Source organism: Microcebus murinus, chromosome 1 (genome assembly GCF_040939455.1).
Source record: "Microcebus murinus isolate Inina chromosome 1, M.murinus_Inina_mat1.0, whole genome shotgun sequence".
In the NCBI taxonomy this organism is placed as follows: domain Eukaryota; kingdom Metazoa; phylum Chordata; class Mammalia; order Primates; family Cheirogaleidae; genus Microcebus; species Microcebus murinus.
The window spans coordinates 146004158-146075515 of record NC_134104.1 but is presented as its reverse complement, the minus strand read 5'-3'; the positions used below and the strand labels follow the sequence as shown (position 1 = coordinate 146075515).

The 71358-nt window shown below is 47.9% G+C and overlaps 1 protein-coding gene and 1 long non-coding RNA gene across 4 annotated transcripts; one reads left to right on the top strand and one right to left on the bottom strand.

Annotated features, from left to right (window-relative positions):
- Window positions 1-40280: 40280 nt before the first annotated feature.
- Window positions 40281-71059, bottom strand: LOC105858802 (uncharacterized). 2 transcript variants are annotated; one of them, XR_012921014.1, is made up of 4 exons: window positions 70730-71059; window positions 69315-69405; window positions 68564-68685; window positions 40281-41239 (listed from the first exon to the last, which is right to left on the bottom strand). It is a non-coding gene; the product is annotated as an uncharacterized LOC105858802 (long non-coding RNA). The 2 variants fall into 2 exon arrangements; XR_012921015.1 differs by having other exon boundaries at window positions 40286-40986.
- XIRP1 (xin actin binding repeat containing 1) lies at window positions 54517-63893 on the top strand. 2 transcript variants are annotated; one of them, XM_020285407.2, is made up of 2 exons: window positions 54517-54681; window positions 57618-63893. In XM_020285407.2, the coding sequence occupies exon 2, from the start codon at window positions 57664-57666 to the stop codon at window positions 63172-63174; it is 5511 nt and encodes a 1836-aa protein (XP_020140996.2). In that variant the 5' UTR covers window positions 54517-54681; window positions 57618-57663; the 3' UTR covers window positions 63175-63893. The 2 variants fall into 2 exon arrangements, with proteins under 2 accessions (XP_020140996.2, XP_020140985.2); XM_020285396.2 differs by having other exon boundaries at window positions 57615-63893.
- Window positions 71060-71358: the final 299 nt, after the last annotated feature.

The window sequence follows — 71358 nt, the reverse complement described above, 5'->3', positions numbered from 1 at the left end:
GCACTCAGAGTCACCCTGTCCTGTCATCCTGCACCTGACTCTCTGACAAGTGTCCCTCCCTGCCCTCACCCCACCTGGCTCCATCCATCGCCACTAAGTCCACTGCCACTGCCAGCACCAAGACGCCCTCCCAACACCGCCTGCAAACCTCAATCTCCTGCCCTGGCTTCTTTGGCTGGACTTTGCAGCCTCACCCTCACGGCCACACTCCCCAGACCTTCCTGTCCAAGGGGAGGTTGGGGTCACCTCACCAGAGCTCCTTTTTCCTCTTTGCCTCCCTCAAAAGGCTGCCAGCCCTGGCTGGTGGTCTTCACTCCACCATCACCAGTGCTCCCTGTCACTCCTCCTGTGCTGGGGGCTGCTCCACCTGGAATCCATGGGGCAGAGGAAGAGTCCTTAGGTCCGTGCATGTGCACACACGCACACACACGCACACATCTTCCCAGGAGCAGGAGGAGGGCCAAGCTTTGTGAAGGGCAGTGGCAGTCGGGCTTAACAACCCAGAAGTGTGAGTTTTCTGTCTGCAGAAGAATGAGAAGGAAGCCCCATGAGAACCCAGGGAGCTGTTAGGAGAAGCCACAAGTTACTGGGTGGCTAAGACCAGGCTGAGAAGTTTGGTGACAAATGATCCCACGGACTCAGATGGTCCTGGCAAAGCCCCCCAGCTCTCAGGCAGATCCCTCCCCAAGCAGCCCCCACAGCCAGACAGGCCAAGCAAATGCCCTCCTGGCCCACTGGCCCTGCAGGACCTCCCTTGGAGATGCACCCTCCCGCCTGTCTCCTTACCTCTCCTTGTCCCAGACCATCACTGTCCCCATGCCCACTCACCATTTTGTATCCTGGTCTTGCGATTTCCCTCCCTTCCAGGTATTTCCTCCTCTGGGACAAGGAAGAGCAGGTATGAGGAAGAGCAGGGCTTTTGTACACTGAGGCAGACCTAAGCCTGAATCTCCTCCCTGCTGCACAGGGTGCTCTGTCTGATCCCTCCCAAAAACCAGACATCAGTGTTCCATTGTCAACAGGGCATAGTCTTCTTGGGGGCGATCGGCATGTAGCCAAGGCAGCCACTTCTGTGCAAAGGTATCCGGGCCCAGGGGGTGGGAAAGGCGTGGAGAAACTGCAGGGGGAGGTATCTGGCCCCAGCTCTGCCCTGGATCTTGTCAGACCCTTGAAGAACTTCTCCCCATACCTGGAAAGGCTGAGGCAGTTTTGGAGTCTTGAGGACTCAGAGCCTGCCCAGTGTAGCACAGGCAATTCTGCTGGGGAGCGACGAGCAGCCACGGACACCAGGCAGGAGACGACAGCTCGTGTCTGGCAGATGTGTAGGGTGCCACTGGTGAGCATGAACTTGTCCCTGAACACCTGTGAGCTGCCCTATTCTCCAGAAAGGTGCAGGGAGATGCTGTCCTCACCCAGTGGAGACCAGAGGCCCAACATGACGGAGGCTTGGAGTTCACTGGGCCTCATCTGTAGGGCCTTGATTTTCTTATCTGTAAAATAAACATAACAATGGAACCTAGTGTTAGGGTTTCTGCTATTAATATTTTGGGTCTTCCAAGAAGCAGATCCCAAGATGGGAAGGAATTAGACATGCAAGAGGTGTGTTAGGGCACCTGTGAAGGAAAAGAGGGAGGCTGGGGAGACAGGCCTGTGCCCTGTGTCCGAGAGAGGGAAGGAAAGTTTTGGCAAGGCCACCGGCATGTCGTGGAACCAAAGTGACATCCCCCAGGGATGGACTTGCTGCGCTCAGTCCCTGGAGGGGCAGCAACTTCAGAACACAGTGGTCAATTTCTCTTCCCACCGTCAGAGCTCAGAGGGCACCTTCTTGTGTCTGCCATGGGGCTGTCATGAGAATTTAAAGAATTGCTTAATTCTGGCAGGTGCTTAGAATAGAGCCGGACTTATATATAGCCTCCATAATGTTTCTCCTAACTTCCAGCCCTCTGGGGCCATCTGCCTTCTCCCCGCTCTCCAGTGTGTGTTTCTACTTCAATAGTATTCCTATTTTTATTCTTTTCCCCTCTTCTTCTTCCTTTTTTCATTCTTTTTTAAGTCCATTTTCAGATCTGCCCTCCAGCCATAATCCCCCTGCCCAGGAAGGGGACAGGCTGCAGAGCAGCAGGTTGGGGAGGAAGGGTGTGGCTCATGAGACTAACCGTGAGCAAGGGAAGGCCTGGGACCGTGCCCCATGTACCTCCTGCCTCCCCACGCTGGGCCTTCAGGCAGGGTGAGCTAAGCAGGAGACCCCCTGTGGAATCTCAGCCACCTCCCCTCTTAGAGGACCTGCACCTGAGCTCTGCATTGCCCATTTCCCACCAGCCATGGAGGCCTTGCCCTTCAGCATCCAGCCTTCACCGTCAACCCTTCCACCGAGAAGCGAGAGACTTCAACACTCTCATCCCTCCCCCTGGCATGACAAAGATCTATTTTAATTCCCACTGCCTGCCAGTCACCAGTGTTGGGAGATGATGTTTAATCTCCATTGTCAGGGGGAAGCTGAGGAGACCAATACTTCTCCTTTGGGGTTTGAGTTGCAAATCTCTTCCTCAATCCCCAGCATTATAAATCCTGTTTTTACTTTCACAGCTATGTGCAAAATCCAAATAGCACTTTCTAAAAATGGACAAAAAAAAAAGCCACGACTTACCCTGAAATGAGTTTCCAAGGCCCCAGGAGGAGAGGATTGAGAGGCGTTCTTGCAGTGGGGCCACCACTGTGCTTGATGACACGAGGGGCGCCATGCACCCTGCAGGATGGGTTGACTCCCTCCCTTATGTTCCTAATTTAAGGAACCTGGCCCAGGATGGGACAGCCTAGGAAATTATGCATTTCCAAAAAGGTGGCATTGCCCAGGGAAATGTCAGCATACCAGTGCAAACTGACTCAAAGAAAGGAACTACCATTATTCACCTGCTGCATAGAGGCACTGTGCTAAGACATCCTTAGCAAGGTTGTCTGCAGCCCGCTGCAGCCCTTGGTTTGATCCATACCAACTGCAGGGCAGTCCTGAAGGTCTGAGAAACTATTCATAGCATCCTCTAAGTTAGGGTCACACAACTGTAGTGGCTGTTACCTACAAGAGGTTAATAACAAGGTTTTTTGTTTTTGTTTTTTTTTGAGACAGTCTCACTGTGTTACCCGGCCTAGAGTGCTGTGGCATCAGCTTAGGTCACTGCAACTTCAAACTCCTGGGCTCAAGCAATCCTCCTGCCTCAGCCTCCCGAGTAGCTGGGACTATAAGCATGTGCCACCATGCCCGGCTAATTTTTTCTATATATTTTTAGTTGGCCAATTAATGTCTTTCTATTTTTAGTAGAGACGGGGGTCTCTCTCTTGCTCAGGCTGGTTTCGAACTCCTGACCTTGAGTGATCCACTCACGTTGGCCTCCCAGAGTGCTAGGATTACAGGTGTGAGCCACCGCGCCCAGCCAATAACGAGGTTTTAGGGTATAAATGACTTCAGGTTGACAAAGTCAAGTGCATGATTCTCCCCTGAGCTCGTTCCCTGAGAGTGTCTGTGTGACGTTCCTGTCCCCGGCCCTGCCGGCAGGAAGCCCGTGTGGCTGAGCAGCCACGGTGAGCACTTTGCCTGCTCTCTCCCCACTCTGGAGGGAGGAGAGTGGCAGGGCACAGCATGCAGGCAAATGAGCGTCGGATTTTCACGAGGAAGAGTTTCAGGCACATATCCTCAAAGAAAAGGGCTGGCCTTCTCGAACTGTCTGGCCAACCCACCTGCCACCCAGAACTGAATGTCATAGAATTTTGTTTCATGGTTCATTCCTTATGAAATATCTCTCATTTTGTGGATTGGGGGTTGGTTCCCCTAAAAGTTGTCCTTGCAGATACTTTGTCTGGAATGGCCCAATCATTAGGGTGACCACTACGGTTAGACTATGTGCACCCTCTGCTTGGGGGTGTTAAACGTCAACATGGCCATGGACCAGCCCCTCCTCAAAACCCAGCCACCAGCTAGTTGCCTATTTTTTCCTTTTTAACTGTGACCATGCGTATAACAAAAAGAGCTCTTTTCTTTTTGTTTATTTTAACAGACGGGATCTCACTCTGTCGCCCAGTCTGGAGTGCAGTGGCACGATCATAGTTCACTGCAGCCTTGAACTCCTGAACTCAAGTGATCCTCCTGCCTCTGCCTCCCTGGTAGCTGGGACTACAGGTATGCAAAACCATACTCAGCAAAAAATTTTTTTTCATTTTTATTGTTTTGTAGAGACAGGGGTCTCACTATGTTGCCCAGGGTGGTCTTGAACTCCTGGCTTAAAGCAATCCTCCCGCCTCAGCTTCCCAAAGTGCTGGGATTACAGGTGTGAGCCACGCTGACTGGCACCCAGTTACCTCTTACCAGGAGTCTTCTCCTTGAAAGCCCTATCTGGTGGCATGACCGTGAAAACTAACTGGGTGCATGCAAGATCCAGGCAGAAGTCTGACGGTAGACCCAAGTTTCCGGACTCCAATTCTGGAGGTAAACCTACATCCATCTGAAAAAGCGAATAGTATAGTGGTGACAAGTGGGAACTCCAGAGGACACTGCCTGGTGCAAATGCCAGCTACTGCACCTATCAACTGTGAGACTGGACAAGCTCTTAATACATTGGGACTCAGTTTCTTCCTTTGTAGAATGAGAGTGATAATAGCAGCTCACCTCACAGTGTTGTAAGAATTAAATAAATTAGCATTTGTGAAGTTCTTAGACCTGGCACGTAGCACATGTCCCATGAACATTGTGGTGGTGGCGGTGGTCATTCTTACACATGTCCTACCAGTAGGAGGTGGCCCTGGCTAGGATTTGAATGTAGTTCTGTGTTGCTACTCAGCCCACACTCTTTCTATGAAGCTGTTTGAATTTGAAAATTTTCATTCCTTAAGGTTCAAAACTAAGGATTAGGAACCGAAAGGTGGAGAAGTCAACTTCTCTGAGTATTACTGGGTGTTTTTAAGTTATGGCGGCCTTCCCTTTCAGCTCACTGGATGTTACCTGTGGCTCACACAGGCTGAAAGCACCCAGTTCTCTTCCTCAAAGATGAGAATTATTGTTCTATATTCAGTAGAGTAGGAATAGAAAGAGACTGACAAAATCTCTGGAAAAATTGTCTTCAATTTTTTTTATCTTTAGATTTTGAAAAAATTAAACAAACCACTTTAAGCAGCCTAAAACTTGACTGCTAGAATATTTAACTATATGAAGTATTAAGATGAAGAAAGTTTCTTTCACTTTTCCCCCCAACTTTTCATTTTAAAAAATTCAAAATGAAGACGTTTAAACGAGTACTACAACAAATATGGCCTTTGTCTGGATTCTACAATTTTAACGTTCTGCCATATTTATTTGATATCTTTTTATGTGGGAAGAGAAAGAGAGAGATTTTTCTTTGATTGAGCCATTAGAAAGTAAGTGGCAGACTTCGTGATATTACTTCTAAGTATATTAGCTTTTATATCCTAAGAACAAGGACTCCTCCTACATTTAATCACAATACTATCACACTCAAGAAATTTAACATCAATTCAATAATATCACTTAATATATAGTCCAATTGTTCCCAAATTTTCCTCTATAGCTTTTTTTTTAAGTCCAGGATCCAATCAAGTTTCAGCATTAGATTTGTAGTTGATTGCTATATGATGTTAATCATCTTTAATTTGAGGGAGGAGTCAGGGAAACTTTTTCCATGAAGGCCCAGAAAGACCAGTGTTTCTACTGCTCAATTCTGCCACTGTGGTGTGAGAGCAGCCCTCCTTGCTCCTTTCTCATGCTCAAATTCTTCTAGATTTGGCCAAGGGGATCCCATTCGAGTGACTCATGTGTCCTCTTCACACGCCCCCATTAATATTTGAGCACTTTCTTGCTTTCTAATACAAATAGGGCTTCAAATATTCTTTCCTTGCCTCAGACATGGAATTAGTCATTTTTTTTTTCAAGGAACCCTGGTTCTTTTAGTAAGGAATGGAATTTAGAAACCAACATCTGTTCAGATCAATTTGTGTTTTCTTTCTTGAAAAAAAATTTTAAAAAATAGAAAGAAATAATTTTTAAAAAATAAATAAAATAAAATAAAAAAGAAACCAACATCTGGGTATTAGTGTCCTGCATGTTACTAGATGTCATTGTTTCTAGTATCCTTCAATGGATACAGTTAGGATACACACACACACACACACACACACATCTTTTTTTTAAAAATCATGAATCCATATTGATACTGATTTCAACATAACAATAGAGTGACAATACCTCATTCTGTGTTTGTATCCCTCTTCCCTCATGGTGAAAACAACTTAAAACGCTGAATCAAATACAAAATACAAAACCCACCTTCCTGAAAGCACATAGAATCTCAAAAAGGAAGACTATACAGGCAGGGACTAATTTAATATATATAAGTAGAGCTCTGAAGCCAGCTTTAACCTTAACAGCAATTTATAAAACTCTTGTGAAATTGAGTATGACTTTTTCTACTTCAGGGAGTCAAAGAGAAGAAGAGAAAGATCCTGGGTTGCCCAAAGCAGAGAGTCTAAGAGGATAATGTCCCCAAAGCTGTATCCCCAAGGGACTGCATCATAGTGTAACAGTAAACTAGTAGGAACCTCCCCATACCCCAAACCTAGGAAGTGAAAGTCTTGATCCTTAGTGCTGACCAAAAGCAGAAATCATTTCCCCTGACAAGTATAACCACGAGCCATTCCCTTATATGAATTTGAAGCCTCGATTCACTCTTTCCCAGTGGTCAGAAAAGCCTCAGCTAATAACGTAAAGTGGTCCTGGTATAGATAGTAACCTCAGTGTTCAGATAGTACCCCAAATCTCCAGAGGAAACTCCCCCATCCCAATTCTGAAAGAATGTCCACAAATGTCCAAGGAAATGAAAATTTAACAAAAATAAAGAAAACATACAAGGAAAAAAGGCACCGTGAGTAAAGGTTAGCAGGAAAAAAAAACTAACAGAAGAATCAGTCCTAGAGAAATTCAGATATTGGACATAATAGAAAAAGAGAATATGTGTTTAACATGTTTCAAGAAATAACAGAGAAGCTTTAAAATATGAGTTAGAGGGTAGTAGCTTTAGAAAAAGACAAATAGAACTAGAAAAAAATTATAATAAAACTAAAAACTCAAGACAGATTTAGCAGTAAAATAAACACAGTTAAATAGAGAATTATAAAATTGGAAAATTAGAGCATAAGAAAAGCAAAAAGATACAGACATCCAGGGTCAGAGCCAGTACCAATGGGGGAAGTTACCATGAATCAATCTCCAGTCAATATTAGGAAAAACTTGCCATCTTCTGCACTGTGTTTGTTATATAAGTAATAAAGTCTAGTTGAAGAAAATTTGGAACATTATGGAAAGCTATAAAAAATTAGCCTTGATCTCACTTCCTAGAGATAAATATTGTATATAGGTTTTAATTAATTAATTAATTTTTTTTTAATTTTTTTTTTTGAGACAGAGTCTCGCTTTGTTGCCCAGGCTAGAGTGAGTGCCATGGCGTCAGCCTAGCTCATAGCAACCTCAAACTCCTGGCTCAAGCAATCCTCCTGTCTCAGCCTCCCGAGTAGCTGGGACTACAGGCATTTACCACCATGCCCGGCTAATTTTTTGTATATATATTAGTTGGCCAATTAATTTCTTTCTATTTTATAGTAGAGACGGGGTCTCGCTCTTGCTCAGGCTGGTTTCGAACTCCTGACCTCGAGCAATCCGCCCGCCTCGGCCTCCCAGAGAGCTAGGATTACAGGCGTGAGCCACTGCGCCCGGCCTATTATTTTTTTTTTAAGACAGAGTCTTGCTCTGTTGCCCTGGGTAGAGTACAGTGGTGTCATCATAGCTCACAGCGACCTCAAACTCCTGGGCTCAGGTAATCCTCCTGCCTCAGCCTCCCAAGTAGCTGGGACTACAGGCATGCCACAATAATTTTTATATAATTTTATATAATTTATTAATAATTTTAATTAATAATTTTATGTTTCTATAGAGAAGGGGACTTGCTCTTACTCACGCTGGTCTTGAACTGCTGAGCTCAAGCAGTTCTCCCACCTCACCCTCCTAGAGTGCTATGATTACAGGCATGAGGCACCTTGCAATGTTGTTAATTTCATTCATTTATTCAATAAATATTTATTGGATACATTCCATGTGTCAAGGAGTGGTGGAAGACAGCAGAGATATAGTATTGAACAAAAACTTATTTCTGTCGTCATACAGCTGAGAAGGCAAGGGGCTGAGAAGAGACATCTATGAACACAGAGACCCTAAATGCAGCCTTGGAGGAGAGAAAGTTCAGTGTAGTCTTCCTAGGGGAAGGAGCACTTAGCCTGAAATTTAAGAGGTAGGGAAAAACTAGCTCAGGTGAAGATGTGGGGGAAGAGGGTCCCAGGCAAAGTAAACAGCGTATGTAAAATTCTAGAGGCAAAAGAAAGAAAAAGAATATTTGTGCGTCTGAAAAGCAGAAGACAGGGTGGGATATTGGGAAGGTCAGGGGCAAGGGGTGAATCTAGACAGACTTGGAAGAAAAATCTTGGGACCCTACGCCAGTTTTTGGAGGACTTTGTCAGTCATGGTGAAGGATTTGGACCTTATCGCTCATCTACCATTAGAAGACTGTAAGCAAGGTGATTATTCAAGATTTAGAATGATAACGTGGGCTACAATACAAAGATGGGGAACATGAGAGGAGAGGCATGTTTAGTGACAATGATGATATTGTGGACTTTGTGGCTTTTTCTCCAGCAATCATTCTTCCCCCATCTCATCTTACAGCAACCATGAAGTTTGACCCCACCCAGCTCCTCAAGTGCGTTCTGATGGACTGAATTAAGCAAGATAATCTCTTTTTCCAATCGGTCTGTGGCATTTCCCTGTCTGTGGATGGCTTCAAGGCTGACCCAACCAGTGTGGAGATCAAGTGTTTTGTTTGGAATTCTGGGATACACTTTCTGGGCAGTGTGGTGTGAATCCATGAAATCTGAAGCTGCTGCAGCCTCTTTGTCACCAAGAGGGCAGCCAGACTACCAAGGAGGAAGCTGGACATGGGGAGACGGGAAGAAAGAGGAAATTTCAGAGAAATTGAACTACGGCTCTGATCAAACCATATCTGAAGCCAACATCTCCCTGGTCTTTATATTTACAATTTAAGTTGATATTCACAGTCAGATTTTCTGTTACTTCTGAGAACATTCTACCTGAGGTAAATGAGGGGCTCCATTTCGCAAGCTGATTTTGAGGTACCCGTGGGATATCTAAGTGGTGCCGCTAATTGCCCATTTTTCTAAGTCATAGGGTCAGTGTTTTTCTTATCAATCCGTGTGCCCTTTATATATGAAGACTACAGTAAGACTGCTGACAAATAATTTTTGGCCAATTTTCTGTTTTCCCTTTTGTTTACGATGGATGTTGACAGCCAGATGCTTTTCATTTTCAGTTAGATAAATTTACTAATTGCTTCTTTGGGGGATTCTTTTATGTCAGGAAGGACTTTGATATACTTACTCTAAGTTGTCCAGGGCTTGGATGGCCCCCAGTGGGGAAGACATCATATTCCACACCTCTGACCGCAGAGGTCGATCATGGATAAGCACGCGTTCCAAGATGGCTCAGTGGCCGTCCATCTCAGCACCTTTGTGGGAACTGTTGAGAAGCAGGTACATCCTCTCTCTCTCTCCACCCCCTGCCCCAGGGTCCCTCAGCTGGTGGGAGGACAATCTAGACATGCTCATCACCATCTTGCCACCATCAGAAAAGAACCTGCTGGAGAAGAAGACCAACCCAGGAGAAAGCAGAACCAAAAGATGGTGAAAGACAGGCTGTCCTGATGACCTACCCTGAGGACGCGGGTCCCATCACACCCAGCATTTTGGCCTTTTCATTACGTAAGCCAGTAAACTCCCTTTTTTATTTACTTCAGTTTGATTTGGGTTTTCATCACTTGCAACCTAAAGAATTGGGCAACGAAGGGCATGGCACTGAGATACCTCTTTCAGAGAGTAGGACTTTCCCAAGTATCTCTTCCTCAAAATGCTTTGTCTAAATTGCACACACACCCCACCTAGAGGGGCTCTGCCTGCCTGGTGTGCTCTCATTTCTAGTTCAGCTTAGCGCCCCGGAAGTCTCTGATGACTGTTACTTGGAGGGAGATCAAGAAGGACACCATGCCAGAGGAGGACAGGATAGAAGGATCCCAAACAGTTTAGGAGACCCATTTCTCCTGCTCACACCTCGGTCTCATCTCGGCTTTGACTCAACGTGCTGGTTCTCCATTCAGACACACCTGCCTTGAAGCACCTATTTTTCCTAACCTGGGCAAATTTCCTAATGTCTCTCTGTCCCTTTAGCATTCTCAAAAGCAACTTCACAGTGGAGTCGACAATGCCTACTTCTGAGAGAATGTTGTGAACATTAAATGAGATAAATTATATTACGTGAAACATGCTTTAGCTTGGAACCTGTATGAGTCAGAATTCTCCAGAGAACCAATAGAACATATATACTATAGGTGAAATATATATACACACACATATATATAGGATATACATATAGGATATGGGTATGTAGGATATATGACATATATCCTGTTGGTGAGATAGATAGATAGATAGATAGATAGATAGATAGATAGATAGATAGATGTAAACATATATGAGAGAAAAGCTGAGTGCAGTGGTTCCGGCCTATAATCCTAGCACTTTGAGAGGCCAAAGTGGGAGGATCACTTGAGGCCAGGCATTTAAGAAAACCTGGGAAATAGCAGGACCCCATCCCTACAAAAAATTGAAAAATTAGCCAGGCATAGTTGTGTGCACCTGTAGTCCCAGCTACTCTGGAGGCTGAGTCAAAAGGATCACTTGAGCCCAGGAGTCTGAGGTTGCTGTGAACTATGATGATGCCACTGCACTGTAGCCCAGACAACAGAGTGAGACTCTGTCTCAAATATATATATGTAAGAATGTATGTGAGAGAGACATTTTAAAAAATTAGCTCATGACATCATGGGGACTGCAAGTTCAAAATCTGAATAGCAGGCTGGCAGGCTGAAGACCCAGGAAAGAGTTGATGATGCAGTCTTGAGTCCAAAGGCATTTGGAGACAGAATTCCTTCTGACTCAGGGGACCTCTGTCTTTTAAGGCCTTCAACTGATGGATGAGATCTAACCACATTATAAAGCATGATTTGCTTTACTCAAAGTCTACTGATTTAAATGTTAATCACATCTTTAGAAAAACCTTGGCACCAACATCTACACTAGTGTTTGACCAAACAACTGGATACAAAGTTGAGGTGTTACATTGAAGAAGTCTGGGAGAGCAGGGTATAGCAGGAGACTTATTAGCCTCATTTTACAGGTGAAAGAGGTTTAGTTAGAGGCAAACCTGTGACAATTCCTCAAGTCTCCTATGGCAAGTGGTCTGGCAGATGGGCAGGGGGAAGTACAGAAGCCCTCTTGTTCTTGCTTCACTTACTTTGGTTCTAGTAAAGAAGGTTGGGTGCTCAATGTGCATTCAATTCTTTTTATTCCTTTTGACTTCTGGGCTTTTTAATAATTACTCCACATCTAATGAAACCCCCTTGCTTACTGTTAGTTTTCCTGCTGGATGTGGAGTATCTTCAGTCCTTTCCTATCGGGGTCTTGGCCTGGCCCAGGCACTTCCTAAAGCCCAGAAACCCAGACTCCCTCCCACCTCAAGGTCCCTTAGCTGTCCATGTAGTCACCAGAGCAGGGGTCACAGACCTGAATGCTGACAAGGACAGGAATGTAACTCATCAGACTGAGGAGGCTGGCAGGGGTCTCCACAAACTGGAGCAGACACGTCCTATCCTAAAATGGCAGCCGAGACTCACCCCCAGTACACTGTGGCTTTGAGGGGCTCAGGATCTGGGTTTCCAAATCTCCCAACATCTGGAAATGGGGTTGATTTCTGTCCCCTGCAAAAGATATGTTCTAAGTTCTAATCCCCAGTACACGTGAATGTGGCCTTATGTGAAAATAGGATATTTGCAGATGCAATTAGCTTAAGATAAGGCCATATGGATTAAGGTGGGCGCTAAGTCCAGTAACTGGAGTCCTTATGAGCAGAAGACAGAGACACAGAGAGAAGGCTATCTGAAGAAGGAGGTAGGGATGGAGCGATGCAGCTACAAGCCAAGAAATGCCAATGACTAGGAAGAGGAAAGCAAAGATTCTTGCCTAGAGACCTCAGAGGGAGCATGGCCCTGCTGACACCTTGGTTTCAGACTTCTAGCCTTCTCAGAGTTCCTGATGCACATCTGGGTTTGGGAACCCCTGTTATGAGGCTGCTTCTGAGCTCAGTAAGTCTGAGTCAAGCTTGGGACTCATGGTGCAGGGATCCCTGGGATCTGTTCCTGCCCTCCAGGAGCAGGCCCCCCCACTTCCCGTGGGAACAACAGGCAGGTAAACAAATGACAATGATATAGAACGACAGTTGTTTTGATAGATGTATGTATGAGATACAATGGAAATACAAGAAAGGATGTGATTAAAACTATTTTAGGGTGGGCTTCAAAAAGGAGAGGGACATTCACAATGGTTTTTTTTTTTTTTTTTTTTTTTTTTTTTTTTTTTTTTTTGAGTCTCACTCTGTTGCCCCCGCTAGAGTGCCATGGCATCAGCTCACAGCAACCTCAAAATTCCTGGAGTCAAGTGATCCTCCTGCCTCAGCCTCCCAAGTAGCTGGGACTACAGGCACGTGCCACCATTTCCGACTAATTTTTCTATATATTTTTAGTTGTCCAGCTAATTTCTTTATATTTTTTTTAGTAAAGATGGGGTCTCACTCTTGCTCAGGCTGGTCTTGAACTCCTGACCTTGAATGATCCACCCCGCCTCGGCCTCCCAGAGTGCTAGGATTACAGGTGTGAGCCACCATGCCCGGCCTCAAGATGGGTTTTTGACAGGTGAAGCTAGGAGCAAGGTAGGGTCGATGGCATTCCAGCGGAAGGGTTGGCACAGGCAAAGGCACAAATGTGTTGTATCAATTTCCTAAGGCAATTGTAACAAAGCACCAAAACTGGGTGGGTTAAAACAGCAGAAATTGATTCCCTCTCAGTTCTAGCTCGATCCCCAGCAACTAAAGCAGTGCCCAAGGCAAAGCTGATACTCTATTAAGATTTGTTGAATACATTACTAAATATATGAGGGGGGTGCAAGAGAGAAGAGGAAGAGGATGGAAAGAAGAGAGGTTTTGGGAGCCTTGGAGAAGGAGCCCAAGGCTGCCCTCCAGGACAAGCAGGTGGGTAAGCCTGGCAAAAGGCCACCAGGGGTGTTACCGGGCTGTCTGGGTACTCGGTCACCTTCTGCAGAACGTCAGAGCTCCACAGGGGAAGGTTCTACTGTCATCCACACCCTGAGACTGCCAGGTGTTCCCTCCACCAGTGTCCACAAGGACTTCATCAGTGTCGCCCTTACAAATCGCCCAGCAGCTCCGGTACCCAGCAGAGCCCCAGGGCTTCACTCAGTGCAGGTGCAAGTTTACACCACGTGGGCATCGCACACCACAGCACCTTAGGACAGCCATGAGCCCAAGCACAGAGGAGTGGAGCCCTGCAAAGTGTCTTATCAGGCCCCCTAGAAGCAGAGTCTGATACAGGGGTTCAGGTGCAGGTGATCTAGGGTGGGGGGTGCTCTTACGTGAACCTCGGGTGGCAGGAGGGGAGCAGGCTGGGGCCAGGGAAGCAGCTGAGCTCAGATGGGGGTCAGCTGACATCTAGGCTCAGCCTGATGGCTCGGAGGGCTCTGGGGTATAAAGGGCACCCAGTTTACCTGCCTCCAAGCACAGGGGCTGGACTGTTATTCAACTGTCAGAGGCTATGAGCCACTCGGGAGGAAGGGGCACATTCCCAGGCACTGCTAGGTCAGTGGCTCTATCCTACAAAGAAGGCCACAGTCTGGCTGCTAAAAGGGAGGGCAGGGTTCTGGGCAGGACACCCACAGCTCCTGCTGCGGGAAGAAAACCTCCCTGGCCTGCTCAGGACCCCTGTGTTAGTTTCCTACAGCTGCCACACCAAAGTACCACCAGCTATAGGCTTAAAACAGCAGAAACGTATTCTCTCCCAGTCCTGGAGGCTAGAAGTCTGAAATCACTGTGTTGGCAGAGTTGGTTCCTTCCAAGGGCTCTGAGGAGAGAGAATCTACTCCATGCCTCTCTCCTAGCTTCTGGGGGCTGCTGGCAACCCTTGGTGTTCCTTGGCTTGCAGACACACCGTTCCAGTCCCTGCCTTCATTGTCGGACGATGTTCTCCCTGGGTGTCTCTGTGTCTGTATCTTCTTCACATGGTATCTTTATGAGGACATCAGTCATCAGATGTAAGTCCACCCTAACCCAGTGTGTCCTCTTTTAACTTGATTGATTCTGCAAAAACCCTATTTCCAAATAAAGTCACATTCACGAGTACCAGGGGTTAGGACTTCAACATATCTTTCGAGGGGACACAATTCAACTCACAATACCCCTGAGCTGGGAGACCCCTGAGCAGGGGGCAGTGGGCACTGATGGGAAGTGTGGGGGAGGCCGCCCATGGCTGTTGGGGCTTTGTACTTCTATGTCACTTGGCAGGCTCTCTCTGGGCTTCCTAATAACATTTCCACCACCCTCTCTGTAACAGGGGGAATGGCCTGGAAAGGGGCAAAAAATGTTTTCTGTCTCTCTAAAAGCTCCCTTACTCCTTTTGGAAATTAAAACATGCATCCCTGCCCTAGGCCAGTGGTCAGGAGGGACAGGAGAGTGTCCTTTGTTCTTTGTCCCACAGGAGATGGCTCAAGGGAGTTGTTCAGGTGAAGGTTATGAGACTGTCTTAGCGGAAGATGGGATGAATCAGAATCATCAACTACAGTGGACCAGCAATAGCCTGAAGCCGAAAACTTCCCCTTTAAAAGCTCTGTATTTCTGCTTATAAATAGGACGTTGGTACTGTAAGATGGGAGTCTGCCAACCTCCTCATTTGCTGGCAAATTAATAAACTTCTCTTTCCTTCTCAAACCACTTGTCCTTGCTCTTCTGATGTGTTCCTAGGGACAAGGGTTGAGCTTTGGATAACATCTCCAAGGCTATGCCTAGGCACCTCAGAGGAAAGTAGTGGAGAGAAAAAAGGCTCTTTTTCTGGATGGAGACAAACAATGAAAAAGTGTCACACTTACTGAGTATTTGAGCAGTAGGTGCTCAATGTTCACACACAGAGTCTGTGAAGGGATGACCAAGAAACTGGTTTTAGACAGTGTCTCTGGTGAGAGAACAGGGCGGGCTAGGGACAGGGAAGGGAAAAAGACTTATTTTCAACCTAGATTCTTTACAAAATAATTTTTTTAGTAAGAATATATTTTCTGGGGCCGGGCGTGGTGGCTCACACCTGTAATCCTAGCACTCTGGGAGGCCAAGGCGGGCGGATCGTTTGAGCTCAGGAGTTCGAGACCCTGTCTCTCCTAAAAAAACAGAAATTAGCTGGACAACTAAAAATATATAGAAAAAATTAGCTGGGCATGGTGGCACACGCCTGTAGTCCCAGCTACTCGGGAGGCTGAGGCAGGAGGATCGCTTGAGCCCAGGAGTTTTAGGCTACAGTGAGCTATCAATGCGCTAGGCTGATGCCATGGCACTCCAACCCTGGGCAACAGAGTGAGACTCTGTTTCAAAAAAAAAAAAAAAAAGAAGATATTTTCTTTCCTCTTTTTTTTTTTTTTTTGTGCCATGACATCAGCCTAGCTCACTGATAGCTCACTGCAGCCTAAAACTCCTGGCCTCAAGTGATCCTCCCACCTCAGCCTCTCAAGGTGCTGGGATTACAGGTGTGAACCGTCACACCTGGCTCCTTTTCAATAAAGACACAAATTAAGCAAATCATCTATTATTTGAAATGTGTTTTTAAAATTTTTCTATAACCATAAGACTCTAAATGTTAGTTTTTTCTAGATTGAATATTATTCCAATGATTTATTAGCAAACATTGAATCAAAATAACATACTTACATATTTTGATAAATAATTAGTAAACAAAATAATAAAAATTAATAGGAATGCACCTCATTGAGATGGAAGTTGTGGTTTTTTTCCTTATTTAGTTCGTGTTTCCATGGGTGAAAATAACTTGTTGCCAGAATAAGACAGAATTTGGCATCAATTTTATTCCTATTTTTCGAATTATTTATATAAATAAATAGATGGAAATAGGAAGAGTTTTTTTAATAGCAATGACACTCCATTTTTTGAACCCTTTCCAAGTGAAATACTAAAAATCATATGATAATTTATCATCATCAAAGTGTATTTTAATTTGTCAGCTGCTAATTCTATTTGTTCCTTCTTCGCTTTTGCTAAAAACACAAAAAAGCCACTTCTTAGCTGGTTCCCCTTTAGAGGCAGGGAACAATTACATAAGATCTCCTCATGCTCTTCTTGAATGCCTGAAAATAGTTACAGATTTTCCATATAGTCCCTTACCTTTCCTCCCAGGATCTGTGAACATTTCAGCAACTTCCCATTGCCTGCCCAACTTTCTCCACTGACTGCCACATTCCTAATATCAGATTATTAATTCCATCACCATTTGGTGTCCATTATGATCCCTGCTCTCTCTTCCTGCCAGTTAGCCAGTTCTTTTTTATTTTTTTTTTAAATAAATTTTAAACACAAGATAAACTCTAGACATCCATCACCTTTCAGCCTGAAAATTAGCAAAAACTGTTGACACAAGGCACAGTTCTTTTCCCCCAATTCTTGCTGTTGTCAGTTCTGAATTTCTTCTCTGGGGTAAGTTTTAATACCCTGAAGTTGTTCATGGAGATCATCCTTAAATGTCAACTTTGTCTGATTTATCAGTCACTATTGATGCCTTTTTTCCTAGGTAGTGGAACCTAACCCTGGAGGCCACATCTATAATCATTACCTGAGCAGCAGCTCAGAGACTTTGCATCCAGAGCAAGGACGCCTCACCCAGCTCCCCACACTGACTCAAGACGGGAGGGGCGAGCGTCAGCTCCCTGGAGCGCACCCGACCATGGGTGTGTTCTCACCTCTCAGCTGAAGAGAACACCCACTTGTTGCTGGGATCTCAGTAGGTCTGCAGCCCTTAGCAGGAAACAGAACCACTCCCTCCCCCAGCTTCTTTTCAAAGAAATGCAAACCCAGACCCTTCAGGACAGAAGCCATTGCTCTACAGTGCCACTGAGTCATCTCTCAGTACCCTCTCAAGGTTGACAGTTTTTCCATTTATTTTTGCTCATTTTCTCCAGCATGAGTTCTGTGGTCTTCACACTCCCCACTCCTCTACCTGCCATCGGTCCCCTGCTGTGGATTGCAATTCCCCTCTAGAGACAGGGGAAACTCTGAGAACACACGTGTCACACCTTCCTGCCCTGGCAACCCTCTCCTTGCAGAGAGTGCTCAGTCCCTTCTCCAAATCCTAGGCCAGAGTTCCCTGCTCAACCTGGGGTCCCTTCTGCCTTAGATCTGTGGGATGGGGTGGAATAAGCATTTGTTTTACATAATCATTCACTTAGATCCTTGCACAGTTTGACTGAAGCCAGGAGGAAATGCTAGGGAAAGATTACCTTTAGGGAGTTCCCCATCATTGAGGGAAACAGACATGAAAAATGAGCCTTAGATCTGGTGTGGAGCGTGTTCCATCAGAGTAAGCACCCCACAGGGGAGGAGGCCTCTAGCCCCGGTGGGAGGAAGGCCTTGGTGTGGGAGGAGAAGGGGTGTCTGTGTTTAGGAGCTCATCCAAGAGCTAAATCGCAAAGGATAAGTAGAAGTTGGAAAGGAAATTAAAAGGGGAATTCTTAGGCTTTCCAGTTAGTGGGTTAGAGGGGAACTCCAGAATTGGGAAGTGGGTCCTGCATGCAGCAGGAAATTCACCAAGGGAAATTAACAAGGGATTTGTAAGGTAAATCAAGGTAGGCACAGAAGACAAAATCTTTTAGTATAAAAGGTCTAAAAATTATACTAGTACCAGCCCAGGGGGATTAGCAACAATGCATGAATCTTTTTGAGGTGTAGTGGCACGAAACCAAATCCAAGTAGTGAGAGAGTCCAAATGTTAAATATAAAGGGGCAGATTGCAGAAAAAGACCTTCCTTCCCTCCTCTACACTCTTTAAAGCCTGTCCCCACCCACATGGCCTAGAAAGAGGGAGGGGGAAGGAGCCTGGGAGGAGCCCATGCCAAATTTCAAAGCTGGAAGAGGAGGCCGAAGACTTGTAGTTTCTGGGAAAAGAGTCATGACCCAGGAAAAGAGAGAATCTAAGTAGTTGGGGGAGAGGATTTAAAAGAGCAAAGCCATGGAAGACAGAGAGGAGGTGGTCAAGGGAAGAAAGGAGGGGTGGTCTGGGCCATCTGCACCCAGGAAGGGACCATCCACATTGTCATGCATGGACATCTGAGGAGCGAGGATCAGGAGAAAGTAAACCAGGAGCACAGTTCCCACTCTGTGTAGTTTCCATTCTATCTCTGGAAATATGAAATAAAAAATGAATGGCCAACAAACATATGAAAAAATGCTCAACATCTCTAATCATCAGGGAAATGCAAATCAAAACCACAATGATATATCACTTAACTCCAGTGAGAATGGCCTTTATCAAAAAAGTCTCCAAATAACAAATGCTGGCGTGGATGCAGAGAGAGGGGAACACTCCTACACTGCTGGTGGGACTGCAAACTAGTTCAACCTCTGTGGAAAGCAATATGGAGATACCTTAAAGCGATACAAGTGAATCTACCATTTGATCCAGCAATCCCATTGCTGGGCATCTACCCAAAAGATCCAATGACACTCTACAAAAAAGACACCTGCACTCGAATGTTTATAGCAGCACAATTCATAATTGCAAGGCTGTGGAAACAGCCCAAGTGCCCATCAATCCAAGAATGGATTAATAAAATGTGGTATATGTATACCATGGAGTACTATTCAGCTTTAAGAAACAACGGTGATATAGCACATCTTATATTTTCCTGGTTAGAGCTGGAACCCATACTACTAAGTGAAGTATCCCAAGAATGGAAAAACAAACTGGTATTAACTGAGCAGCACCTAAGTGTTGGGCATGGTGCAAACTGCTAAGGCTACAAAGATGGCAGGTGCAGTCCCTGGCCCCCAGGGGACTGACTCTCTAATGGGGGAGACGTTAGAAAGCTGGAAAAAGTTTACTGCAGTACAGAGAGAATGACCAGTGCAAATAACAGAGGTGAGCCAAATGGTCCACAAGAAAAGGTTGATTAGTTCTGGGGAGGGGCAGAGCGGTCTAGCAGAGCTGCTCAGAAGAGGAGGTCTTCTTTCTGTTTCTGGAACATGACAAACTCAATTCCAACTGTCAGTTTCCCCAAATATTTACCCGCTTCACTCCTTTGTTTCATGCAGGTCTGTGATCAAAGTTATCTACTCTGAGAAACCATCTGTGAAAAATGTCTTCCACTACCACTCTTTATCCTTTTTCCTTCTTTTATTCTTCATCACTAGACTTATTTAACTGCATGTGTGCCCACGTTCTCTGCCTTCACACCCATTACTAGATGAACCGTCCATTCTCCTATTCGTGGCTAACCCCGTGCACGTGATATTATCCCTCTTGCCGCCTCCTCAAGGACATCTTGCCAGCAATTCTCTTTGCCTACATCGTTAATGTTCCTCCCACTGTTCCCATCAGCATGCAAACATGCTAGTATTATTTCACATCTCAAAAAGATTTTTTAAAAACTCCCCTGAGAATCTTCCATTGCCAAGAAGATGGAATAGAAGTACATTTTTCTATTCATCCTGCTAAGTACAACTGAAAATCCTGGACACTATATATAAAACAAACATAACAAATTCTGGAAAGCGGGGAGAGTAAGGCAGACTATCTAGAAATCTTAGGATCCAAGGAAGGACACGGTAGTGAGTCCTCTGGGTTTTCTTTCTGCCTCATATATCCTGACTTGGAGCTTTAAAAAAAAAGCTGAGAATCCAAAACACTAGTGGGCACAGACCAAAAAAAAAAAAAAATCCAGAAAAAAGCTGCTGTCTCAGTGTCTCAAGTCAAAGGACCAGGAAAGGGGCAGTCTGGTAAGAGAGAAACTTTTAGACAATACCTGTCCTAGCCTAGATAAACACCACAGAAAACTCTGTCACCCCACCCCCATTCATGCCAGCAAATGCAGAGTGGGGACCCTAGACTTTGACCTTCGTGAGGCTGTAACAAGCCCTTCCCTCCAACCCCCACCTCCACCTTGTGGTGTTAGTGGAGACCTCATGAGACCCTGGACTTTCACTCCTGCCAGGCGGGGAGGAGGCCCCCTCCCCCTCCCAACTGGGGTGGTGTCAGGGGAGGCCTCCTGGAGAGTCAGGACTTTTACCACTTCCCAGTGATAACGAGGCCACCCATCCCCCATGGTGTCAGTGAAGGTCACATTGGGAGCAGTAATGAGACACCCCTACCCCTTCCAGGCAAGGAGGTCGTGAATACCTAGTGGGAGCCAGAGCCCTCTCACCTACCCAACAGGACTGAGGAGCTTCCCTCCTCAGGTGTCAACAGAGCTAGGCAGGGAGGCCAGGTGTGGTGGCTCACGCCTGTAATCCTAGCACTCTGAGAGGCTGAGGCGGGCGGATTGCTCGAGGTCAGGAGTTCGAAACCAACCTGAGCAAGAGCGAGACCCCATCTCTACTATAAATAGAAAGAAATTAATTGGCCAACTAAAATATATAGAAAAAATTAGCTGGGCATGGTGGCACATGCCTGTAGTCTCAGCTACTCAGGAGACTTAGGCAGCAGGATTGCTTGAGCCCAGGAGTTTGAGGTTGCTGTGAGCTAGGCTGAAGCCACAGCACTCACTCTAGCCTGGGCAACAAAATGAGACTCTGTCTAAAAAAAAAAACCACAAAAACAAAGCTAGGCAGGGAGCCTGGATTTCTGTTTCCTGCAGCAATGAAGCAGCACCACCCCTTTCCCTACTGGAATACTTACCTTCCATTATCAGTTACAACTTCCCATTTTATCTACCTAACTCTAATTCAAACTTTCTGCTTTATCTGAGAATTTTCAAATTATGAGAAAAAAAAGTTAGTAAATAAAGGTGATTTTTTTTTTTTTTTTTTTGAGACAGAGTCTTGCTTTGTTGCCTAGGCTAGAGTGAGTGCCGTGGCGTCAGCCTAGCTCACAGCAACCTCAAACTCCTGGGCTCAAGCGATCCTTCTGTCTCAGCCTCCCGAGTAGCTGGGACTACAGGCATGCGCCACAATGCCCGGCTAATTTTTTCTATATATATTAGTTGGCCAATTAGTTTCTTTCTATTTATAGTAGAGACGGGGTCTCGCTCTTGCTCAGGCTGGTTTCGAACTCCCGACCTCGAGCAATCCGCCCGCCTCGGCCTCCCAGAGAGCTAGGATTACAGGCGTGAGCCACCGCGCCCGGCCAATAAAGGTGATTTTTAACATCTATCCTATTTATATTTTAATGCATTATTATAAATGATATTTCTAGCCAAAGGAAACCAGCTAACATAGAAAGTTTAAATGAGATCAGGGTCTCATAACACAGTACCCAAAGTATATAGGTTTCAATAGAAAATCATTCGTCATACCAAGAATTAGGAAAATGTCACACTCAATTTTCAAAGACTGTCAATACGTGACAACATTGAGATGTCAAAAATGTTACAATTGTTTGACAAAGATTTTAAAGCAACCATCATAAAGATGCGTCAACAAGCAATTACAGGCCAGGCGCAGTGGCTCACGACTGTAATCCTAGCATTCTGGGAGGCCGAGGTGGGAGGGCTCAAGGTCAGGAGTTGGAGACCAGCCTGAGCAAGAGTGAGACCCCATCTCTACTATAAATAGAAATTAATGGGCCTACTAAAAATATATAGAAAAAATTAGCCAGGCATGGTGGCGCATGCCTGTAGTCCCAGCTACTCAGGAGGCTGAAGCAGGAGGATTGCTTGAGCCCACGAGTTTGAGGTTGCTGTGAGCTAGGCTGATGCCACGGCACTCACTCTAGCCTGGGCAACAAAGTGAGACTCTGTCTCAAAAAAATAAAATTAAAAAATAAAAATAAAACCATAATGAGATACTACTATACAGTACATCTATCAATGATTAAAAATAAAAAAGAATCACATCACAAAATGCTGGCAAGGATACTGAGACATTGATCAACTGATACATTGCTAAAGATGCAGACACCCTGGAAAACAATTTGCAGTTTCTTTTAAAACTAAACATGCATCTACCATATGGAATTAAATTCTCAGGAAATTGTCCCAGAGAAATGAAAGCTTATGTTCACACACACACACAAACTGTACACACGTGTTTATAGCAGTTTTATTAATAATAGCCCAAAAGCAGAAGTGACTCAGATACCATGATCTACGGCCACACCACCCTGAACGCGCCCGATCTCGTCTGATCTCGGAAGCTAAGCAGGGTCGGGCCTGGTTAGTACTTGGATGGGAGACATCAGTACCATGGAATACTGCTTATCAATAAAAAGAAATGAATTATTCTCCAAGTATGCAGGGGCCAAAAAAAAAAAAAAGAAAAAAAAAAAAGAAATGAATTATTGATACATGCAACAATCTGGATGAATCCCCAGAGAATAGTGCTGAGTTTTTTAAAAAAGCTTATCCCAAATGTTACATACTATATGAAGACAAAATAATAAAAATGGGTAAGAGATTAAGGTTGCCAGGGGTTATGTCTCTTAAAGGGCAACATGAGGGATCCTTGTGGTGATGAAGATGTTTTGTACCTTGACTCTATCAATGTCAATATCCTGTTTGTGCTATTGTCCCATAGCTTGCAAGGTGTCACCATTTAGGGAAACTGGGTAAAAAAAAAAAAAAAAAAAAACACAGAATCTCTCTATTATTTTTCACAATTGTTAATATATTATTAATATTACCTCTAGAGAAAAGCTTTAATTAAAAAAATTTTTAAATAACTAAAAAGAGGCCGGGCGCGGTGGCTCACGCCTGTAATCCTAGCACTCTGGGAGGCCGAGGCAGGCGGATTGCTCGAGGTCAGGAGTTCGAAACCAGCCTGAACAAGAGCGAGACCCCGTCTCTACTATAAATAGAAAGAAATTAATTGGCCAACAAATATATCTAAAATTAACCAGGCATGGTGGAGCATGCCTGTAGTCCCAGCTACTCGGGAGGCTGAGGCAGAAGGATTACTTGAGCCCAGGAGTTTGAGGTTGCTGTGAGCTAGGCTGACGCCACGGCACTCACTCTAGCCTGGGCAACAAGTGAGACTCTGTCTCAAAAAAAAAAAAAAAAACTAAAAAGAAAACTGACAGAAAAAATTATTAATTTAAAGCATTAATTTTAAAAACACCCCCTGGAACCACTTCTTCTCTACACTACAACCCAATTTCTCTGTTATCCTTCGCAGAGCTTTAAAATAAAAAGTTTTCTTCTCTGCTTACTGACTCCAATTCCTCTCTTTCCATTCTCTGTTAAATGCATTCCAATCAAACTTTTGCCCACATGGTCTCACCAGAATAGCTCTATCCAAGGTCAGCTCTGGCCAAGGTCATTTCCAACATTGCCCCTATATTCAATCTCAGTTTTCATCTTACTTAACCTATAAACAGCACTTTACATATTTGACACAATTGATCAACTCCCTCTTCCTGGTCAAACTCTTTCTTTTGCTGTGCTCCCAGAACTTCTCACTCTTGCTTTTCCTCTTGCCTCTTGTGATTCTCTTTCTCAGTCCTCCTTTCTGGCTCCTCATCTCCCACCTCAATGCTTTAGCATCCCAAGGCTCAGTCCTTCATCCTTCCATTGTTCTGTTACATTCACTCCCTAGGTGCTCATCTTGCTTATGGATTTAAATATAATCCATTTGCTGATGACTCTGAAATTTATATTCTCCACTTGGACATCTCCCTGAACTTCACATTGCATGTCTAATTGTTTCCCTAAGATCTCCCTCCATTTATATGGTTGGCTGGTTGGTTTTGGGGACAGTCTCACTCTGTCACCAGTGGCATCATCATAGCTCACAGCATCCTCAAACTCCTTGGCTCAAGTGATCTTCCTCAGCCCCCCAAGTAGCTGGGACCACAGGCACATGCCACAATGCCCACTAATTTTTCTATCTTTTGTAGAGATGGGGTCTCGCTCTTGCTCAGTCTTGTCTCAAACTCCTGAGCTCAACAATCCTCCTGCCTCTTGCCTTCATGGAGCTTATGTTCTAATAGGGGAGACTGATAGTAAATATAAAAATAAACTAATATAATATGACATAAGCAGAGCTGATATTCATCGAGTATGTACTAGTCCACCAGATCAGTTGAAATATTTCTCTCCCCTCTGCCCTAAGGCCTGAGTACATCCTAGTTTCCCTGGGCCATCCCAGCAACACCCCCCCCCATCTCTTTATATCCAGGAACTACAGGGGTAATGCTCAGCCCAGCAGAGATCTCTAGGATATACACCTTGTTCCATACCCTGTAGTTCTCTATCTTGTAGTATGGACTGCTAAATATTTTGACTATCACCCCTGCTAAGAAGATGATAAATAGTATGGCAAAGAAAAATGGTGCAAGGTGATGGGGTAAGAAGTGCAGTTTCAATAGAACGGTCAGGGTCTGTTTGCTGAGAAAGTGGCATTTGAATAGAGACCTGAAAGAGGGAAGGGGTGAGCCATGCAGGTGTATGAGAGAAAAGGAAGCAAGGGCCCAGGAGTGGGAGATGAGAGCAGAGAGGTGGGGGTGGGGAGGTCCCTGACCCTACTGGGGATCATTATAAGGACTTTGAAATTTACTCTTCTGAGTGAAATGGGAGCCCTTGGAGGGTGCTCAGCAGAGGCAGGACACGATCTGATTTGTATAAAAATAGATACAAATAATTTTAATAAGATACAATTTATATATCATACAATTCACTCATTTAAAGTATACAACCCAGTGCTTATGATGTAGTCCAAGAACTGTGCAATTGTCACCAAAGTCAATTTTTAAGCATTTTCATAACCTCAGGAAGAAACCCCCTACCTCTTAGCTATCACTTCCCAATCTTCTCATCACCCTCTTCCCCCTGCCAGGTCTAAGTAACTATTGATCTCCTTTCTGTGTGTTTCTATATATCTGCCTGTTCCAGACATTTGCTATAAATGGGGTCACATAATACGTGGTCTTTTGTGACTTGTCTTCTTTCACTCAGCATATTGCTTTCAAGGTTTCTCTATGTTGTAGTGTGTATCAGTACTTTGTTCCTTTTGATGGATGAATAATATTCCACTGTATGGATAGACCACATTTTGTTTATCCATTCATCAGTTAATAGACCTTTGAGGCTGTTATGAATGATGCTGCTATGAACGTTTGTGTACAAGTCTTTGAGTAGACATGTGTTTTCACTCCTGTTGGGTATGTACCTGGGAGTGGAACTGCTGGGTCAAAACAGAACTATGTTTGACCTTTTGTGGAACTATCAGACCTTTTTTCCAGTGTGGCTACACTGTTTTATTATACACTCCAACCAGCTGTGAGAAGAGTTCTTTCTTCACATCCTTGCTAATACCGTTATCTGATTTTTTAACTTCTCACCATCATGGTGGGAGTAAAGTGGTATCTCACTGTGGTTTGGATTTGCATTTCTCTGATAACTACTGATGTTGAGCATCTTTTCATATGCTTAGTGGCCATTTGTAGATCTTTGGAGAAAACATCTATCTATTCAAATCCTTTGCCCATTTTTGAAGTAGATTATTTGCCTTTTTTATTATTGAGGTGTCAGTGGTCTTTATGTATTCTAGATTTGCAAATATTCTCTCCCATTCTATCAGTTGCCTTTTTGCTTTGTTGATAGTGTCCTTTGAAGCTCAAAGGTTTTTAATTTTGATGAGGTCCAAGTTATCTCTATTTTTCTTTCATCGTTTGTGCTTTCGATGTCATATCTAAGAACCCATTACTAAATCCAAGGTCATGAAATTTTTCATACCTGTATTTTCTTTTAAAATTTTATAGTTTGGGTTCTTACATTAGGTCCTTTGATTTAATCTTTTACATAGTGTGAGGTAAGAGTCCAACTTCATCCTTTTGTGTGTGACTATCTAATTACCCCAACACCATTTGTTAAAGAGACTACTATGCTTTGCCCATTGAAAAGTCTTGGCAACCTTGTCAAAAGTCAATTAACCATAGATAAATGGGTTTATTTCTAAATTCTCAATTCTGTTCCATTGATCTATATGTCTATCCTGTCCGTACCACATTGTTTTGATTATCGTTACTTTGCAGTTGTGTTGAAATTAGCAAGTGTGAATCCTCCAAACTTTTCTTCCTTTTCAAATTGTTTTGGCTATTCTGGGTCTCTTGAGTTTCCATATAAATTTTAGGATCAGCTCGTCAATTTCTACAAAGAAGACAGTTGGGACTCTGATAGGGATTGTATTGAATCTATAGATCAATTTGCGGAGTATTGGTATCTTAATAAGTCTTATTATGAACATGAGATATTTTTCCATTTATTTAGAGCTTCTTAATTTCTTTCAACAATGTTTTACAATTTTCAAAGTATTAGCCAGGCATGGTGGTACATGCCTATAGTCCCAGCTACTCAGGAGGGTGAGGCAGGAGGATAGCTTGAGACCAAGAGTTCAAGGTTACAGTGAGCTATGATAAAGCCACTGCCCTCCAGCCTGGGTGACAGAGTGAGACCCTGTCCCTAAAAAGAAAAACAAAAGTATAGGTTTTGCACTTCCTTTGTTAACTTTATCCCTAAGTGTTTTATTCGTGTTGATGCTATTATAAATAAAATTATTTTCTTAATTTTATTTCTGGATTGTTCACTGCAAGTATATAGAAATATAATTGATTTTTGTATATTGACCACATATCCTACAAACTTGCTGAAACTATTAATTAGTTCTAATCATTTTTAGTGTATGTTTAGAATTTTCTACATACAAGATCATGCCATCTATAGAGACAGATAGCTTTACTTCTTCCTTTGCAATCTGAATGCTTTTTATGTCACTGTTATTGTCTTGTCTAATTTATATTCTAGCAAATCCCTCTGGCTGCCTTGTTAGAAGACACAATATCAGGATGTGAGTGGAGGAATGATCCAGGCCCAGGTTGTGCCTTGGGCTAGGGTGGGACCAAAAGGCTGACAAAGTGGTTTAGAAGTTTCTTTTTTGTTCTTCTCACCTTTATTTCTTCTATGTCTTACTAACCACTTTGGTGATTTTGTTTTACCTCAACCAACAACAAGAAAGCCAACAACAACCAACAACAAAGCCAGCACTAACTTTCTTAAAACCCTCCTGTGGCAAAATTCTTAGTAAGCAGTTCTGCATGAAGGAAGCAGACACCAGACTGGAGGCTAGTGAAGCCCAAACCCTACATGTCCCATCTCTGCAAGACCAGATCCTACAAGACAGGTCTGGTTGGAGGGAAGGTCTATTTTTATGAGAGAGAAAAAGAGAAGTGTCCATCAGCAGGGCTCAGAAATCCTGCAACTCTAAGCAACCAGCTAAAGATAACCCAAGCAAGGAACTCTGTGCCCAGACTTGAGGGGCCCCCAGTGCCCTGATACACAGGATAATTTAAGCCTCTCCATGAGCAGCCATCCCAAGCTTCCAGATCCTACACCTTAGGGAAACTAGCTTAACCAGCCCTTCCTTAGGAACTTACTTCCCCCGAAGGCAGCACTACAGAAAAACTCCCGATAAGTACCCATCACCAAAATCCTTCAAGCCAGATGTGTTCTCTCCCACCTAGGAAGCAGGACCCTGTAGTTCCAATCTGGGCTGGGCCTAGGGTGAGGTAGGGGAGACATCTAAGTCACTTGCATGACCCTCAGAGTGAGGGTCTCCTTAAATTTCGCATCTTAGGTGCCTCGCTTGCCTCGCTCTATGACCCACTCTGGTTCTAATCCTAGCTCTGCTATGACAGACCATTTAGATGGAGACAAGACCTTTATCCTCTCTGTGCCTCAGTTTACTCATCTGAGAAATGGAAGTGCTGGATTTAGATCAACGCTTCCCAGTAACTGGTCCATGGACCCAAAGCGATCTTTAATTTTTGGATTCACAAAACCTTTACCAAATGTCCTCACTTCTTAAAACCTACAAACCAATAATAACTGCCCTATGAGAAATTAATGTGTCATGACAGAATGCAGATGTCATTGAGACAGTTGGTGAAATCTGAACACAATCTTTGCATGAAATGTTAAGGTTATACCACTGCTGATTTCTGATTTCCTGGTTTAGAGAGTTGTGTGCTAGTTATATAGAAGAATTTCCTTGGTTTAGGAAGATTCACACTGAAGATTTTGGGAATTTGGTGTATCATGTTGCAAATGTATATATTTATTTATATTTTTATTTTGAATAATATGTAAACATATTATATGTATGTTTTATTTATTTATTCTCATTAGTATTCCCAGAGAGTCTATAATTTTATTGTTCAGTCCAACCACGGTTTTGTTTTTTTTTTCAATTTAACAATTTCTAATTTCCTAGAATTCTTTCTTGAAACTTTTTCCATAGCCATCTGTTTTTGTTTTACGGTCTATGCTCTTGATTCTCCCTTCAGTTCTGGACATTGACAACTGAACATTCCACAGGTACGGCACTCTTGGCCTGCCTGGAATTGAACTCTCCATCTTTGCCTACAAGTCCACGGATACTAGATTCATGTGGGTCACTAAAAGCAACAGCTTTCCTTCTGAGTAGGGTAGGGAGCCACTGAAGGGTTGTGAACAGAGAAGTGACATGGTAAAACCCGCAATTTAAAATAATTTCTTAGCTGCACTGAGAATAGATTGTAAGAAAATAATGGAAGAAAAAAGGAGTTACAAGTAGGAAGACCAACCATCCTGGTCTGTCCAGGGGCGAGGGGTTTCCTGCAACTAGACTTGCAGTGCAAACACAGGAAAATACCAGGCAAACTGGGACAAAATGATCACTCTAGTTAAGCGGCTATTTCAGAAGGTCTAGTTATGAAATAATCATAGCTCAGACCAGCTATATATATATATATATATATAAGAAGGTGACTATGAGATGTCAGATTCGGGATATATAATGGATATACTATATAACATATAATGCACACGATGTGTCATGTGAAGAAAAGAAGAAGATTTCCGTGTTCTCAGACTGAGTACCAGGACACCTGAGTTACCATTTACTGAGTGACAAGGAGGAGTGTGAAAGAAGCCATTTCGGAGGGGGGGCATAGGTCAGGAACCCAATTTTGGACTTGCTAAGCATGAGGTGTCTATCCCACATCTAAGAGGAGATGTTAAATAGGCGTGAAATACATGTGTCCTGAGATCAAAGGAGAGAAGTTAAGACTGTAGATATTGTATACAGATGGACTTTAAAAAGAAATTCATGAAGTGTAGATAAAGAAGAGAAGAGGTTCTAGAACCAAGTCCTGGAGATTCTGATGAACAGTTGAAGGAGAACCAGCAACAGAGATGGAGAAGGAGCCACCAGTGAGGTTGGAGGTGAACCAGGAGAGCGCAGGGCGCCAGAAGCCAAGCGAAGACAGTGCTTCAAGGAGGGCGCAGGTCACCATCGATATGATAAGATTTGTTTTGGTAGAATGGTGGGGGCAAAATCTTGATTAAGAGAGAATGGCATGTGTACCATCTGAGGGATGGTCATGCCGGAAACTCAGACTTGTGGGGGGAGGGGGGAAAGGGCATTTATTGAAACCTTAAAATCTGTACCCCCATAATATGCTGAAATAAAAAAAAAAGGAGAGAGAATGGGAGGCCAGGTGAAGTGGCTCCCGCCTGTAATCCTAGCACTCTGGGAGCCTGAGATGGGCGGATTGCTCGAGGTCAGGAGTTCAAAACCAGCCTGAGCAAGACCGAGACCCTGTCTCTACTATAAATAGAAAGAAATTAATTGGCCAACTAATATATATAGAAAAAATTAGCCAGGCATGGTGGCGCATGCCTGCAGTCCCAGCTACTCGGGAGGCTGAGGCAGCAGAATTGCTTGAGCCCAGGAGTTTGAGGTTGCTGTGAGCTAGGCTGACGCCATGGCACTCTCTCTAGCCTGGGCAACAAAGTGAGACTCTGTCTCAAAAAAAAAGAGAGAGAGAGAGAGAATGGGAGATGAGGAATTAGAAGCAACAGGTATAAACAAATATTTCAAGAAGTTGACCTGCAAAAGGAAGAAGAGAGAAAGGCAGTAGTTGGAGGGGGAAGCCAAGGGGTTTTTGTTGTTTTTTGAGATGTGAAAAATCACAGCCTGTTTACATGCAGATGAGAGCGATACAGCAGGGGGCAGGGGGATGATGACCCAGGAGAGAAGGCTGACAGTGGTGAAGCCATGTCCTTAAGACAGAGAGAGGGCGTAGGATCTAGGGCATCAGAAATGGAGCTGGCCTCAGCGAGGAGTAGAGACAACTACTCCACAACAATAAGACTGGGTAGGATCCGCTGGTGGGAGTGCATGACAATTCTCTGTTGACTCCTCTAATTCTCAAAGAAGTAGGAAACAAGGTAATCGGCTGAGGGTAAGGATGGGGAGGCCGTGTTAGAGGTCTGAAAAGAGGTAAGATATAAAAGCACTGTCTAGGGGAGGAGGGGAGTGAATGGAGTGGGGAAAACAAGGACGGTTGCTGAGCAGCACTCTGAGCACTTGACGTTTCAGAGATCATGGATTTAGAGAGAGACCAGTCAGCACTTTAAAACTTTCTGTTCCCTGAATTCTGTCTGGGTTTACTGGTTTTTTTTGTTTGTTTGTTTGTTTGTTTTTTTGGGTTTTTTTTTTTCTGTTTGTTCATCTCGGTTCTTCTCCACTTTGCTGTTGACTTTGCAGAAATGTCTGGTGGTCCTTGGGGACCCGTTCATATTTGAAGGGAAGGGCTGGGTGGTGAATTCACGCTGGTGACTGAAGACACAGTCTTCAGATGGAAAGTCCCCACCCCAAGTGCTGAACAGACTGAATGAAAAAAAGACCCGCAACTAGACACTTCACGGTTAAGTTTCAGAACACCAAGAATGAAGAGGCAATATTAAAAGCTTTGGACACACAAAAAAATAAATGATAACAGCAGTAGAAGTTGTCACCTGCACAGGAAAAAGTATCAGAATGTCACCAGGAACCCTGGGGGCTAGAAGACAAAAAGCAAAGCTTCAAAGTTCTAGAATTTAGACCCAGCTCAATTACCAGTACAGTATGATGTTAGAATAAGCATACCTTTCATAATACTTATGATATCTTCCAACAAAACAAGGAAATAGGCCTTGCACGGTGGCTCACACCTGTAATCCTAGCACTCTGGGAGGCCGAGGTAGGAGGATCGCTCAAGGTCAGGAGTTCGAGACCAATCTGAGCAAGAGCAAGACTCCATCTCTACTAAAAATAGAAAGAAATTAATTGGCTAACTAAAAATATATAGGAAAAATTAGCCGGGCATGGTGGCACATGCCTGTAGTCCCAGCTACTCAGGAGGCTGAGGCAGGAGTATCACTTGAGCCCAGGAGTTTGAGGTTGCTGTGAGTTAGGCTGACACCATGGCACCCTAGCCCAGGCAACACAGTGAGACTGGCTCCAAAAAAAAAAAAAAAAAAAGGAAATAAATGAAGAAAGACAAGGGCAGGAGAGAATGAATTTATCTCAGGAGAGCAATGGAGGGGAAGTCCAGGATGGAGGCTTACTTTTAAATACTCTTAAAGGCTCACCTTTCCTAAGGTTTGAATGACTTTATCTTATGCAACTGTCACTTTCACAGCCATCGTTTAAACAACTCTCTACTGTTTACCTCTCAAATCAGCACAACTCCAGAACACTAACTTCTCCCCCTTTCTCCTCCCATTTGGCCTGAAGCGTTGGGAAAAGACATACGCTGAATTCCTCACTAATTTTTCACATTAAACCTCTTTCATTTTCACATTGTCGAAAGTATTTCGATTTAACTATTTATAACTGGTTGCCTTGTCTATCATTGCTCCTTACATAAAATGCCTCTTTACTACAGTCTTTTTCGTTTTAATTTATTTTTCATTTGGCTGAATCCTTGCATCCATATTATGCTTTTCAGAAAGAATTCATGGGTGATACACTTTCCAAATCCTCGTGTGTCCACAATGTCTTTCTGTGACTTGCACACATTGATAATATATGAAATAGGTATAATTTCTTGGGTTACACATTTTCTCCTTCTAATCTCTAAAAACAATGTTCAGTTGCCTACTATTAATGGGTTGGAAAAAGGGTGTATATCCCTGGCTGTTTAGTAGAATCCATGCAAATGCACACACCAGAAACTAAACATGACTCCCAATATCAAATTCCACAAGTTACATGTTCAGTATGAACACACTCTTAACCATAATTATAAACATCCTAACACCGAACACTAAACACTAAAGCCTGAACCCTGGCTGCATCCCACCTCTAAGCCTAGACCAAACAAAACACTGAAACTCACCCTAATCCCCAACTCCTTGCTCTAACCTCATTATTAACCTAAACCTTAATCCTGATGCTACATTTTATTTATTTTTTATTTTATTTTATTTTGAGACAGAGTCTCACTCTGTTGCCTGGGCTAGAGTGTCGTGGCGTCAACCCAGCTGACAGCAACCTCAAATTCCTGGGCTCAAGCGATCTTCCTGCCTCAGCCTCCCAAGTAGCTGGGACTACAGGCATGCGCCACCATGCCTGGCTAATTTTTTCTGTATATATATTTTTAGTTGGCCAATTAATTTCTTTCTTTTTATAGTAGAGACGGGGTCTCACTCTTGCTCAGGCTGGTTTTGAACTCCTGACCTTGAGTGATCCACCTGCCCCAGGCCTCTGGTGCTACATTTTAAAGCATCAGCATTTGGTCTATGAGTAAAGTGGTTTATCAAGGCAGAGTAAAGAAGGCATCTCTTTCCACTTCCCTTGCCCACTGTGCTCCAGCCCCATGGCCTCACGGCCATACCCTTACCTTCTTTGGGTCTTTACCCAAGTGTCACTTTCCACAAACCGTTTAGGCCAACAGTACAATTAAAGAGAACAGTCCCCACAAGAGACCACTCTCACTTTGACACCAACTGCAATTCAAGGGGCCTCCCAGAACCACCCCCAGGTTAGGTAATTTGCTGGAAGGACTCACAGAACTTGCCGAAAGCTATTATGCACATGGTTATGGTTCATTACAGGGAAAGGACACAGATTAAAATAAGCCCAGGGTCTACGGCCATACCACCCTGAATTCACCCGATCTTGTCTAAAATAAGCCCAGGGAAGGGACGAAACTCAACCAAGCGGAGTCCTTGAGGGTCCAAGCATGAAGCTTCCAGTTGTCCTCTCCCCATGAAGTCACGGATGCCATTTGTCACCATCAGGCATAAAATCCAGCTTACCTACTTGTTTATTGTCTCTCTTTCTCTCCCATAGGAATATAAGCTCCACGAGGGCAGGAAAGGTCCGCTTTATTCACAGCTGTGTCACAGGCTTCAGAGCTGCACCATCCAATATTGTAGCCACTTGTGGGTAGCGAGCACTTGAATAGTGGCTAGCCCACTTTGAGATATATAATAAGTGTAAAATAAACACAGAATTTTAAAGGCTTAGCATTTTTTAATGGAAAATATCTCATTGATAATTTATTATGTTGATTATATGTTTAAAAATGATATTTGGGACATATTGGGTTATATCAAATATATTATTAAAATTTATTTCATTTGCTTGTCTTTTATAAACGTGTTTAATGTGGCTTCTAGAAAACTGAAAATTGCATACGTGGCTCAAATTTGAGACTAGCTCTCTCTATATATATGTATACACATATATATAAATAGAAAATCAGACAACACCGCTCTAGAAAAAATGTCAGTAAACTTTTTCTGTAAAGACCAAATAGTAAATATTTTAGGCTTTGCGGGCCATATGGCTTTGACTCTGCTGCTTTTACAGGAAAGCAGCCATAGAAAATGTTTAAAACAGCAGGTGTGGCTGGGTTCCCAAACACACTATTTATGAAATAGACAGCCACACAATTTAACCCGTGGGCCACTGTTTGTGAAGCTCCCATCCAGAACATCGTTTAGTCCATAGTAAATATTCAATAAATGTTTGCTGAGTGAACGACTAGAGAGAAGGCTCGCATGGCTGCATTGTGGAAGCCAGGAGGAGCATGGAAGACAATGTTGGGGGTAGCTGGTGGCCAGAAAATATGGGGCCTATTACCTGTGAATTTTATTTTAAGCCATTGGAGGGATTTAAGCAAGATAGTGATAAAATCTAATTTGGCTTTTACAGAAAAATCACTGTGATGCTATAGTTTGGCACCCAGACCTACCTCCCACCCCTTTCAGAACTCATTCTGAATCTTGGTAACCAAAAGCTCTCGGGGGAGCCCCTCTCCAAGAGTTGTTGCTCATGGCTGAAGAGAGTTGCCTTGTCCAAGGTTGCACTCCATTTTTGGAGCCAACCCATATCCAGGGACCCGCCAGTGTAGGAGCGTAAAAGCCTGGCCTTCCTGCCGCAGGTGCAAACGACTCAGAAGGGCTATGCAGCTCCAGAGCTCGCTGTGGGACCGGCAGCTGCCACCCTGGTTGTGGCTGCATTGCATTCCCACTGTCTGCCCCACTCCTCAAAGGAGTCCGTCTACTTCCATCCTCTCCCACGGGTGTTGGTCTCGTGAGTACTCCCCAAAACTGCCTGCATGCAAATCTGCACCTCACAGTCAGAGTCCCAGGGAGCTGACCTGCAGCAGATGAGAGCATAAGTGGTCAGAGAAAGCAAACTCTTCAAATGGGATTTTGGAACTGATTCCCTGTCAGCTGCCCATGAGAACACCATCGCTGGCTGTAGGTGTGGACAAATGGCCCCAGGCAAACTGAAGCAGAACAATGGTCAAAACCATCCCTGGTGGTGAAGTGTACTGGTCCATGGAGAGAGGGGATGCTCTGGTGAGGGCCATGTACCAGGCCTTTGGGGAACAGAAAGAGATAGTATAATAACTATAAAAACAATGGAGGCCCGGTGTGGTGGCTCATGCCTGAAATCCTAGCACTCTGGGAGGCCGAAGTGGGAGGATTGCTTAAGCTCAGGAGTTCAAGACCAGCCTGATCAAGAGCAAGACCCAGTCTCTATTATAAATAGAAAGAAATTAGCCAAACAACTAAAAAATAGAAAAAATTATCTGGGTACGGTGGTGCGTGCCTCTAGTCCCAGCTACCTGTGAGGCTGAAGCCGGAGGATCCCTTGAGCCCAGGAGTTTGAGGTTGCTGTGAGCTAGGCTGACACCAGGGCACTCTAGCCGGGGCAACAGACTGAGACTCTGTCTCAAAACAAAAAGAAAAAGACAATGGAAATGGATAGCTGTTGTTGGGAGCTACTGAAGCATTGGAAAAACACAGTGCCAAGGGAGAATGCCAGAGGGCCTCCTTGGCAGCATATAAAGAGACTCACATACTACACCAGGGAACAGAAGTGGCTGGGGGCCAGAGCAGACAAGGAGACCAGCAGCAGCCCAGGCAGGAGACAGAGCTGGCTTGACCCAGGATGCTAGTGGCAGAACTGGAGAGAAGTGGTCAGAGCCCGGCTACATTTTGAAGATAAAGCCAGCATGATTCGCTGTAGTGTTTGGATTAATGTTAGTTTCCTATTGCTGCTGTAACAAATCACCACAAATTTATTGGTTTAAAAACAAGACAAATTTATATTTTTATACTTTTGGAGGTCAGAAATCTGGAAAGTCTTATGGGGCTAAAATCAAGGTGTCAGCAGAATGGATTCCTTCTGGGAGCTCTGAGGGGAGACTTCCCTGGTCTTTTCTAGCTTCTTTAGGCCACCCAATTCCTTGGCTGGTGGCCCACTTCTGCCATCTTCAATGCGAATCACTCCAACCTCTGCTTCAATCCTCATATCTCCTTTTCTTGTGACTCTGATCCTCCTTCCTCCCTTGCGGTTATAATGGGTCCAACTAGATAATCCATCCCTATCTCAAAATCCTTAATTTAATAAGGTCTGCAAAGTCCCTTTAGCCATGTATGAAAACATTCATATTCACAGGTTCTAGGGATTTGGATATAGACAGATTTGGCGATGGAAAGGACATTGTTCAGCCTATTACAAGATTGGATATGGGGTGCAAGAAAGGGAAGAGCCAAAGATGGCCCCCATGCTTTGGGGCCTGAGCAGCTGGAAGAAGGGGTGGCCATGAGCCTTGATGGGAAAGATGATGGCTCAGAGATTCAGCCCATTCATCTTCGGAAGCAAACTCCTGTGCCTTCTTCCCAAAGGCTTCCCTGTGTTCAAAGATTATTTTCAGAGAAAGGTAAATTCATGACTCTCATACAGATGTAAAAATGAACACATGTTGAACACATTTTCTCCTTATATGATATGAAGCTGTTATGGCTTCAAATTTTGTATCCCCTCAAAACTCTGAAGCCCTGACCCCCAAAGTGATGGTATTAGGAGATGGGGCCCGTGGGGGGCAGTTAGGCTTAGATGATGTCACAAAGGTGAAAACCCCATGATGGGATTAGGGCTCTCATAAGAAGAGGACCCTTCTAAGTTCTGGGCTGGGACACCCTGTAACAAAAGATAGACTAACAAGAGAAAAACAAAGAGAAGTTCATTAAACATGTATATTTCATACATGCATGGGAGAAAACTCAGGGAAAGAGTAACTCTCAAAGAACTGGGTTAGAACTCCAACTAGGCAGCATCTCCAGCAATAAATTCTTAGAGAAGTATCCAAACAAAAGGACCTGCCCGGGCATGGTGGCTCATGCCTGTAATCCTAGCACTCTGGGAGGCCAAGGCAGGAGGGTAGTTCAAGAGTTCAAGGTCTGGAGTTCGAAACCAGCCTGAGCAAGAGTGAAACCCTGTCTCTACTAAAAGTGGAAAGAAATTAATTGGCCAACTCAAAATATATATAGAAAAAATTAGCCAGGCATGGTGGTGCATGCCTGTAGTCCCAGCTACTCTGGAGGCTGAGACAGAAGGATTGCTTGAGCCCAGGAGTTTGAGGTTGCTGTCAGCCAGGCTGACGCCAGGGCACTCTAGCCGGGGCAACAGAGTGAGACTTTGTCTCAAAAAAAAAAAAAGGACCTTGAGTCTCCAGGGACAGCAAATTGTGGGAAGGCAAATATATAGGAAATTCCTGGTAGACGAAAGCTAGTTAGTAAAGTTTGTTATGCAGATTCCTCCGGTGCCATCTCCAGGTTGATGGGATCCAAAGTTGTCTTCAACCTTTGTCCTTCCTGCTGGAGAAGAGAGGAGGGACACCTTTGTAAAGTTATGTACAAATAAGGGAAGGGCAGAGGGCTTTTCCAGTATCTGCTTCTTCTCAATTACCCTTAGCTCAAAATACTTACAATCCTTATGCCAAAGTACCCCATTTTGGGCTGGCATATTCTGCCACCCTTCAGTAGTAAATTTAGTAGTATAGTCTCCTATATGGCCTCTTTTTCCCATCTCTTCTTCCCGTCTAATTAACATGCATGAGAGAGAGCAAGAGACTGCTAGGCAGGAGCATTGGCAGAGCAGGAAGATGCTATCTGGGACCAGATAGAAAATCTTAGACAGTCATCTGTACTTTTGTTGACAACAGAAAGGTGTGTTGGGAGGAAAAACTTTTCCTCTACGTATTTAGGTTCAGGGCCTACAAATTAACAACAGATTCACAGGAAAAAGAAATGAAGTTCCTTTATTTGAGGGAGGCTTTAGATGAATCAGCTCCCGAAACAGCCAAAAATAGGGGTCTGTATACCCACTTAATAAGGGAATAATGACTGCTATGGAAGAACAAATGGAAGGCATGGTAGTTTCAGATAAAGTTTGTCTAAGCAATTACTCACTGTGGTGACAGTGGTTAGTCTCTTCTGGCTATAGACCTCCTAGAGAGGGGATTTATGGTGGCAAAGGAAGTTTAGGTAAGTTTTTTTTTTTTTTTTTTTTTTGCACAATCGTGTGTTTATGTGTTTGTATGTGTGTATCTGTGTCTGTGTGTGTGTCCTGCAGCTGCTGTTTGTTTAGATGTTTTTAGCTTAAAAGAATCTTTATGTCATTCAAGTGCATTTTGGATCCCCACAGCTGCAAAATCATTCTTCATGTAGCATGACTTTTCAGGGATCCTTTTCTGTCTGCAATTTTGGTCCAAAGGTCCAGAGGTAAGAAAAATGCATCCGAATGCCCCACACTCTGGAGTGAAGTGCAGACTTGCAGAAAGATGCCAAGTGAGTTGGCTCTTGACTGTCAGCCCATCACCTGCCGCCAGGCTGTATTGGGAGAAGCATGGGAGTAGGAGTGAAGCTAAAAGAGCATTTCTTAAATGAAAGAGTTGTCCCTCCCCTCCCCTTAAGTGTGACAGGAGGCCTTCAAGAGAGCCAGTGGGAGGGCTTGGCCTGAGTCCCCTGGTGCTGACTGGGGTGCAAGAGTAAAGAGAGATGCTAGGGTCTCCTGAGCGCCCACTCAAGAGGATGCCGGCAGGCAAGAGCCTGTGCAGGTGGGGAGCCGCTGTAAGCAGGTGGCTTGAGGCTACATCACCTTTGTCAGCGAATATTGTGCCTGTGGGTGGTGTCACCAGTGCACCCACCAGCACACCTCAGAGAAAGAGCCAGCATTTGGGCACCTGACCCACCCAGAGAGCATCAGCCCTGCTTGTCTGCTCCTTTCCTGCTCCTCCCCCTCCTTGCCACACCGTAGGAGAGTCAGGAGTGGCACTGTGAGTGGGTAAAGAGGAATGAAGAGTAGGAAGAAGAAACAGTGAGGAAGCCAGCTACCCTCCCCTTCGCCTCTGAGTTTCCAACCCCACCCAGGGCAGCCTTCCACATCTCTGCCTTGCCCTCTCCCCTGCCTGCTCGGCTTGCACTCCAAGTTTTCTGACCCCTCTAGGGTCAAAGCACAGGGGATGGGGCAGGGAGACAGATAAGGGGCAGGAAAGAGATAGAATACCAGGGACTTCCCTAATGCATCACTCCCAGAGTTGGCAGGTATTCAAGGCTGACTCTATCACGGGGCATTCTGAAGGATTTTGGGGGATTTTCACATCCCACACCCCCTGCAGCTACTGACAAGGTGATGCACTTTCCAGTCTGCTCTTGACAACCCTGTTCAGTCATTGGTCCTGGGAGATCACCTCCACAAATCTTTTAAGCTCCCATTGGCCCTCCCAGCAGCCCCTTGGGAAAGTCCTTTTAAGATGTCTCTCTCCATCTCAAGGTACCTTGGGATGCCAGTATTGGCCACTCAAACTCCCCAGCTCACTTCCAGGAACTGTGCGGGTTTCTTTTCTAGGTCCGTCCACCCAAGGGCAGACTATTCTACTAAGGCATATACCTTTAGGCCTGGGGGCGGTCAAAGAGAGTTCATGGGTGCAGCTTGGGCCTGCAGTCTGGGGTGTCCACACGTATGCACAGTCCCTTCGTGGTGCAGGGCAGAACCAGGGACAGGAAGAAAGGAGAGATGGAGCCAGAATTCATTTATTCTCTTGCCTCTGTAAATGTTACAGGCAGGTGGGGTAGAAGAGGGGGCTGAGATGACCCCAGTAGCTCAGCATAAGGAACAGCAGGTGCTAAGACCCTGAAGTAGGAGAGAGAGCATTGTGCATTCTGGGGACAGGAAAGCAAGGGAAGGAGAGAGTGCTCTGAGACTGGGTTGAGGACAGAGGTAGGGCGGGTGAGGCCCTCGCACAGAGCTTTGTGAGCCTCAGCAAAGACTTGGATCTTATAGCACAGGGGTGGAAAGCCTTGAAGTGGTTTAAGCAGATGGACAGTGTGAACACACAGGCATTTTAAAGAGACTGCTCTTGCTGTCTGTGCCTGGGGCGGCAGGGAGGCCACCAAGAACAGAAGCTTGAGAAGTGCTGGGGTGCCGATGTGATAGCGAGAGATAAGAGGCCGGGCGTGGTGGCTCACGCCTGTAATCCTAGCACTCTGGGAGGCCGAGGCGGGCGGATTGCTCAAGGTCAGGAGTTCAAAACCAGCCTGAGCGAGACCCCGTCTCTACCATAAAAATAGAAAGAAATTAATTGGCCAACTAATATATATAATATAAAAATCAGCCGGGCATGGTGGCTCGTGCCTGTAGTCCCAGCTACTCGGGAGGCTGAGGCAGGAGGATCGCTTGAGCCCAGGAGTTTGAGGTTGCTGTGAGCTAGGATGACGCCACGGCACTCACTCTAGCCTAGGCAAGAAAGCGAGACTCTGTCTCAAAAAAAAAAAAAAAAAGAAATGGTGCCCCAGTGAAGGGGCTGAGGCAAGGCCTCTAGAGATGGTATGATGGCACATAGTCACCCCAGCACTGCCCCTGGGCCCCTCCCAGCTTCCTGGGTGTCCTTAATAGCCCTTATCCCATGGGAGCTTCACAATGGCTCTGGGGAAAGGGAGACTATTAGTATATGCAATACATTTAATGTTGACACTTGGAGAAAAAGCAAAAAGGCAAGGTACCTGGAACCTGGGAACCTCGTCACAGCTTCAAGCTTAGCTCAGCCAGTGAATCAGTGCACCCTGATTACAGTGTAGTTTCCCAGCTGAACAATCAATTCCATGATAGCACAAACGGTGTCTGTCCTGTTCATCCTATAGCCCCAGCTCTCCTGGCAAAGAGTCCAGCACAGAGCAGGCCCCCGTAAATATTAATTTAATGGATTATATCTCTCCATTACTGCATAACAAACCAGCCCCAAATTCAAATGGCTTCAAATAATGACAAACATTTATTTTGCTCACAGTTCAGCAATCAGGGACAGCTCATCTCTGCTCAGTGTGGTATCAGCTGGGACAGCTCAGCTTGACACTGGAATATCTGCTTCCAAGATGGTTCACTGTCAAGGCCAGCAAGTGGATGCTAGCTGTTGGCTGGGAGTGCAGCCAGCACTGTGGGCTGGGGTCCTTGGTTCATCTCCACATAATCTCTCCCTCGGCTGCTTGGGCTTCCTCATAGCATGGTGGCTGCGTCCCAATGTCTCCAGAAGTGGAAGCCATATTGCCTTTTAGATGCAGCCTCAGAAGTCACAAAGTGTCCTTTCACTACGGTCACAAGCCTGCCTGGATTTAAGGGGATGGCACTTAGATGCCTTTCTCTTGATTGGAAAAATGTCAAACACATTATAAGGACAACATATGGGATGGGAGATATCAGAGTGGCCCTCTTTGGAAAACACATCTAATCTGTCTCATGGATGAGTAAACCCTGTCACTTCCTGGTGGACCCGGCATTTGAACTCAAGTTCTGTTCAGTACATTTTGCGCGAGGATGAAGGGTTATGGGTCACACGTTCTAGAAAGGCTCCTCTCTCACCTGGAGAAGATAAAGAAGTGGAGTTTGGAGAGTTGATTGACAGTTATGAGGATAATTCACTTATTTAAAAGAAAAAAAATTTTTTAAAAGAACAAAACAAAAAAGATAATTCACTTATTTATGTTAACTATCTGCCTCTTCAACTAAAATGTAGGCTCCATGAGGTTTTATTTTATATATATATATAATTGCATATAGTTTATATGTAAGATTTTATATTATATATATACACATATACATAGATAATCTCCAGTGCTTAGCCCGGAGTACAGCACACAGCAACTGTGCAAAGAATTCTTATGGAATAAAATAAACGAAATGCCTGCTTGGTCTGGCTACACAGTGTCACTTGGTGAGGTGCTGCCACCTTCTGGGCCCTGGGGCACAGCCAGCCATTTCAAACTCACCAAGTCCCCTCTTTGGAAGTATGCCCCCCTCTCTTGTCTCAGCCGCTCCCAGTTTACAAGGCCCTCACCTAATGGCTGGTTTGTTTTTGAAACAGCAATCCTGCCCCGGGTTTCGAACTCCTGACCTTGAGCGATCCTCCCACCTTGGCCTCCCAGAGTGCTAGGATTACAGGCGTGAGCACCACACTTGGCCTCTTACAGGTTTTGTCTGCCTTGATTCCCACTTGAGCAATGAGAACTCTGAGAACCAGAGGAGCTATTGAACAGAGCCTCTGTCAAGGTGTCTACATGCTCAGTCCTCAGCTGTGCGTCCAGCCTCACTGGTTTTGCCACCCAGGGTCCTTGATGTACCCGGCAGCCCCTCCTACCTGCTTATCTTACAGCAACTCTTTGCAACACGGGACACCCTTGGTCTCTTCCCCCTTCAAAATATCTTCTTCCTTTGGGGTCTTCTTCATAAATTCTTTGCCTAGGCCAATGTCTAGAAGAGTATTTCCAACGTTTACCTCTAGAATTCTAATAGTTTCATACCTAAGGGTTAAGTCTGTTACCCAGTGTGAGTTGATTTTTGTGAGAGGTGAAAAATGTGGATCCTGTTTCAGTCTTATACAAGTGGATCTACCATTTGATCCAGCAATCCCATTACTGGGCATCTACCCAAAAGAATAAAAGACACTCTATGAAAAAAATACCTGCACTCAAATGTTTATAGCAGCACAATTCACAATTGCAAAGATGGAAACAACCCAAGTGCCCATCAATACATGAGTGGATTAATAAAATGTGGTATATGTATACCATGGAGTACTATTCAGCTATAAAAAACAACAGTGGGCCGGGCGCAGTGGCTCACGCCTTTAATCCTAGCACTCTGGGAGGCCGAGGCAGGTGGATTGCTCGAGGTCAGGAGTTCGAAACCATCCTGAGCAAGAGCAAGACCCTGTCTCTACTATAAATAGAAAGAAATTAATGGGCCAACTAATATATATATAGAAAAAAAAATTAGCCGGGCATGGTGGTGCATGCCTGTAGTCCCAGCTACTCAGGAGGCTGAGGCAGCAGGATCGCTTGAGCCCAGGAGTTTGAGGTTGCTGTGAGCTAGGCTGACACCATGGCACTCACTCTAGCCTGGGCAACAAAGTGACATTCTGTCTCAAAAAAAAAAGAAGAAAAGAAAAAGAAAAGAAACAACGGTGATATAGCACCTCTTGTATTTTCTGGATACAGCTGGAACCCATTCTACTAAGTGAAGTATCTCAAGAATGGATAAACCAGCACCACATGTACTCACCAGCAAATTAGTATTAACTGATCAACACCTAAGTGGACACATAGGAATAACATTTATCGGGTGTCGGGCAGGTGGGAGGGGGGAGGGGATAGGTATATGCATACGTGATGAGCGTGATGCGCATCATCTGGGGGACGGTCCGATTCTCTCCACGGAGCCCGGAGAGCGGCTCCCCTCCGCTGTCTCAGGTCCCACCTGCACACGAACGCCAGCCCGGTCTTCTATCCTGAGCTCCAGACCCCATGACCCGGCCCCCTGAAGGCCCGCCAGCCTGGGACACCCCAGCACCTCGCACTCATTCTGTCCAAAGCCAGCCTGGTGTCCCTCTCCGCCAGCCACCCCGCCCCTTCTCCCACCCCCACTGCCCAGCTCGCCTCCCAAGCCAGACAGCCGGGGCTCGCCCGGAGTTTTCCCCTGTCCTCACCTCCGAGTTCACTAAAATAGTCTTCAGTAGCTACATCAACAGGTGCACCAGGCACTTTGACATGTTTCAGCTCTTGTAGGTTTGTTTGCTTGTTGTTTGTTTTGAGACAGAGTCTCACTTTGTTGCCCAGGCTAGAGTGAGTGCTGTGGCGTCAGCCTAGCTCACAGCAACCTCAGACTCCCGAGTTCAAGCAATCCTGCTGCCTCAGCCTCCCGAGTATCTGGGACTACAGGTCGCCACCATGCCTGGCTAATTTTTTCTATATATATTTTTAGTTGGCCAATTAATTTCTTTCTATTTATAGTAGAGATGGAGTCTCGCTCTTGCTTAGGCTAGTTTCGAACTCCTGACCTTGAGCAATCCACCCACCTCAGGCTCCCAGAGTGCTAGGATTACAGACATGAGCCACCATGCTTGGCCTCTTATAGGTTTTGTCTGCCTCCTTGGCAGCCCTCAGACAGCCTGGACTGCTGGGACAGGCCCTCCTTCCCCACCTCCTCCCAGTGGCCTGACTCTCATTACTCTATGCTCCAACTTGCCCCTACTAAAACCCTTCAGGATGGGGCCCAAACTCCTGTGTGGCATTCAATTTTCACAACCTGGCCCTCGCCTGCCACTAAAGAGCACACTCCAGCCTTTCTGTCCATCCCCTCGGCCCTCAAGTCACACTGCCCACGTCATGCCATCCATGTCTCTGTGCCTTTGCCCACTCTCTTCCCTCTCTCCGGAACTCCCTTCCCTCATCTGCTTATGTCCAAAGCTTCCCATCCCCACTGTACAAAGGAAGAGACTGAGGGTCAGAGAGCCAACACAACTCGTCCAAGGTTGTAGAGCTGGCAAGTAGTGGAGCCAGGGTTCCAAAGGAAGACTGTCTGAAACCAGCTCCTTTCGCTGCTCTGCTCTATTCCAAGCCTCAGTTTCCCCAAGTATGAAAAGGGGAATGAGGCTGGACACGGTGGCCCACGCCTATAATTCTAGCATTCTGGGAGGCCGAGGCAGGAGGATCCCTTGAGGTCAGGAGTTCGAGACCAACCTGAGCAAGAGTGAGACCCCATCTTTTTAAAATATATATATATTAAAAATAAAGAAAAAAAGGAGGGGTGAATGAAAGACTGTGGGCTCTTCTAGCTCTGACTTTCCCTAACCAAGATTTCTTGATTCTGAGATGCTCTGAGGCTCTCTAGTGGTGACCTGGGGGTACTGAACCCGGCGCCCTAGCCAGCAGCTTGGTGAATACTCAGGCCACGCCACCTGTGCCCTGTGGCACTGGCTGCATGACCTGTGCACGCTCCCCCTTAAGAACACAATTACCAGTGGGTGGCATGGGCTCCTGCCTGCCTTCAACTTCTCCGGTTTCCATTGTGTCGGTTTTCTATTGCTGCCTAGCAGAATTCCACAAACTTACCAGCTTAAAAGCTTACATGCTTATTAGCTTGCAGTCCTGTAGCTCCAAGTTTCTGCAGACGTGGCTGGGTTCGAAGCTCAGGGTCTCACAAGGCTGAAACTGGGCTGAGTCCTCATCTGGACACTAAAAGGAAATCCTCTTCCTTTTTTTTTTTAATTCAGGATATTATGTGGATACAAACATTTTGGTTATGCGAAATGTGTCTGCCTTGCTCAAGCCAAGGCTACAAGTAAATCTTTTCCCCATACAGTGTGCACGGATTCCATTAGCTGTGGGTTTACCCCCCTGCCCCCACTACCCTCCAACCCCCATCCCCCCACGTGACCAGCACCCAGTGGGTATTACTACCATGTGAGCATCTTAGTGTTGATCAGTTAGTACCAATTCAATGGTGAGTACCTGTGGTGAATGTTTTTCCATCCTTGCGATACCTCACTTTGAAGGATGGGCTCAATCTCTCTATCCAGGATAATATAAAAGGTGCTAGGCCGGGCGCGGTGGCTCACGCCTGTAATCCTACCACTCTGGGAGGCCGAGGCGGGAGGATTGCTAGAGGTCAGGAGTTCAAAACCAGCCTGAGCAAGAGCAAGACCCCATCTCTACTATAAATAGAAAGAAATTAATTGACCAACTAATATATATAGAAAAAACTAGCCAGGCATGGTGGCGCATGCCTGTAGTCCCAGCTACTCGGGAGGCTGAGGCAGAAGGATTGCTTGAGCCCAGGAGTTTGAGGTTGCTGTGAGCTAGGCTGACGCCACGGCACTCACTCTAGCCTGGGCAACAAAGCGAGACTCTGTCTCAAAAAAAATAAAAATAAAAATAAAAAAATAAAAGGTGCTAGATCACCATAGTTTTTGTAGTTGAGTAGTATTCCATGGTATACATATACCACATTTTATTAATCCACTCATGTATTGATGGGCACTTGGGTTGTTTCCACATATTTGCAATTATAAATTGTGCTGCTATAAACATTTGCATGCAGCTATCTTTATTATAGAATGTCTTTTTTTCCTTTGAATAGATGTCTAGTAGTGGGATTGCTGGATCAAATCATATTTCTATTTTTAGCTCTTCCAGGTATCTCCAAATTACTTTCCAGAAGGGTTGTACTAATTTAAAAAAAAAAAGAAAAAGAAAATAAATGAAACAGGAAATGAGAAAACATAAAATAAGTTAATGCATTAAAACATAAATATAAAAACAATCAAGTAAAATACAAAATAACCAAACTCTAGTTAAAATAAAGATGGATATGTTAAAAAAAAAAAAAAAAAGAAAAGAAAAGAAAAGAAATCCTCTTTCAAGCTCCTTCAGGTAGGGGACAGGATTCAATTCTTCAAGGCTGTAGGACGGAACTCCCTGCTTTCTTGCTGCCTGTCAGCCTCTCTTGGCTCCTTGCAGCCACTAACGGTCCTTCTCATGTGACCCCCTCCATCTTCAAGCCAGCAATTGTGCGGCAATTGCCCTTCGTGCTTTGAACCTCTCTAGTTTTCTCTTCTGCCACTAGCTTGAGAAAACTTTTTACTTTGAACGGGCTCACCTGATTAGTTCAGGGCCACTCAGATAATATCTGTATATTGAGATCAACTTAATTGCAACTTTAATTACACAATGCAAAGTCCCTTCACAGCAGCACCTAGATTAGTGTTTGGTTGAATAACCAGGTTATGAGAATCTTGGAAGGCCATCTCTAGAAGTCTGTCTGTCATTCATCAGACATTTGCTAAGACCTGCTCCACCCCTAATCTGTACTCAGTAGTGCTGGGGGAGCAGAAATGAACAAAACTGTCCCCATGGCCCCTGGGACTCCTGTCTCAATACCCTTCTACCTTGTGCTCAGCCAGATTTTCCCACCTCCCTGTCTATACTTAGGCCATGCCTTCAACCTACATGCTGTTCCCCGCTGTATCCACTGGCCAATGCTGCCGTAACAAAATACCACAAACCAAGTGGCTTTTAAACAGCAGACATGGCTAGGTGCAGTGGCTCACGCCTGTAATGCTAGCACTCTGGGAGGCTGAGGTGGGAGGATCCCTCAAGGTCAGGAGTTCGAAACCAGCCTGAGCAAAAGCAAGACCCCGTCTCTACTAAAACAATAGAAATTAATTGGTCAACTAAAAATATATAGAAAAAATTAGCCGGGCATGGTGGCGCATGCCTGTAGTCCCAGCTACTTGGGAGGCTGAGGCAGGAAGATCGCTTGAGCCCAGGAGTTTGAGGTTGCTATGAGCTGGCTTGACGCCACGACACTCTAGCCCTGGCAACAAAGTGAGACTCTGTCTCAAAAAAAAAAAAAATTCTCACAGTTCTGGAGGCTGAAAGTCCAAGATCAGGGTATTTTCTAGCGAGGCCTCTCTCCCTGGCCTGCAGACTTCTTACTGTGTCCCAGCATTGCCTTTTCTCGGTGAACACACATCCCTGGTGTCTCTTCCTCTTCTTCTAAAAACACCAGTCCTGCAGGATTAGGACCCCACTCTTACACGATCTCATTTAACCATAATTACCTCATTAAAGGCCCCATCTCCAAATATTGTCACATTCTAAGGTACTGGGGCTTCACTATATGAATTGGGGGCAGGGGGGACACGATTCAGTCCACACTACATACCATCTCCATCCATCAAGTATCTTATTTGGGGGACTCGGTTCACAGGCTGCCTCTTGCATAAAACCACCCTGGATGCCACCAGTTGGCTTTGTGTCTTCCTTACTTGGGAAGCTGGTACCTCTGCCCCTGCCAGGTTAGGTTCCCGCTGGAGTGTGAGCCTCTAGGGAGGAGGAGGGGTCCACAGCTGACAAGTTGGAGTGTCCTGGGAATCGTCCAGCACAGGGCCTGGCTCCCAGTGGGGCGTCAGTAAGTGTTGGGGATGGATGGAGGAGCAGGGCATGCTGAGAAGGTCAAAGGGCAGGGCCCCCAATGCAGGTGAAATGATCAGGGGTGCCAGCTCCATGCTTACTGGACACAAGTGCTCTGGGCCCCCAGACTGTGTGCTGCAGGACTGATCACAGTTCTCCAAGCCCAAGGACTAGGGGACAGCCATCTCCCAGCTCTCTGCAGCCCCTACCCAGGCAGAGTTGGGACATATTGATGATGGCCATGTGTCCTTGGAGTGACTCAGGTCTGGCTCGTCCCCCATCAATCCCTCCTCACAAGGTATGCCTGGGGGCTAGAAGTGTACCCACCATTCTGATCTAGTGGCCAGAAAAACCTGAGTTCTAGTCCTTGTTATACCTCTCTCTCACTATGTCACTTTGACATGTCAACCTTACTTCTCTGAGCCTTTGTTCCCTTACCTGTAAAATGGGCACACAAAAGTCTTTCTTACGGCACTTGAGGATAGCATAAGATCAAACACATGTAGTAGGAGCTCAGAACATTGGGGCTACGTATTAATTAAAGGAGAGGGGGGATTTGAACGTTGGCAGAGCTGGGAAAGGTGTTCGAAGCAAAGGAAAGTACCCTAAAATGTTAGCACCTTTCCTTTCCCTTTGGGTGTTGACCATGGGTGGCTAAATTGCTTTCCTTTGCTGAGTCTCAGTTTTTTCTGCTTGAAAATGGGAACATGGACTCAGTCTCTCCCTGTCAGTGAGACTTTAGGCCTGGAGAGGCCTTTAGATACCACTGAATGTTATCTTACACATCTCAGAGATGGGGGAAAGGAAGCACAGAAGGGGGAGTAGTCAAGCAGAGCTGGGCCTAGGACCAAGGACCCCGACCCCTTGGCCAGCCTTTGCCCCTGTCCCATTCTGCCTCTCTCAGCGAGAAGGGTCTCAGCCACAGCTCCTAAGAGCCAACTGCTTATCCTAAACACCTCACTTGGATTAACTCTCTAAATCTGCACTGTCCAATAAAGCTGCCACTAGCCACATGTGGCTACTGAGCACTTCAAATGTGAGGCTTACAACAAAATGCAAAATGCACAAACTGCTTTTTTGGTTTTATTTAATTTAATTCATTCAAATTTAAAAAATGACACTCAATTCAGTTATTTAAAAGCTTGTGTGTTTGAACAACTTGAGAATCTACTTTTTCAACTGTAAATTTTATTAACCATAGGTCAAGTATTTATGATGAATATTTAGTGCCCGAATAGAGATGTGTTAATACTGTACATATAAAATATACACTGAATGTTGAAGACTTAATTCAAACTATCTCATTAATAATTTTTGTATTGATTCATGTACAAATGATAATATTTTGGACATATGGGTCAAATAAAATAGTATTAAAATTCATTTTACTGCTTCCTTTTTACTTTCTCTAAAGTGGCTACTAGAAAATTTTAAGTGATTTATGTGGTTCTCATTAGCATTATTTGGCTTGCTTTATTTAGATCGATTGCATTATTTTTCTACCCAATAGCACTGGTCTAAATCTTCAAGGCAACCCGATGATGTAGGCTCATTATAATTCCCCTCATCTCACAGATGGGGGCACCTAAAGTAGCATATGCTTCCTGTGTCCCACCCCACATGCCCTCACCCTCCTCAGGGTCACCTGGAGCTTCAGTGGACAGTCCTGTACACACTCCTACCAAAACACTCGCACCTCTCTGCCTGAGGGGCAGGCAGGAAGCACAAAGGAGTTGGCACTTCCAGGAACGACACTCAACCAATGGGGGGTGAGGGTGGCGGATAAACATCCCACTGGTCTTAGTCCATTTTCCATCACAAAATACCTAAAACTGGATAATTTATAAAGGAAAGGAATTTACTTCTTATAGTTACAAAGGCCGAGAAGTCCAAGGTCAAGGGGTCACATCTGGTGAGGATCTTCTTGCTGGTGGGGACTCTGCAGAGTCCAGGTGGCTCAGGGCATCACATGGCAAAGAGACTTAGCATGCAAGCTCAGGTCTCTCTTCCTCTTCTTACAAAGCCACCAGTCCCACCCCTGTGACAACCCATTAACCCACTGACTCATTAATCTATAAATGAATTAATCCATTCGTGAGGGCAGAGCCCTTATGATCCAACCACCTCTTAAAGGCCCCACCCCTCAATACTGCCACTTTGGGGATTAACTTTCAACACAACTTTTGTAGAGGACAGCTATTCAAACCATAGCACCTACCTTCCTCACCCCATACCCCATCTCTCAGAGGGTCCCCAGTGAGATTAAGCCCAGTTTTTTTACTAAGTGGGATTTGTCCCTGAGATGCAAGGATGGTTCAACGTACAAAAATCAATTAACGTTATATACCACATTAACATAATAAAGGACAAAAATCACATGATCATCTCAATAGATTAAAAAAAGGCATTTGATGAAATTTAACACCCTCTCATGATAAAAATTCTCAATAAGCTACAAGTAGAAGGAAAGTACACCAACAGAACAATAGCCATATATGAACAGCCCACAGTTAACATCATACTCAGTGGTGAAAAACTGAAAACTTTTCCTCTAATATCAGGAACAAGGCAAGGATGCCCCTCTTGACACTTCTAGGTTGCATAGACTTAGTACTAGAAGTCCTAGACAGAGCAATTAGGCAAGAAAAAGAAATAAAAGGCATCTGAATCGGAAAAGGAAAATTGTCCCTGTTTGCAGATTCTTATACAGAGAAAATCCTAAAGATGCCATTAAAAAAACCTGCTAGAGTTGATTAAAAATTTTGGTAATTTTGCAGGATACAAAATCAACATATGAAAATCAGTTGCGTTTCTATACACTGATGATGATCTACCTGGAAAGGAAATTAGGAGAGTAAGCCCCAGTTGTTTACAAGGGTAACGGCTTTCCTCTCCTCCCTTACTCCTCCACTCCCTCGCTGCATTTCTAGGATCCTCTCCCAGTTTAATCACTTGCCCTCAAACGCTTGTCTCAGATTCTGCTCTTGGACGATCCCAGACTCACACATCAAGGGACAGAGAGCTGAAAGACTCTCAGAGGTCACATAAACAGTCAGAGACAGACTGGCAATTTGATCCCAGGCCATCGGACACCAGATCTCACTCTCCCAAAAACCACGCTCTGTGGCTTCTCACGTGGTAGCCGCAGTATTCTCGTGGCAGGCGGAGCCTCTCCTCTGGAATCTGCCCACTTTTGAGCTGATCGCAGAGCAGAAAACCCCTTCTCTGGCTTCAGATGATTCTTCTCTGGTAGCAATAGGCTGAGCAGACCTGTCCCCTGCAGGCCTGGAACAGCCCCAGCCTGGCCTGCCCAAGCTGTCCCCTGGCACCAGTGTCTACTTCCCAGGGAGAGGGAAGCCGGGGCTGCCAGCCAGCGCCTTGAAGGGCATTCGCCTTTTGGCCAAGAGGACACACTGACATCTGGTACCTGGAAGGGCTGGGGAGTCGGGGTTCAGGGAAAAACCTTCCTGAGTTTACTCATTTACTAAGCTTCCTGCATGTCAAGCAGTGTTCTAAATGCCATAGTGAAAATATATGTACACACACATACATACATAAGTAACCCTTTGAGGTACATGCAATTATTATCACCATTTTATAGATGAAGAACAGAGGGGTTAAGAAACTTGGCAAGGGGCCAGGCACGATGGCTCACGCCTGTAATCCTAGCACTCTGGGAGGCCGAGGCAGGCAGATTGCTCGAGGTCAGGAGTTCGAAACCAGCCTGAGCAAGAGTGAGACCCCGTCTCTACTATAAATAGAAAGAAATTAATTGGCCAACTAATATATAGAGAAAAAATTAGCCGGGCATGGTGGCGCATGCCTGTAGTCCCAGCTACTCGGGAGGCTGAGGCAGGAGGATCACTTGAGCCCAGGAGTTTGAGGTTGCTGTGAGCTAGGCTGACGCCACGGCACTCACTCTAGCCTGGGCAACAAAGTGAGACTCTGTCTCAAAAATAAATAAATAAATAAAAGAAACTTGGCAAGGTCACAAAGCTAGCGTCACAGGTAGGGTTCAAACTCAGGCAGTCTGGCTCCTAGTCATTCCTGAATCCTGTCTTTCCTGAAACTTCAGGTGAATCAGCTGCCAGCTCACTCTGAGCTCCTTCTTTGAGAGGAGGGAGACTGTGCATGAATTTCTGACCAATCCCAACTTTGGCAGAGTCCCACTTGGAGGGAGGGGCTGGCAGGGAGGATGCCCTGGAGACTGGGAGGCAGTGGCCTCCCGAGGGGGGGCTCGACATCTAGAAAACAGCCACCCCTCCCCTACTCCCCTTCCCCACACGCCTCTCTGCCTTCTGACATAGATTAGCCCTTCAACCTCGGTGTATTTACTTATTCCCAGCCTCATTCCTGGAATGATCTGAGGAAGCTTTAAAAAAAAAAAAATAGATAGTATCTCCACTATTAACGTGAATTAAAACAGAGGCCAGGCCTGAGGAATCTCTGAGCAGACAAAGCCAGTTAGGCCTCATAAGTGACTTTAACCTTCCTTGATTTATGACATGAATGAAACTTATCACGAGCTATTTCTTGTAAATGCCTATATTAAAGAAAAACAGAACTGAAGCTCAACTAATCAGAAGCAGACAACAAAAATAATTATATAACTAGAGACTTGCCAATGGGGTAGACCCAATAAGGCAACTGCATAGCTGTAACCAACCCAATATTTTCTTTACCTTACTTCTGTGTCCGTCCTTAAAAACCTTTTCCTCGTGTTCCCTCAGTAGAGCTCCCAAACCACTTCTGGTTTGGAGCTGCCTGATTCATGAATCGTTGTGTGAACAAATAAACTCTTTAAAAATTTCATTGTGCCTTAGTTTACCTTTTTAACACTGCCAAAGATACTTTGATAAATAATGCCTACTTTACTACCTTAACAGCCTCACTGATATATCGTGAATGATGTGACAACTGTTAGGTCATTACACACAAAGTGACCAACTCCTCCTGTTTTTATTAGAACTTTCCCAGTTTTAAAACTGAAAGTCCTTTGCCTTGGGAAATTCCTCAGAGAAGGACAGCTGAAACAATTGATCACCCTCATTACTCAGGACTCGGGCCATAAAGTCTACTTGCTGGAAGAAGACTAAAAATTCAGCTCTGAGCTTCCTAGTAGCCAAGTGAAAGAGGGAAACACCACATGTTATGAAATTTTTAGTGTCTTGTTATAGAATCATCCGGTAGAACTTTCTGCAACAACGAAGATGTTCTGCACTATCCAATATAATAGTTGCTAGTCACATGTCTCCACGTGGCATTTAAAATGTGACTAGTACAGCAAAGGAAGTGAATTTTTCATTTTATTTCATTTTAATGTATTTAAATTTAAATAACCCCATTTGGCTAGTGGCAACTGTATTGGACAGCACAGCTATATTAGATAAAAACTAACCAGGTGCTCAGGAAGAGCATCTTCCTTAATATTGAGGCCTGAGTAATTTCTCCCATGAGTTGTCACATTTGAGGTGAATACAAAAGTGAGTTCCACCTAGGTGCTTTTCTTTTCTTGTATATGCAGTATAACAGCAGGCACTGACTGCTATAGTACATGCTGTGTGCTGAGCCCTTTGCATACATGAATTCGTCCAATTCTCAAAACCACCCTAGAAAGTGGGCACTTTCAGTGTCCACAGGGAGACCCCCCGAGAGGCCTATGGCTGCTCCCTCCCTGGCCTAAAAGGCTGGTCCATTGGTCTCCCTGCCCATCCCGGGAAGAGCCAGAACAAGAGAAAAGAGGGAGGGAGACCAGGCAGAAGGGGTTCCCAGATGTCGTCACCATGCCAGCTGACACTGCGGGCCTGACAATGACTCCATGGAAAGTGTGAGCAATGTCTGGCATCGCCCCTTGGCTCCGCGGGCACTGAGGCCATCGGGAGGAGGACCCAGTGGGCTAGGTAACAGAACGCACCTGCAAACCCACAGACATGGAGTGCGGGCCAGGCCTCCCACTTAGGACAAAAATGCCTCTTTGGGGTTTGCGGTGGACGGTCCCCTGAAGTCCCTCAGCACACTGGTTTGAATGCTAGGGCTCTGCGCAGCGAACGAGGAAGCAGGTGTGACACCCCCTCCCCCAACTCCGTCTGTGACTGTGAAGCCGATGACTCCCAGGGTCAGAAATAACCCCGCCGTCAGCTCCCTGCGAGCCGCCCTTCCCCTCCCCTCCATTCCCAGAAAGGCTGGGCCCTGAGTCACAGGGAAGAGTCCAGAAGCAAACAAGGACCCAGATAATCCAGCCTGAAAACCACAGAACCGTTCCATGGAATTCTTTGATGAATCGGGGACCTGGTGAAGAGCTGGGGGCCTGGTCATTCTGATGTCTTTCCCCCAAATCAGGGCTGTGCTGACCTGCGCCGGGGACAGGAGGAGGAATGGATAAAAGAGAGGGAACTCTCTAGTGCAGAAGGGAATGGGGGCGAAGGAGAGCTGGTGCTCACGCTCAGAGGAGCCCAGGCAGGAAGAGAAGAGGAAGGGCTTGGCCCTGTCCTCAGGGAGCCTCCGGTCCCCAGGCCTGGCCGGTCCACATCAGGAAGACGCAGAGGCCAGTTTGGAGAAGAGAGATGGGGGCCACAGGATTAGGGGGCAGGGCTGTCCAGGTGTCAGATGCCCCTTCTTATTCACTCCTTCAAAATAGTCTGGGACACCCCCACCCCACCCCACGGCTGAGTCAGTGACCCCAATCCTCAGACTGACTTTGGATGAATGAAGCTTCCTCCCCCATTTCCCCCTCCCCTGCCCAAGGCACATGTAACTGATTCCCCAGGATGGAAGAGTGACTTCCACAAGCCCTAAAAATAACCGAACCACTTAATACTCTGAACATAGCCTCTGCCGCCCGCCCCCACCGCGGCCCACCCCCTCGCCAGCAAGATAAAGGCAGCTGCTGGGGCTGGCAGGGGACAGAGACCCGGAGCCAGAGCAGCAAGAAGGTGTCTGCCCGAGCAAGCGGAACAGAACCAACCCCAGACAAGGAACTCGAGAGGGACGACAAACTCTTAAGCTGCACCTGCTATAGACCCCAAGAGCCCCATCAGCCAAGAGGGACCCTCGGTGAGTAACCTGCCCCTCTGTCCTTCCATGGCAGGGCTGGCTCTCAAGGCTGGGGTCCCCTCAGGATGCTCTGGAAGGGCATGTTAGGGGTGGCTCTGAGTGGCGGAAGGACACTGAGGGGCATCCCTGGGTGTAGCTGAGTGGAAGAGTCTCTCATACAGGAGTTCATGACGAAGGTAAAGAGTTAGTGTGAGCCCCGTGGGAGCTCTCCAAGTGGCTGCCACAGGCCAGAGGCCAGCAGTAGGGACAGGTTCTCGCCAGTGTGGCATAGTCCGGAAAGGCATTCAGGCGGTGGTGTGGAGCTGTGATACAGGTATGGAGCTCCTCAGGCTTCAGGGCTTCCTCCCGAGTGTCTGGAAGGCAGAGGGACAGAAGGGAGGTGGGAGGGCATGGGGGGCAGGGGGCAGTAAGTAGGCCCAAGTGTGCACTGCTGGGACAAGCCCCGTGCCCAGCTGTCGTGGGTGAAAGTCTTGGCATAGCTGGCCCCAGGGATACCTCCCAGGGCTGGCCTGAGCCCAGCGCCCATGTCATGGCCTAGAATCTGGGGTGGGACGCCGGTTCCGCCCCAGTCCTTCATCTTGCCCAGTGGGAAAGCCCCAGGGCAGGTATAGGGGGATGGGACAGGGACCAGATCTGAGTTTGCCCAGATGGAAAGACCTATGGAGCCAGCTGGGCCAAGGAGGAGGTGACCTGAGGCCAGCAGTGGGGTCATCCTGAGAGGCTGGCCCAGCTCTCGGAGGCCAAGCTCTGGGATGGTTCTTGGGGCTCACCCCACCCCCAAGTCTGGTCCCGGTCCTGAATTCTGTCCTTATCCTGCCCTTCCCCCAGGAGTCTCAGGCCAGGCAAGGATGTCCGCAGGAAGGCCAGGAGTCAGGAAACCCACTTCAGGCTTTACTGCAGCCTAACTGAGCCTCCTTAAACACAGTTCCTTTCCCCTCTTTGGGCCTCAGTTTCCCCATCTAAACAATAAGGGGATTAGAGTCAGTGACCTCTGAGGGTCTTTAGATCTGATATCCCTGGATTCTGTGATAGTAAGCGTCTTTGACCCTTGCAGGGATTCTGGAAATTCCTGAAGGTGGGGTTGGGCTGAAGTTGGTGGCCTGCCCATGCCATCTGCTCAGGCCACCCTGGTGGTGACAGGATGGAGTGGAGGTGGGGACAGGCATTGCTTGCCTTTGGCAAGGGATCCTCGTTAGAGCTCAGAGACAAAAGGAAACCACCCAGAGCGTTTGATGACATTCTGGCTGCAGGTTTCAGAGCTCACACTCCTCAGGGGCCCTGTGTCTTTGGTGGACATGCCAGGGTGAGGGGCAGGTAAGCAGGTCTCAGTCCCCTCTCTTCCTTCTGAGGTAGCCATAAGGAGGAAGTCCTGACACCAACTTCGGCCAATGTCCCTACATCCACCAAACCACGGGCCCCTTGGCCAGGGAGGCGTCCAGGCTCTGGCACCCAGCTGGCCTGCAGGCCAGGGGCTGACATCACTGCAGGAGGCAGGACCAGGGAGCCCAGGGTAGCGAAGGAGAGAGAGTGGGCTAAGGGCACTGAGGGTCCCCACTTGCTAGCCTGAGCCTCCTTCGAAGCACAAAGCTGCTGCTGGGAGCCAGGATCTTGGCTATTTTTAGCACCAAGTGAGGCTCAGAGCACTGGGTCGGGGCAGCGGGAGGGGGGACATGTTTCTCATTCTTTCCCTAATGCCCTTTGGGGACTGTTAGCAACCTGTCACAAGACAGATAAGACATACAGTGGACAGAGACCAGAGGTACGCTTGAGGGGCCGGGTGTGGGTGGCCATAAAGCCTTCATGGTAGGTCTCAGCCTCAGGCCCTGCAGCCAGAGCTGTGCTCGCTCCAGCTCCAGGCATCTCATGAACAAGGGGAAGCCTATCTCTGCAGGAAAAACCCTGGTCCCACTGCCCTCCCCTCCATAATTGTCACCCTCACATTCCCGGAGGGCACCTGCTGGGGAATAGAAGGGCACTAAAGTCAGTAAGAAAGCTCTCCACCCCTACCCTCTTATTTCTTGGGGGCCAGCCCCTAAATGGGGTCTAGGGACTCCCAAGCTGGCACTGCCCGCCACTCATTCACCAAGATCCAACTCCAAGCCTCAGTTTCCTCATCTCTAATTATAAAGGGCTGGGCTGAAAGGCCTTTAAAATCCCCCTAGCTCAGACCTCCTGAGTCTTGGAGTATAGCACAGCAAACCCTGACCTGGGGTTCACCATTTGGCTCTGCCTAACCACAAGATAGCAGCTGAGCAGTCTCCTTCCCTGAGTCCCCACTGTTTCTGCTTGGTGGGGGCTGCTGACCCCTGCAGAGGCCGCCCCCACCCCCTGGGCCTGGGAAAGGCTGAAGTGCTTTGAGAGCCAGGTGAAGCCTGGGCAGGGCTCTGGGTCAAAGTGGCAAGCATGCCCTCTGCTGTCCTGCAGAGGGATCTCACTTCACGGGAGATCCCAGTCACCAGCTTGGGGCTGCACCTCTCCCTGGCTGGGACTCCTAAGTCATGATTGCCCCAGGCCACGCCCCGGGGAGTCTACCAGGGAAAAACTGATTCTAACAAAGGAAGGCAAGGATGGGGCAAGTTCAGTTTGCCCACTGAAGGTCTGGGCAATCCCTGGTGGAGCTGGAGGAAAGAGCCTCATGACCAGCGGTGTCCAGCTTGCTCCCTAGCAACCCAGGTGACACTGGGGAGCCAGGGACCCACTGTGATGGATGGCGCCACGTGTCCTAAGTTCAAGACTTGTTGCACACCAGCCATGCAGGTGGTTAAGTGAGGCCCTGGTCAGGCCTACCTGGTGGGGTTTAGGGGAGGTCTCTGAGCACAGTTATCCAGAGCTACCCTGCCCTTAGGTCCTGTTCCCTGCTATTTCTCCCAGCAGCCAGTCCCCACCCCACCTCGGCCCCCAACTCCACCCTCATCTCTTCCCCTTCTCCTCAGAAGGCTGGCTGACGTCCCGACGCAGGTGTCTCCCACAGCAACCATCCGGATGGCGACTGCAGAGGACCTGCCCCTCCCTCCCCCACCAGCCCTGGAAGATCTGCCGCTGCCACCACCCAAGGAGTCCTTCTCCAAGTTCCACCAGCAGCGGCAGGCCAGTGAGCTCCGCCGCCTCTACAAGCACATCCACCCCGAGCTCCGCAAGAATCTGGCTGAGGCCGTGGCCGAGGATCTGGCTGAGGTCCTGGGCTCTGAGGAGCCCACCGAGGGTGACGTCCAGTGTATGCGCTGGATCTTTGAGAACTGGCGCCTAGACGCCATCGGAGATCACGAGAAGCCAGCCGCCAGGGAGCCGGTGCCGGGTGGCGACGTCCAGGGCACCTCCCGCAAGTTTGAGGAAGGCTCCTTTGCCAACAGCACAGACCAGGAGCCAGCCGGGCCCCAGCCGTGCGGAGGGGATGTTCGCGCGGCCCGCCGGCTGTTTGAGACAAAGCCACTGGACGAGTTGAGTGGCTCGGGGGAGGCCAAGGCACTGGAGCCTACTGTGAGGGAGCCTGCTGCCAGCGGGGATGTGCAGGGCACCAGGATGCTCTTTGAGACTCCGCCACTGGACCGCCTGGGCTCCCGCCCCTCCATCCAGGAGCAGAGCCCCTTGGAGCTGCGCTCAGAGATCCAGGAGCTGAAAGGCGATGTGAAGAAGACGGTGAAGCTGTTCCAAACGGAGCCACTGTGTGCCATCCAGGACGCACAGGGTGCCATCCATGAGGTCAAGGCCGCCTGCCGGGAGGAGATCCAAAGCAACGCAGTAAGATGCGGCCGCTGGCTCTTTGAGACCCGCCCTCTGGATGCCATCAATCAGGACCCAAGCCAGGTGCGGGTGATCCGGGGGATCTCCCTGGAGGAGGCGGACCGGCCCGATGTCAGCACAACTCGCTGGATCTTTGAGACACAGCCCCTGGATGCCATCAGGGAGATCGTGGTGGATGAGAAGGACTTCCAGCCGTCCCCAGACCTTATCCCACCTGGTCCAGACGTTCAGCAGCAGCGGCGTCTGTTTGAGACCCGAGCACTGGACACTCTAAAGGGGGAAGAGGAGGTTGGGACAGAGGCCCCACCTAAAGAGGAAGTGGTCCCTGGTGACGTCCGCTCTACCCTGTGGCTATTTGAGACGAAGCCCCTAGATGCTCTCAGAGACAATGTGCAAGTGGGTCACCTGCAGCGGATGGATCCCCAGGAGGGTGAGGGGCTCGCGCTTGAGCGTCTATCCAGTGGCAGCTCCTCAGCACTGCCCCTCTCTCAGAGCGCCCCCCAGAGGGATGGGCTGAAGGGAGACGTGAAGACTTTCAAGAATCTTTTTGAGACCCTTCCCCTGGACAGCATCGGGCAGGGTGAGCCCTCCGCCCAGGGGAGTGTGAGCAGAGGAGAAGGAACTGATTGTGCTGGGCATTCCCAGAACATAGGGTCCCCAGTGTATGCTATGCAGGACAGCAAGGGCCACCTCCACGCTCTGACCTCTGTCAGCAGAGAGCAGGTAGTTGGAGGTGATGTGAAGGGTTACAGGTGGATGTTTGAGACACAACCCCTGGACCGTCTGGGCCGAAGCCCCAGCACCATAGATGTGGTGCGGGGCATCACCCGGCAGGAGGTGGTGGCAGGGGATGTTGGCACTGCCCGGTGGCTCTTTGAGACCCAGCCCCTGGAGGTGATCCACCAGCGGGAGCAACAGGAACGGCAGGAAGAAGAGAGGAAGGGTCAGGGAGGCCCCCAGCCTGAGGCGCCCCCAAAGGGCGACGTGCAGACCATCCGGTGGTTGTTCGAGACATGCCCAATGAGCGAGCTGGCTGACAAGCAGGGGTCAGGGCTCACGGACCCCACAGCCAAGGCCGAGGCACAGTCCTGCACCTGGATGTTCGAGCCCCAGCCCCTGGACAGGCCAGAGGGCTCCAGGGAGCAGCACCTGCAGGTCAGCCAGGTCCAGGCTGGGGAAAGACAGACAGACAGACATGTCTTTGAGATCGAGCCTCTTCAGGCCTCAGGCCAGGCCTGCGGAAGAAGTCCTGTGCGGTACTGCAGCCGGGTGGAGATCCCTTCGGGGCAGGTGTCTCGTCAGAAGGAGGTCTTCCAGGCCCTGGAGGCAGGCAAGAGAGAGGAGCAGGGCTCCCGAGTAAGCCCTGGGCCCATCCCTGCAGGGTCTGTGCACAAGTTCACCTGGCTCTTTGAGAACTGCCCCATGGGCTCCCTGGCGGCTGAGAGTGTCCGAGGTGGCGACCTCCAGGAAGAGCAGCCTGTGAGCTCCTCAGGCAACGGCACGCCACCGAGGCAGGAGACCGCGGCCGAGGAGACGCTGCGGACTCTGCACACCACACCTGGCATCCTGCACCACGGAGGCATCCTCATGGAGGCCCGAGGACCCGGAGAGCTCTGCCTGGCCAAGTACGTGCTCCCAGACGCCGGGCAAGGGCGCCCCTACATACGGAAGGAGGAGCTGGTGTCTGGAGAACTTCCCAGGATTGTCCGCCAAGTGCTGCATCGGCCAGACGTGGACCAGCAGGGGCTGCTGGTGCAGGAGGACCCAACCGGCCAGCTCCAGCTCAAGCCGCTGAGGCTGCCAGCGCCGGGCAGCAGTGGGGGTATTGAAGACATGGATCCCGAGCTCCAGCAGCTGCTGGCTTGTGGCCTCGGGGCCTCTGTGGCAAGGACAGGGCTGGTGATGCAGGAGACAGAGCAGGGCCTGGTCGCACTGACCGCCTACTCCTTACAGCCCCGGCTAAGTAGCAGGGCTCCCGAGAGGAGCAGTGTGCAGCTGCTGGCCAGCTGCATAGACAAGGGAGACCTGAGTGGCCTGCAAAGTCTGCGGTGGGAGCCACCAGCTGACCCGAGTCCGGTGCCAGCCAGTGAGGGGGCCCAGAGGCTGCCCCCAACTGAGAGCATCATCCATGTTGCACCTCTGGCCCCTGGCATGGGGATGGGGCATCTGAGAGGCCCAGGGGCCACCCCCTTCCCTCCTCAGGCCATTGGAAAGGCAGCCTCCCTGGCTGGGAAAGCTGCAGCCCCAGCCCAATTGCGGGACGCAGAAAAGCAGGAAGACAGCCACACTGGGCAGAAAGGGATGGCAGCCTTGGGAAAGTCAGAAGGAGCCAAAGCTACCCCTTCAGGACCTGGGGCTCCAGACCTCCTGGACGCCATGCAGAGTCTGCGGATGGCAACAGCCGAGGCCCAAAACCTGCACCAGCAAGTTCTGAACAAGCACAAGCAGGGCTCCGCCCCTACAGCCACTTCCACGCCCATCCAGGATGGCCTTCTTCGAGTTCCAGCCAAGGCCACTGGGGCTACCCAGAGCAACACCAGGCCTGTGGGTGGAGGTGACCCCAGGATCCCAGCAGCCCCCAGAAAGGTCAGTGGGGAAGAAAAAGCACTACCCAGAGGGCTGCCTGGGGGGTGGGTAACAATTCAGGACGGCATCTACACTGCTCATCCTGTGAGGACCTTTGATCCACCTGGGGGTGTCCAGCCTTCTGAAAGCAAACCCCAGCCCAGGGGCAGAGAGATCGCCCCCTCGGCCCAGGCTCCCAGCCCACTCCCGGGAGGCCCAGGTCAGAGTATTGGGCCAGGGCAGGAGGAGCCTGGGGGCCACACACAGATGGCCGGGGGGCCTCCAGGGAATGTGATGGCAGAAGTCTGTCCAGGGGGCCTCCAAGCTGCAGAGACCACTCTGAAGACTGCCCATCTCTCCCGCCACACTCTGGCCTCTGGGCCCCATGCTGCAGGTGCCAGTCTGCACTCCCATAATGCCTCTGTTCCTCCCCCTCCTGCTCTCCCAGCTGCTGTGACAGGACCTGACTTCCCAGCCCCTGCCCGCCATGACGAGGACTCCGTACAGCAGGTCTCCGAGCCCCTGCAGAACTCCCTTCACTCGCACAGCAGCCCTGCCGGCCAGAGAACCTCTGGGGGGTCACAGACAAAGACTGCAAAACCGGAGTCCACCATGCCCCCAAGAAAGAAGCCCCAGCTGCCCCCCAAACCTGCACACCTGACCCAGATCCACCCTCCTCAGAGGCTGCCCAAGCCCTCAGCTCCATCTCCCAGCATTTCCTCGGAGAGAGGGCGAGGAGAACATAGACAAGGTGAGACGAATGCAGCCATTCCTCAGCCAGCCAAGGTTCCCACTGCTACAGACCAGGGCCACATGCCTCGGACTGGATGCCCCAGGGGACACAGCCAGCTCGGCCCCCAGCAGAGCCTCAGCACCGTGGCCCCCAGGCCCGTCAACAGTCAGGCTTCGGACAGCAGTGTCCAGAGCTCTGAGCCCCCCAAGTTCCACGCTCTCAATGGCAACCCTGCCTCACTACAGGGGGGCCCCAGCCCCCCAGGAGAGCAGCCCATGGAAAGTTCCAAGCAGGGGCCCCCTGAGAGCCCCAAGGTTCTACAGGGAAGCCAGGAAGAGCTCCGGGGCCTCCTAAGTCAGGTTCAAGCCCTGGAGAAAGAAGCTGCAAGCAGTGTGGACGTGCGGGCCCTGCGGAGGCTCTTTGAGACTGTGCCCCAACTGGGAGGGATTGCCCCTCAGGCCTCTGCTGCCCCCCAAAAGCCCGAGGCCTCAGTGGAAAAGGCCTTTGGGGAGCTGACTCGGGTCAGCACAGAGGTTGCCCGGTTAAAGGAACAGACCCTGGCCAGGCTGCTGGACATTGAAGAGGCTGTGCACAAGGCCCTCAGCTCCATGTCTACCCTGCAACCTGAGGCTAATGCCAGAGGCCATTCCCAGGAACCTCCAAAGGACCACAATGCCCACAAGGTCAGTGTCACAGTCAGCAGTAGTGCCAGGCCCAGTTGCTCAGGCCAGGAGGCCAGAGGTCAAACTCTAGTCAACGGCCAAGCCAAGGCTGCATGCCACACTGAGGTCCAGACTCAAGCCAAGGCCAGAAATCTCACAAAGGCCAGAGGTCAAGCAGCCTCAACTGCTCCTCCCACCAGGAGCTGGGAGACATCAAGAGAAGATTTGGGCCTCCCTCGTGTCTTGCCTTCCAACAGAGATTCCCTCTCCTCCCCAACATTCATCTCCATCCAGTCAGCCACAAGGAAGCTTCCAGAGGCTTCTAGCCCTACCGCCAACCTCAGTGTCTCAGTGAAAAGTACTCAGCTGGCTCAGGACATGGGCCAGGCCCTGCTCCACCAGAAAAGCATGGAGACCGAGGCTGGGAAGAAGGAGGCCTCCCAGTGCTGTGGACAGCCCGAGCCTGCCCCTGCTTCAGCCAGCCCCCTGCCCACAGCGCGGCAAAAGAGTGTTCTGGAGCTGCAGACTGGGCCGGGTGGCTCCCAGCACTACGGAGCCACAAGAACCGTGACGGAGCAGTATGAGGAGGTGGACCAGTTCGGGAACACAGTCCTCATGTCCTCCACCACAGTCACCGAGCAGGCAGATCCACCCAGGGGCTCCCACCTCGGGTTCCACCCCTCCCCCTTGCTGCGGCAGTTCCTGCACAGCCCAGCTGGGTTCAGCAGTGGCCTGGCAGAAGCTGAGATGGCACAGGTGCTCTGCGGCCACTCCCAGCCAGCTACCCAGTGAGCCCCTCCACCTCCCACCACAGCCCCCCACCCATCATTGGGGTGCCTCCCTTTACAGCCCCAGGACTGAGGTGGGTGCCTACCTCCTGCAGGCATAAGGCAAGGACCAAGAAGAAAGGGCATCTTTAGAGAACTGTTACGGGACGTTTCCCTTTTGTTGGTTCCATCAATAGGCCCAGTTCTTCCAAAAGGAGGAAGAAAGGTCGGGAAGAGGCCCACCAAGTAGCACTGGCATGGGGGTAGGATGGGGGCTCCCAGCAGCTGGTGGAGGATGTAATGTGCACAGACACACACACATGCTTCTCACACACGCCTGGCCCACGCATGGACACGTGTGACTCTGCACACCACTGCCTGAGTTGGAACCCCCTCCCCGTCTTCCTCCACCCTCAGCCTTTCTTTCTTTTGTTAGTCTGAATGTTCTCAGCCATCTGCTCCTTAATCCTTGGAGAGGAATAGCCCCAACTGGACACAGCACTGGTCTCTATTTGGGACTGGTCTGAGGGCTCCAGAGGGGCCTGGCTGCCAGCCTCCTCACCCCCATCTCCACCATCCAGCTGATCCTCCTGGTGGCCCAAAGGCCACACACAAAGAGTCAGCAATCGGCAATGCCCACAGAAGCCCAATGGACTACCTCTCTCTGCCCCCACCCCACTGCTCCCCACTGTGCACCCCAAATGGGAAGGACACAATCCAAATAAACTCAAGTTTTATGCTCTACTCTGTGTGTGTCTGAGTGTGTGTACATCTGTCCCAAAGCATGTGCTCCACCAATGGGGGGAGGGGGGAACAGCCACAACCTCCAGGTGCCTCATTTTCCTACCAACAGCAGTGTTGGGAAGCTCTGAAAAGCCACCCCCTTCTCCACCATCCTGGCTGGGAACCAGAAAGTCCCTGCCCACTCCCTTAGACTCCTTGTCCCCACCCTCCTCCCTCCCTCCCTCCCTCCCACACACACACACACACACACACACACACACACACACATACACACAACCCACTGTCCCCTCCGCCTCTGGTCTCCCCTCCTGGATGTTCCTGCACATCACCCTGGGGGTTAGAGGGTTCTTGGAATCCTGCCCCCCTGAGTGGGAAAGTAGCCCAGCCAGGTCTGGGAAGGCAAGAGGACCTCATACCAGGAGAATTCTGGTGCTCAAGATGGCTGGGCCACTTCTCCCTGTCCAGGCCAGGTACTCTGTGCCAAGCAGGGGTTCCAAGGAAGGGGAGTGCACAGATCCTGGCCTAGAAAGCCAGAATGATTTGGTGAGGGTCCCTTTTCACTCTGTCTCTCAAAAAGCATTGGGCACCTTCTGTATGCCAGGTCTATTCTAGGCAGTAGGGACACAGAGGTGAAGTCCAATGGTGCCCTGCTCTCAGAGAACTGACTTTTTGGAATGAGGAAACAGAGAGACAATAAATAAGCAAGAAAAATCAGATCAGGAATAGGGTGATGCACCTGACTAGGCCACTCTCTCACACTGGGGTAGGAGTCTTAAAACATAATAATGTGCCAATGATAGGTGATTGCCTTAGAGAGGGTGGCCAAGGCAGACCTCTCAAAAAAAAACATCTCACTTGAGATTTGAATGACAAAGAGCCAGCTATGTGAAATCAAAAGGAAAAACATGCTGGCAGAGGGAACAGCACTTGCAAAGACCCAGGGTGTAACAAGTTTTGTTCCTGGGTTTCCCAGATACCCAGGCTTTGGCACCTAGGTTTCACCCCCAGCAAGTTTATGTGGGAACTTGTCCACACTTTGCTTCAGTTGAACAGCAAGCTCCTATCCTAGCCCCGGCCCAGGACTCACCCTCTATACCTTTACAGGCCCCTCATTTCCTGCAGCCCATATAGGTGGGTTATCCTGGGACAATAGCACTCTGATCTGGAAGGACCTTGTACCTTGTAGAAGACTGTGGTGTGCAGATAACAATCAAGTACCAAATCTGCTGGTGCAGTGGCTCACGCCTGTAATCCTAGAACTTTGGGAGGCCAAAGCAGGAGGATCACTTGAGCCCAGGAGTTCAAGACAATATACCCAGACTCTGTCACTACAAAAAATAAGAAAATTAACCAAGTATAGTGGCAAGTGCCTGTAGTCCTAACTACTCAGGAAGCTGAGGTGGGAGAATCACGTGAGTCCAGCAGACTGAGGTTGCAGTGAGCTATGATGATGCCACTGTACTCTAGCCTGGGTGACAGTAAGACCCCATCCCAAAAAAAGAAACAAACAAACAAACAAACCAGGCCGGGCACATTGGCTCATGCCTGTAATCCTAGCACTCTGGGAGGCTGAGGCCGGTGGACTGCTCGAGGTCAGGAGTTCAAAACCAGCCTGAGCAACAGGGAGACCCCGTCTCTACTATAAATAGAAAGAAATTAATTGGCCAACTAATATATATAGAAAAATATTAGCCGGGCATGGCGGCTTGTGCCTGTAGTCCCAGCCACTCGGGAGGCTGAGGCAGGAGGATTGCTTGAGCCCAGGAGTTTGAGATTGCTGTGAGCTAGGCTGATGCCATGGCACTCACTCTAGCCTGGGCAACAAAGTGAGACTCTGTTCCCCCCCACCAAAACAAAAGAAACCAAATCTACCTGCCTGGGCCTGGTACTCCCATATTTGCTGAGCCCCTCACCACATGTCCTTCTCCTCTGCCCTCCATGGGATCTCACGTAATCACAGGACCCAGCAGCTTATAGCATGACTATTCTCCTCTAAGTTCTCGTCTGCAAAGTGGGCATGGTCATAGTGCCTACTATTGTGAAGATTATTGTGTGCAAAGTGCTGAACCTATGTCTGGCATCTGGAACTCAAAGACATTTGCTTTTTGTATTATTGTAATTATTTTAAAAATACATCTTCTTTCTCATTGGGGGGGTGGGAGATAGGTGGTCCCTATCTTGTTCATTATGTTACCTCCAGTGCTTACCACAAGTGCCTAGAAGGCACTCCATAAATGTCAAGTAAATGAGTGCATAAACGAATGAAATGATTGAGTAAATCTACCAACTCATCTAACACTTATTGAGCACCTCCTTCCTGCCAGGTTCTGTTCAGGGTGCTGAGAATAGAGATGAACAAGGCAGAGTTTGTGCCTGATCTTACGGACAACTTGGGTTTAAAGAGGGAAAACAATATAAGCAGATAAGATAATTCCAGAGGGGAGAGATACTGTGAAAGAAACAAAAAACGAGGTCAGTCCACTAGAGGAGAGTTGACAGTTAACTCCAGCTCGGGTGCTCTGGGAAGGCTTCCCTACAGAGGTGACCTGATTGACAGAGGAGCCAGTCTGATCGGCTGGAGGTGGCCGCGTAGGGGGCAGAGTGGGGAGGCAGGCGGGCGGGCGGGGAGCGAGACGGCGGCAGCGCGCACCAAGCGGAGCAGCGGCCACTAGGCGAGGGACCGCGCGGTGCCCTTGCACACCTGCCGGGACACGTGCGGCCCAGGCCGAGGCTCCGCCTCTCCCCCAGCAGGGGGCGGGGCTGAGAGGGAGCCCGGCCAGAGGCGGAGCGCGCCGCGCCCAGGCCCCGCCCCCGGAGCCTGTGGGCGTGTTCCCACCGGCTGTCGCCAAGGCTACGAGGAGACCAAGGGGCCGCCAAGTTCGGAACACTTGGGCGGCGGCGGCCGTTGCTGGGAAACGCCCGGCGGGCGCGCAGCCAGGGCCTGGCTCGGCACTGCAGACGCCCGACGCCAGAACGCGCCGTCCTGGCCAGCTCTCGCGCGGAGCCTCCCTCCCGGATTCCAGGCGGATGCCGGGTTCCGGTCCTCACCCACGTCTCGGCCTCGCCCGGGACCGACCTGCCCGGCAGGGCGCCTCCTCCCTCTTTGGTCCTCTCCGCTACTGCCTTTGTGTCCGGAATTTGTCCGCCAGTCCCATCGTCACCGCCATCCCCCTGCCTCAGGCAACCATTCAAACCCCTTTCCTGGGGCGAGAGGCACTGCCCTCCCCTCCTCTCTGCCCTATCCTTACCGTCTGTCCTCCATCAGGCAGCCAGAACTTTTTTTTTTTTTTTTTTTAAGACAGAGTCTCACGCTGTCCACCAGGCTACAGTGCAGTGACATCACCGTAGCAACCTCAAACTCCTGGGCTCAAGTGCTCCTCTTGCTTCAGGCTCTTGAGTAGCTGGGACTACAGGGGCGCACCACCAGGCCCAGATAATCTTTCTATTTCTTGTAGAGACAGGGGTCTCACTATGTTGCTCAGGCCGGTCTCGAACTCTTGACCTCAAGAGATGCTTCCTCCCCTCTTGGCCTCCCAAAGCTGGACCCCCCCCCCCCCTGCTTTACAGGCCTGAGCCACCACGTCCAGCCTCGCCAGATCTCTTATCAAGAGTTTACCAGATCAACTCGCTCCTGTATAATACCCTCCATCAGCTTCCCAGCTCACTCAGTCTGAAATCTAAACTCCTCTCAGTGCCCTGTAAGAACAGAATGCCTTGCCTCTCTGCCTTCCTCTCCAAATTGGGTGTTCCCACTCTCTCCTCACCCACGTCCCTCTAGTCACACTGGCTTTCTTGCTCTTCACAGAACGTACCAAGTTAATTCCTGCCTCAGGACCTTTGTACTTGCTGTACCCTCTGCCTGGAAGTCTCTTCTCCCAGATCTTTAGTGGTTGAGCTCCTACTCATTCAAGTCTCATCTCAAATGTCTCCCCAGAAAGGCCTTTCCTGATCAATCCCCATCTAAAGAGAACTTTCTCCAAGCTTTCATGTGCTTTTATGTTTTCCCTAGGACCTATCACAATATATTATCTTGCTCACTTATTTGCTTGTTTATTGTTAGTGTTCTAGATATTACTCCTGCATAGCAAACCACCCCAAACTTAATGGTTTAAACAACAACCATTTTATGATGCTCATAAATTCTGTGGGTCAGGATTTTGGACAGAACCCAGTGGTGATGGCTTGTCTCTGTGCCATAATGTCTGGGACCACAGCTGGAATGTCAGCCAGAACATACACATGTGGCCTCTCCCTGTGACCTAGGCTTCCTCACAGCATGGTAGTCTCAAGTTGGACTTTGTGGCTCAGGGCTCCAAAGACATGTGTCCCAAATAACAAGGCAGAAGCTGCATCACCTTTTACAACCTAACCTCAGAAGTCATGAAAAATCATATCTGCTGCATTCTGTTGGTTGCAAATGAGGCGTAAGTCTGCCCAGATTAAAAAGAAGGGGTATTAGACATCACCTTTTGGAGGGGAAGAGGCAAAATTCTAGAACATGCATCTACCTTTGGAGAGTGACATCTCCACAATCAGTCTTCCCCCACTGAAATATCATCTCCATGAAGAACCATTTCTCGTTTGTTTTTTGTTGCATCCCGAGTGATTGCAGTGGTGCCAGAGCACATAGTAGGTGTTCAATTCATGTTTTAGAGTAAATAAATGATTACCTTTCAAGGAGTCATTCAAGCCCAGCTCTTCTCCTGGTAAATGTATTTCCTGCCCCAGCCCTTGACTTTGGCCTGGTCTTCTCTATAGGTCTCTCTGGTCTTCTCTATAGTAGGCCCAGTGTCTGTATTGGAAGGTGGAAGTTAATTATAGTGGGTTTTCTTTTGCAGGGGGTGGGGGGTTGGAAGGGAAACAATTGGGGGTTGAATAATATGTAGCCAAATGAGATTCTGAGACAGTTTTCCACTGTAAGAGGTGTTGAAAACTCACTATGCTTTTTGCCATTCTGAAGTCTGGGAATGCCCAGGTGAGGTGTTTTGTCCTCTAGGCCATGGGAAGCAGGGAGGTGGTGCAATGGGGATGGAGCTTTGGGGTGGCACCACCCACCCCAGAAGCAATTGCAGAGATCTGGGCAAGAGGTGGCCCTGAAAGCTGCCCACAAGCCGAAGTTACTCAAGGTTTCCCTTGTTGTGTTATTTGTGAAGGACCTCACATTTGACTTCCCAAAGTCCTGGAGAGCATACAGTTTCTCTGACTGTCTTCCCCTTTTCCAAGAGCATCTGCCATTCACGCCAGCCTGAGAAGACAGCCCGGGCTTCTCCCTGCACTGCCCCCTCACATCAGTGAGCTGCCACCTTCTGCTTCAGCTTCCCCAAATCTCTCTTCCCCCTGCCCCTCCCTTCCATCTCCACTCTTCGCTCTCTGAGCTCCAATGTTAACACTATACTGTAGGCCCGGCTTGGTGGCTCATACCTGTAATCCTAGCTCTCTGGGAGGCCGAGGTGGGCGGATTTCTTAAGGTCAGGAGTTCGAGACCAGCCTGAGCAAGAGCAAGATTCCATCTCTACTAAAAATAGAAAGAAATTAATTGGCCAACTAAAAATATATAGAAAAAATTAGCCGGGCATGCCTGTAGTCCCAGCTACTCGGGAGGCTGAGGCAGCAGGATTGCTTGAGCCCAGGAGTTTGAGGTTGCTGTGAGCTAGGCTGATGCCACAGCTCTCTAGCCCAGGCAATGCAGGGAGACTCTGTCTCAAAAAAAAAAAAAACTATACTATAGCAACAGCCTCCTCACTGCTCACACCACCACAGTGCTACCCCAAAACTGTTGTTCCTCCAATCCAGCCCTGCAGCGGCCCTTCACCACCTCCATCTTAAAATCCATGCTCCTTAGGTCATTCAGGGCCTTCCTGTGCAGCTGCTACTGGGTCTATTGCCTCCCCCATATAAATCGTATGTTCTAGGTCCTTTCATGTTCTATCCAGGCTGTGTCACACCACCTTGGTTACACCCAGGGCCAGCTAACCTATTAGGCACAGTAGGCACAGTGCCTAAGGCCCACTATACTTTTAGGGGCCCATGAAAATGTTTTAACTTATTTTACAAATCAGAAAGGGGAGGAGGACCCTTCAGGTAGAAGAAAATGTTTTAACATGTAACATTAACATCTTTGTCTTTATACCACCGCAGTCGTAAAAAAAAAATTAATTTTAAATATTTTTTTATGGGGAAGGAGCCACGAAGGCAAAAATGCCTAGGGCCCACAAAGTATAATGGCGCCCCAGTTTTGCCTCCCACCACCATCTTCCATCCTGCCATTTCTGGAAAGCTTGGTCTTGAAGACTCAGCTCTGAGGTAACCTCTTTGGGGAAGCAAAAGCCATCGGGAGTGTCCTCCTTTGGCCCCTGTCCATTCCTCTTTAATTCCCCCCACCCCCACCTTATGCAGTCTCACAGTTTGGAAAACCCGGTTGTGACTTTTTGGTTTTGTGCATGTCCACCTCACGGGACTGTCAGGACCTCCAAGTCAATAATACCCAGTTGTGTCCACCTTGATACCTGCTCCCACTTGTAGCAGAACTGCCCCGTTAGATGCCCGGCTAACTTTGGAAGAAAACTAGCAGAGGCTGGGCCTGGGGGCCCTCAGGATCCCCATCTCTGGTCCCAGACCAGGAGTGATAGGGCTGGGGTCTGTCCCGGGGCGCGCAGGTGCGGGCCTGCAGGCCGAGGGGGCGAGCACTTGGTCTCCCGGGCCGCGGCTCGGCCACAAGCCCTTCCAGCTCCACCCGACTTCATCGGAAGAAGGAAGCAGTCCCCTGAGCGCTTCTCTCTCTCCGTCCCCACGGCTCCGCCCCTCCCCCGTCTCCCCTCCCATGTTAGTTTTCTTACGAAAAAGTGCTGCTGAGAATTCCCAGAAGGTCCCGGATGTGAAGTCACCGGCGTGAGGTCACTGAGTCTGGTTCCAGGAATCAGAAACTTGTGGGGGAGAAAGGAAAACGCAGAAAGCCAGGGAGCAGCGAGTGGAGCCTTGGGTGCTGTCGGGGGCGTGGTGCCGGCTAGCTGGGCCGGGTTCCAGGCTCGTCTCCAACCGGGACTTGCCAGGTCTGACCCCAGGAAAGGTTCCCAAGGAAACTGCGTCAATTGAACACAGAGATACCGATCCTTAATAACCAAGATCAAAAAGTCTGATACTACGTGGTGTTGGAGCAGATGGGACAACAGCAGTATTTATCCACTGTTGTCAGGGAGAGAGAACTGGCTGGGTCTGCCAGTTTGGAGAACAACTTGGAAATAGGATCAGAATTTTAAATGAACATACTCTTTGACCTAAAAATCACACACCTAGGGATTTATTCTACTGACAAAAAATATAAGGATAAATGCATAAGGTGGTTTTCATCAGCATTGTTTGAAATACCAAAGATTAGAATGTTCGTCATAGGAAACTAGTTAACAAAATCACATATCTCCCTACTCCAGGATACTATGTGCTGTGATAAAGAATGAGGCAGGCGGCG

Coding starts and splice junctions, on each gene's coding strand:
- XIRP1 (XM_020285407.2), top strand. CDS start 57,664: ATGGCGACTGCAGAGGACCTGCCCCTCCCTCCCCCACCAGCCCTGGAA.